At 31.3% G+C, this 72,089-nt stretch overlaps 6 protein-coding genes across 6 annotated transcripts; 2 read left to right on the forward strand and 4 right to left on the reverse strand.

The window, feature by feature from the left end:
* Window positions 1-23,545: 23,545 nt before the first annotated feature.
* Window positions 23,546-24,901, reverse strand: LOC114411398 (transcription termination factor MTEF1, chloroplastic-like). The gene has a single exon (XM_028375094.1). It carries the CDS (start codon window positions 24,754-24,756, stop codon window positions 23,908-23,910), a length of 849 nt encoding a protein of 282 aa, XP_028230895.1. The 5' UTR covers window positions 24,757-24,901; the 3' UTR covers window positions 23,546-23,907.
* Window positions 24,902-29,994: 5,093 nt separating this feature from the next.
* On the forward strand, window positions 29,995-33,929 carry LOC114406800 (agamous-like MADS-box protein AGL30). The gene is made up of 5 exons (XM_028369624.1): window positions 29,995-30,095; window positions 32,490-32,586; window positions 33,070-33,117; window positions 33,216-33,340; window positions 33,812-33,929. Exons 1-5 carry the CDS (start codon window positions 29,995-29,997, stop codon window positions 33,927-33,929), a joined length of 489 nt encoding a protein of 162 aa, XP_028225425.1.
* Window positions 33,930-39,589: 5,660 nt separating this feature from the next.
* Window positions 39,590-40,257, forward strand: LOC114406804. The gene is made up of 2 exons (XM_028369638.1): window positions 39,590-39,982; window positions 40,057-40,257. The coding sequence occupies exons 1-2, from the start codon at window positions 39,590-39,592 to the stop codon at window positions 40,255-40,257; spliced, it is 594 nt and encodes a 197-aa protein (XP_028225439.1).
* An 848-nt stretch (window positions 40,258-41,105) lies between these two features.
* LOC114406813 (protein MAIN-LIKE 1-like) lies at window positions 41,106-42,094 on the reverse strand. The gene is made up of 3 exons (XM_028369650.1): window positions 42,023-42,094; window positions 41,405-41,941; window positions 41,106-41,324 (listed from the first exon to the last, which is right to left on the reverse strand). The coding sequence occupies exons 1-3, from the start codon at window positions 42,092-42,094 to the stop codon at window positions 41,106-41,108; spliced, it is 828 nt and encodes a 275-aa protein (XP_028225451.1).
* A 30-nt stretch (window positions 42,095-42,124) lies between these two features.
* On the reverse strand, window positions 42,125-45,064 carry LOC114406824 (protein MAIN-LIKE 1-like). Its single transcript, XM_028369658.1, has 3 exons — window positions 44,846-45,064; window positions 42,778-43,155; window positions 42,125-42,682 (listed from the first exon to the last, which is right to left on the reverse strand). The coding sequence occupies exons 1-3, from the start codon at window positions 45,062-45,064 to the stop codon at window positions 42,125-42,127; spliced, it is 1,155 nt and encodes a 384-aa protein (XP_028225459.1).
* Window positions 45,065-47,982: 2,918 nt separating this feature from the next.
* Window positions 47,983-50,266, reverse strand: LOC114411409 (expansin-A10-like). The gene is made up of 4 exons (XM_028375103.1): window positions 50,129-50,266; window positions 49,874-50,011; window positions 49,447-49,759; window positions 47,983-48,881 (listed from the first exon to the last, which is right to left on the reverse strand). The coding sequence occupies exons 2-4, from the start codon at window positions 50,004-50,006 to the stop codon at window positions 48,575-48,577; spliced, it is 753 nt and encodes a 250-aa protein (XP_028230904.1). The 5' UTR covers window positions 50,007-50,011; window positions 50,129-50,266; the 3' UTR covers window positions 47,983-48,574.
* Between the last annotated feature and the right edge of the window lie 21,823 nt (window positions 50,267-72,089).

Here is a 72,089-nt window from a genome sequence, read left to right on the forward strand (position 1 = left end):
GAGCTGCCAACCTAGCTTTATATCTTTCCAAGGTACAATCTGCTTTGTACTTAACTTTGTAAACCCATCTACAAACCACAATAGGTTTGCCTGAAATAATTTTAACCAAAGACCAAGTGTTATTAGCCTGAAGAGCTTGCAGTTCTGCCATCATAGCTTCTTTCCAACAATCAAGTTTGTTGGCTTCTTTGAAGGAATGAGGCTCAGGATGAGCAGATATAGACATGCAAAAAGAAGTATGATTAACAGAACATTTAGAATAAGAAAGAACAAATTGCAAAGGATAAGGAGTTCTAGAATGAGTAGAAGCAGAATGAGAAGAAATATTTCCACAGTGGTAGTTAGACAAATAACTAGGAGGTTTCTTGAGTCTAGTAAAAAACCTTATAGGATCTACAGTGATTGGAAGTGTATCATTGTGAGAAACAAATTCAGTAGAAGAAATGGACAAAGGATCTATTACATGATTCTGATCAGATAAATGTTGATGAAAATCTTGAGTTTGAGTAGAAATATCAACATCAACAAGGGAATCAAAAGTAAACAACAGTAGAAACACCATTCAAAGTTCCATGATCAGTGTTGTCAACAACAAAAGGAAAAATTTCTCATAGAAAATCACATTTCTTGAAACAAGAAAGGAATGAGAATGAAGATTAAAGAGAAGATAACCTTTTGTACCAGCCTTGTAACCAATGAAAATGCACTTGAAAGCCCTTTTATCAAACTTAGTTCTGTCTGAGTCCAAAGTGTGAGCAAAATCCAAGCAACCAAAAGTTCTGAGATTTGAGAAATCAGGTTTAGAACCAAAAATAAGTTCAAAAGGAGTTTTATGATGAAGTAAAAAAGAGGATGATAACTGGTTGATAATATGCACAACATGTCTAATAGCCTAAGACCAAAAATGAATAGGGAGCTTAGATTGAAATAACAAAGCATGACCAACATTTAAAAGATGTTGGTGTTTTCTCTCGGCAATACCATTCTGCTGAGGTGTCTCAGGGCAAAAGATCTCATGAAAAATGCCATGTGAGTTGAGAAAATCTGTTAAAAAAAATTCCCTACCATTATCTGATCTTAATTTCTTCAATTTAACTGAAAACTGATTTTCAATGAAAAGTATAAAATTTGGAAGAACAGTTTTAACCTTACCTTTAATCTTTAATAAGTAGATCCAAGTGAATCTACTGAAGTCATCAACAACAGTTAAAAAATATCTATGACCTTCAAAAGAAGGAACAAAATAGGGACCCCAAATATCAGCATGAATTAAATAAAAAAAAAACTTTGAACTAACAGTAGTACTAAGTGAAAATGGCAACTTCTTTTGTTTAGCATAATGGCAAGTATCACAAGGCTTAATAGAATCAAATGAAATTTCATTGTATTAAGAACATAGTTGCTGCAAAACTTTATTTGAGGTATGGCCTAGCCTAGAATGCCATAACATGGAACTATGAATAGCATTTACAATAGAATCTGTAGTAGAATTTTTGTCCAAAACAATACAAGAATCTGTAAAAAAAGAAAAAGATTTCAAATCACTGGAATCTTGTAGATGAAAAAGACCATGGTGTTGCTTAGCTACTCCAACTATCTTGAAGTTGGAGGTCTGCACAATGAGACAAAAGGATTTACAAAAAAGAAGTAAGCAATCAATGGTATAAAGCAGTTTAGAAATGGAAACTAAGTGAACAGAAAAATTGGAAATATATAGAACATTCTTCAAAAGCAAATCACTCAAGTGAATATCACCAGCAAAGAAAGCAGTAACATAACTACTGTTAGGAAGTCTAACATGAATAAGTTTGATTTTCTTAAGAAAGGAAAAGGAAGATTTATTAGGACATGTGTGATATGTGGCACCACTGTCAAGAATCTAGAGAGAAGGGTCAATACCTGACTGATTAACCACAAAATGTTGAATGTGATTAACAGAAGTAGAAGAATCCTTGGTCTGTTGAAGAAGAGCTATAATCGCATTGTATTGGTCTTTGGACAAACAAAACTGATCTCGGGTTGAACTATCCTCCAAAGCAACAGTTTGTGAAGTTATATCAGAACCTACTTCAGCCAAGCTAGCAGAAGACTTGAAATTTGAAGAGCCTCCTTTACCACGATTCCTATATCCAACAAGAAATCCATGCTTGAAAAAGCATATTTCAAATTATGGTTGGTTTTTCCATAATAAGTACAAAGCTTATTGCCTTTAGGTCTTTTAGCAGAATTACTAGGAACCTTGTGATTATTGGAAAAACTTTTATTGGAGGAGGTGACATTGGTATTGTCATTGAATGAGTAAAAAGCAATAGTATCCATAGGTGATTGTGAAGTAAAATCACCAACAAACTCTCTTTCATGTTGAAGCACAAGAGAAAAAAGTTTTAACCAAGGAAGGCATAGGTTCCATAAGCATGACTTGAGATATGATAGGTGCATACACATCATTGAGGCCATGCAAAAAACGGATCACATAGTCATCTTCACATTCTTTCTTAAGTTTGGAAATGAGCCCACAGGAACAAGGACTAGAACATGTACACAACAAGAAACATCTATACAATTCTAGTTCTTTCCACAAAATCTTTAGACGAGTATAGTACTCAGAAATGCTTGAGTTACCTTGCTTACAATTCTGGATTTGATCTTGAAGATCAACAATGCGAAACTTATCAGAATGCGAAAATCGATCTTTGAGATCTTTCCAGATTTCAAAAGCTGAATCCATCCACATCACTGATTGTTTGATAACAGGACTCATGGAACGAGTGAGCCATGACATCACCATGCGATTGCAACGCTGCTAAGCTTCATGCAATGGACCTGTCGGTGGAGGACAAGGAAGTGAACCAAAAAGAAAATGCTCTTTGTTCTTGGATTCAAGCGCCACAACCATATTACGTTCCCATTGATGAAAATTGCTTTTTGTCAATGGTGGCGAAACAAGAACAACGACGGGATTTTCTCCAAGATGAAGAAAATATAGATTGGTAGGATTGACAAGTTGATAAGAAGTTAAATGTTGATTGTTAACAACCATGATTGATCAAGAAAAGCAAGAAGAATAAAAAACGAAATTGAATTTCAGATGAACAAACGCGGAAGGATGATGAACGAAGAAGGCTTCATGCGTAGGGATGATACCATGAAAAAACATGAACTGAATTTGGAGGAAAAAATAGTTTTTGGAAAATTCTCCTTATGCATTACTCAACCACCAAAAAAGATTACAAGAGTTGCTATATATACAAGTAAAACTATGGTTAGAAAGATAACTAACTAACTAAGAAGGTAAGTCAATAATTAACTAACAAAATTAATTATTAACTAAAAAAATAAAAACAAAATACAAATGATAGAGAAATCATCTAATCCTAATAGAAATCATTTGAAGGAATAACCTTATTAGAGATTTATGCATTGAATTTATTGTTTCCATATTAGTGAATGACATGCACATTTTTCAAGTTAACATTTTAACAAATGATCATAAAATGTTTGTAAAGAGCAACTATTTTGGTGTTATGGCTAAATATAGTTGGGGATAGAGAGGACTATGTAACACCACAGGTACTTGTCACATGATTTGAAGTTTGAAATGGAGATGAAGTTAATTTTCCAAGCCATGAAGCCTTTTGAAATGACAGTAGTTGGCACTTGGGGAGATTGCCTTTTGTGTGTGCTATTGGAATTTTTTTCCCAATAATTAATGTGGGCTAATATTATAAGAGAATTATATTGGTTATTTATCATTAGTGAGTTTTATTTTATGTGATCAAATTAAGTGAGTCCATTAGACAACTAAATCAGATGGTATATATTTAAATGAGCAGATGTCAGTGTTGGCCCATTAGGGGATAATGAGAACCCTATTAGGTTAGCATGCTATAAGAAGGCTATGGTCCCCAATATACCGAACTATCACACATAATTTCTTTTCTCCCTATCTGAAGAGTTACGAAGGTTCTCTTGAGGAATAAAGAGGTTTTGGTTGAGGAAGAACCATGAAGTCACCAGTTACCTACAGATCCAGATTTCACTGCAATTGTTTGAGCAAACATTATGGATCCATGTATTCCTAAAACTCTTATTGATAATCTAACGTAATGTATTCTTGGTGGTTATTGGTATTTTATAAGAATTTCCTAAAATTTCAACAAGTGATATCAGAATCATCATTACTGTTAGGTTATTGGTATGTAAAGTTATTTAATTCTAATTATATTGGATCGTTTTGATTATATGAATCCTACTTTGGGGATATTGTTATGATTGATAAAATATATATTTATGTCCTATAAAAAAACCGTAATTTTTTTTTGTTATGATTGTAAAGTTTTATTTTTCTTCTTTTCTGATTGTATGAAAGACCTTTGCATTTTGATTTATGGATTTGTACACAATGCTTCGGTTTGTGTTGCGTGTTGTTGCATATTGATATATATTTGAGAATTGAGATAAGGGTCTTGTATATGAGTGTATAAGGTATTAAACGTTGGATTTCTTCTTAAGTTATTTTTTTTATATATACAAGATTTCCACAATTCGTTGAATACCAAAGTCATAGGACTTGTACCTTTACTTTTAGCATAAGGAAATATAAGATTACGTTTCTGGAATTATAACAATATAAGCATTCTCATAGAAACGCTTATGATTCCATGTTAAGCTTTGCTAAAATTCTCTTAGTAATTTTTTTATGACTTGTGATATTATTGGGTATATCTTTTTATGTTGTCTATATGGATCCGACGTTATTTATGGATGTGATATTTACTTGTTGCATTTTAAATATAAATCAATGATAGCTTAAATATAATTTAAAGATATTATATTTATTTTTTGTAATTAATGTTTTATATTTTTTCTTATCATGATTGGATGTAAATTTAATAATAACAGATCATTTCCATTTATTTGTATGTCTAGTATTTTTTTTTAATTAAATTAATCAACGCAATATATTGCCAAGGTAATCCCTATTGTAAAAATTGATTTGATTAAAATTACATAGACATCAATATGAAATTATTTATGTGAATTGTGTTTTGTCTAAAGGAAGACACAATTTGGTCAAATAATATTGTACCTGTAATGATAAATGTGTGACAATTATAAGGTGTTTTCATGTGAATAATAATCGATCCAAAGACAGACTATTATTTGACAAAATTTATTGTCAATATTTGATCATTGCATTGAGAATATCAATTACAAATTAATTTCTTTGTCCAAAGACTAAGAATTAATGTTGTGCTATGTATCTTGTGGTGGGTCTGTTATGCAAAATATCTGCACATTTTATTATATATTTTTTTATACAACTTAATTATATGTGAAAGTTGTGTAATTTTAAGACCTCCCATTTATTATATTAAATTGTCTTGTATTTTTTGGTTAAATTGATTGAAATAACATGTTGTCAAAGTAACATCTGTTGTGTAAGTTGATTTGATTGAATTTACATAGATGTTGCATGGAATTATTCATGCGAATTATGTTCGGCCTAAAGGAAGACACAATTTGGCAGAATAATTACATGTTTGCGATGATAAACAAGTGGTGATTATAAATAGTGTGATCTTCCATGTGAATAATGAAATTCCCAAAGACAATCATTATTTGACCGGAGTAATCATCATATAAGTTTTTCATGTGAGCAATGGAATGTCCAAAGACAACCTTTGTTTGATAGAACTTATCACCAATGTTTGATTAATGTGTTGAGAGTACCACTTGCAATTAGTTTTTTTCAATCCAAAGATTGAGGATTAATGGTGCACTAGGTATCTTGTTTGGGTTTTGAAATTTACCATAAAGATTATTTGTGCATTCTATATTTATTATTCTCTTATTTAATTGTTGTTGTTGTTACTACTACGATTTAAATCACTCATATCATTTGAATCCCAAAGCTGCATGTATAAAATTTAGAGTTTGAAGGGAGCCAGTTAAGAGTTAAGGATATTGCAAATTTTTTTAATTTTTTTTCTAGAGAAGAAACAAGAGAACAAGATAAGGAATTTCTTTGTTGCTTTTGTAGATTAAGGCATATAAAATCCCAATTACACTACATTATTTAGTGTGTGAAGAATGATAAACTTCTCATCTTTGTTTGTTTCAAAGTTAATTTAGTTTTGTACCAAAGGAGGCTAGTGCATAGATTTTGGTTCTACTACTCACATAAGCATGTCTATACAATACTACCTATAGAATCATCCGCCAAGTGATAATGAAAGACCCATCTATGTGGGCGATGACATAAAGTTGAAGTTGAAGCTGTATGAACTTTTATGTTGCTTTAAAAGACACAATTTCATTTGAATTTAGTTGAGACATATATTGAGTTGTTTATTAAATCAAATTTTAATTTCTAATTTGGACAAATTCAATTATTCTTGTTCAATTAGAAATAATAAAGTTAGTCTCTCTTGTGATTCAAATGTTGCAAGTTATGAGTTCTTTTATGGATATTTGAGTGTTTTTATTGCAAATAATTTTGGGTGGTACAAAATTTAAAATTAAATGAGAATTTCGTCACTTTATAACATAAGCACTTAAGTCATATCTCTTAATAGAGAATTTGGATGCTTGCGTTATAGGAAATTCTTGATCCTTTATATTGGTTAGACCTTATAGTCTACATTGAGTATATAAAGGGAAAATAAACAAACAAAATGAAATTCAGGTGCTAAAAGAACTAAAGATGTCTTAGAACTAATACATACATGTATTAATGTTCTATTTCTTATGGATTTATGGAATGAAAAAATGTATTTTATTATGTTCATAGATGATTCATCTTTATTTAAATTATGAGAAATTTGGACCTCTAAACATTTAGTCTTTCAAAGCTGAAGTTGAACTTCAACTAGGAAAGAAAATGAAGGTTGTCAATTCTAACCGTGTGAAATACTATGGTAGATATGACACGAGGTGCAATGTCTGGAGTCCTCCATGTGTTTTCTTCAATAGTTGTGAAATTTTTCTACAACATATAATGTTAGGTAAACCTATCATGAACAAAGTTGTAGAATAATGAAACTAGACTTGTACATATATGGTAAGAAGTTTGATTCTTCTCTACCAAAGTCACTTCGGGGAAAGACATTAAAGAATGTAATTATATTTTTTTAGGGTACCAATTAAAGTAGTCACTAATAACCCTATAGGTGTGAGCTAGGAAAATCCCAACATTAGGCATATGCACATTTGGGGATGTCCAGTTGAAGCAATATCTTATAGGTTGCATGAGGTAAGTTGGACTTAAAGATAATTAGTTATAATTTTTTTGTTACATTTAAAGCTCTTGCATGTATAAGTTTTATAAACTCACTTTAAGATCATTTTTAAGACGTACAAGACTCCTTGAGGAAATGAAGTTTGGAGGGAAAAGAAACATAAGAAGTATTGTCTTTAAAAAATAACCTGTTATTAACAATAGATAAGTCTTTGTACTTACCATTGTTCAAGAAACGGATATGGTAATTAAATAATGATGTTACTCCTAACATTATTAAAAGACAAGACAACACTGAGATTCTCTCTCAAGCACCACCTAAAGTTCAAATTCAATAGCCTCAAGAAGTATCATTAAGAAGATTCACTAGAGAAAGGAAAACTGTAATTTGATATGATTATGTCATATTTCTATAAGAACATGAATATGACATTAGGTTGACTGAGAAGGTCTAATTGACTTTAGTCAAGTCATGTTGTGCTTTAACTCTCAAGTGGATTGATGCCATAAATGATGTAATTAAACTAGTGGTTGAACATGACAGCTGGGATATCACCAAATTGCTTGAAAGTGTGAAACCCATAAGTGGTAGATAAATATCTATAGTCGAAAGGGATTCAATGGGTAATATTGAGATATATAAAGTTTGTCTTGTCGCCAATATTTTTACAAGAAGGAAGACATTGATCGCAAAGAGACTTTCTCTCTGATTTCTTAGAAAAATTCTCTTACGACTATAATGACATTGTAGATAATTTTGATGATAGTTTTGCATAGATGAATGTAAATTTTACGTTTCTAAATGAAAACATTGATGAAATAATTTATACGATGCAACCAGAAAACCTTGTTTGAGATGTTTCAAAGTCTATGGTATGCAAACTAAAGAAATTCATTTATGCTTTTAAACAAGTCTCTCATCTATAGTATTACAAAATTCATCAAGATTATCTCTTATAATGTTGAGGTAAATTTGGTTGATGATTGCGTATGCTAAAAGTTCAGTGAGAGTAAATTTATTATTTTGGTATTATATGTTGATGACATCCTACTATCATCATACAGTTTATTCTTGCAAAACAATTATATTGCAATATATCATGTATGCTTAAGTTTATTTTTTTTATTGTTTTTATTATTGTCCTAAAATAATTCTTAGTGAGAGTCCTAAGGTGATATATGAATAATCTTTGTATGCAACACTAGAAAGAAGTAAAACACATAACGTGCTAATTGAAAAGAACAAGAACTACATGTTTTCATATCGAAAGTTTAGAAGTTTAGAAATTATTGGGTATTTTGACTTCAATTTTTCACGGAATATCTTAATAGCAGTCACTCCATATAAGGATCCACATTTAACCATATTGGTGGAATTAATATTTTTTGCTATAAGACATCATATTAGAATTTATGACTGCAAAATTATCATAACTAATTTGCTTGTTGTTGCCAACATTAAGAAGCCATTGGGTGTTTATTAGAACAATATCTTAACAGTCTTATTAAGGTTTCAGCCAAGTAAAATTTTGTTGACATAAAGTATTTGGTTGTTAAATAAAGAATTCAAAAAATACAGATATGTATAGAACATACAGGGACTCATTCCATGCTAGCTAATCCACTTACTAAAGGTCTGATACTTAAAGTTTTTTCATGAGCATACTACTCATATGGGTCATGGGTGTAATTCATGATAGTGCCTTAGTTTAATGGGAGTCTTGCATATGTTCTATATCTTAAGGTTTACAAACATTTTGTTGTTTGGATTTTCTACAGAAATAAAGTTGAAGTTTATCATTTCATTATAAGCTTGTTTTGTTTGCAAGATTTATGTTGAGTTTGGATTGATCTCTATAAAGTATAATATTTGGACCAATTGGAAATAGACATGACTGAGATCACATAGCATGTAATTTCCATGCTGCTTATCCATAATAACTTATGTCATTGAGTGTATTGATGTGGTGGTCATTGAGGTCTAGTTACATTTGTTGTAGTGATGAAAGTCACAATGATTCCATTATTGATACATGAGATGAACCAAGTTGTTAAGGTGAAAGTCTAAAAGTAAATAGCGTACGAATGCACACTTAAGAATTTTGATATAATTGTTATAATATGTAGCCCAAGTGGAAGATTGTTGGAATTTTCTATTCCAATAATTAATGTGAGCTAATATTATAAGAGAATTATATTAGCTATTTACCATTAGTGAGTTTTATTTTATGTGATCAAATTAAATGAGCCCGTTAGACAACTAAATCAGATGATATGGACTTAAATGAGTAGATGTCTGTTGGCTCATTAGGGGATAATGGAAACCCTATTAGGTTAACACGCTATAAAAAGGTTATGGTCCCCAATATACCGAGCCATCACACAGTTTCTCTTTTTCTCATCTGAAGAATTACGGAGGTTCTCTTGAGGAATAAAAAGGTTCTGGTTGAGGAAGAATCATGAAATCATCGGTTACCTACGGATTCAGATTCCACTGCAATTGGACGCTATAAGAAGGTTACGGTCTCCAATATACCGAGCCGTCACACAGTTTCTCTTTTCCCCATCTGAAGAATTACGAAGGTTCTCTTGAGGAATAAAGAAGTTCTGGTTGAGGAAGAACCATGAAGTCACCGGTTACCTACGGATTCAGATTCCACTGTAATTGTTTGATTAAACATTCTGGATCCAGGTATTCCTAAAACTCTTCTTGATAATTCAATATAATGTGTTTTCGGTGGTTATTAGTATTTTATAAGAATCCCCTAAAATTTTAACATATGCATGCACAAGGGGGTACACTCCAGGATATGAAAGTGAGGTTTCTTGTAGAAAAAAAATGATATTGGTACCCACCCCCAGTTAGTTCATGTGCTTAAGTCTTGTTATTGTGAACACATTTGAAGAACATGGTTTTGGGGATTGACCCAAATCACAATGTTAAATTCTCTCCAAGACTTATGTGCCTAAAAATGTATAAATATAAAAAAGTCAGAAAATAATGACCCCACCATATTAATAGTAGGGCTGATCCATAAGATTCTATTGATGCTCTTCCTTTGGAATCACTTGAAAAATCACAATAGCATATAATCTAATGTCATCGGCCCCTCCCTCTCCCTCCAACATCAGATACTGCAACAAAGGAACAGGACAGATCTAATTGTATCTTGCAAAATTGAAATCACATACTGAGCCAGAGACAGAGGGAGCATAAGTAGTTACAAAAATGTTTTGCCTTTATACTTCATATTGATTTGTTGGATTTCAATCATGCATCCAGTTAGGCTTGTACTCTGGAAGCACAAACTATGTTCCGTATGGTTCTTGTAAAATTCTCCTTTTCTTGTTTGGTAATGTGTGCGTAACTTTTTATTACCACAGTCCACAACACTTCATGACTTGTTTCAACTTTCAAGGGACAAGGAAAATACTAATAAGATTTTTGCTACATAATTTTTAATTGCAAGCTCAGATTAACCTCCAGAATTCAAACATGAATTGCCAGTTCCCCACCCTCCTTGAGTGTGTCCACTCTCTTTGCTTGTAATTAGAGGTGGAAATGAATTAAATTAGACTAAACTTTATAATACCTAAATTTGACTTGATTTGAAAATTAAAGGTTAGAATCTTACCCATTTTCTTGAAATAGACTCCTTTTTATTAAGGCCATATTTGCCATTTTCAATATGATTCAAAAACCTATTTAAAAACTTATTTCATGTTAAAACTTTTTAAACTAACAAGTAGTACATAGTTTTGGTTATATGAAAATGACCAAATTTATGTCTATAAATAAACAAACAAGTATACTATTTCAAAAGGGAGGATAAATTATACTAGCTATTAAATCATCAATAGTTTTTTTTTTTAAATGTGAATTTTATCAATGTTACCGTTAAATTATAAATATACATTATTAAGGTAATTTTATATTATGGTATTAAATAAATTTAAATCAATATAAAATTTTATAAATATGATATGTGAAAAGAAATTTTAATTTATGGGGTGAATTTCGAGATAAAATTGTCTAATTAAAAATTATTGAATGGTATAATACAATATTAGTTAAAATGTTATAGCTAGGCTTACATAATAATATTATTAATAAATTATTATATTTATTTAGATAGAATGGCCTATTAAGCCTAAATGATTTTCCAAATATCTTAATTAAAACACAACTTTTTTTTAATTAAATAGGTTTTCATAAATATTTACCGTAACTTAAATAAGCCTATCTTAGGTTGCAGTAATGAATGTGAGTTAAATCATAAACTCTTTGTAGTTAATTTAATTTTTTTTTATCCCTACTTACAATTCTGAGTTGTTTTTTCCATTTTAAAACAAAACATGGTAATCTGCATGACTATAACTATATAATTACGTTTTAAAAAAATTAGTTGAAAGTCGATAGCAGGTAACAGGTATGAGGAAGCTTCTCAATTAATAATAAGTATTTGGTCAAATTAATGGTTAAGGTAATTAAAAAATATAAAATAATATATTTAAAATGGATAATAAAAAATTAAATAAATATAAGGATAAAAAAGGAAATAAAATATAAAAAGTTAGAATATAATGTTACAAAAATTTTTGTTTCAAGTAATATTTTAAAAAATATTAAAAGTTATTTAATTTTTTTTATTAAACAGTCAAATAAATTTTTTAATCAATAAAAAATTTTAAAAATTAATTAAAATGACTGGCCGAACTTAGCGTATATCTTCCTAAGGGAACTTTCATAAATAGTTGTAGAGTTTTGGCTTCAATTCTAATTCCTGTTCCATTGTGATTAAACATTGCTGATCAAATTTTGAATAAGCCAATGATTAATTTATATATACTTATATAGTAACCAAAACAAGTGATCTACCAAATAATTTTAAAGTTCCAACTTTAAGTGGTTTAATCTAATCTAGTTTCAAGGGGAATGTATGCTAAATGAGCATCTAAATAGCCTTGATAAAAAAAGCATTTGTGCTTTGGTGATTGTTTGTACTGACTTAATAGTTAATTCGGGTTGAGTATTACCAACGAGCTTTTGAAATAATCTTAACGAGAAGAGAATTAACGATTAACTTTATAAAATAGATAAAATATGTGAATAGTAATGATTTCACATCCTATAATTTGCTTAATCGATTTTGAAAAATTATTATTAATTAAGTGAGCTTCAAAGTAAACTAAAAAAAGAAATACTAGTAATTAATTTCTCATAAAAAAAACGAGCCGAGTATTTTTTTTTTATCAGCAAATAATAATATATTATAAAGATAAGAAATGGGTACAAGAGATATCCATAAAAAAAATTACATATCCAGTTTTCTCCTCCAAGAGCCGAGTGTTAACGTCTATTTCAAATAATATTCTTTAATTGTTTTTAGACAAGTTTTTAATATGGATTTACATGTATTTCTATGTCTAATTAGTTGAATTCGTTTTATTGAAATATGATTAATCTTATGATATTGTTTATGGGAAAATTCTAACCAAAGTCTATTGTTGTGTTTGTCCGGGAGGAAAGAAAATAATTAAGAAAGAAGAGAAAATTTGAAATGAAGAAAATGAAAGGAATAAAGTTTGGAATATTTATCTTTAACAGTTAATTTTATTTCTCACTTTTTTCTTCACAAATTGACTTCAACTAAATAAAAAGAAAATATATTTTTATTTTTTTTACTCTATGATTTCTTTCCTCGCATCTCCCAATATATAATAAAATTTGATTTTAGGACAATAAATTAAGCAATTATTTGATCAGCAAGTTATTTTAGGACAAGAAAGCAAGTTATTTATTTACATTGATGTCATTGTATGGTTATTAAATTTTGACCAAATCAACTTTATTCAATTGACGAACTTGTCATGTAAAACGTTTCAAATTGCATTTGGATTGATTATTTTCCACCTTATATAGATATGAAAAGAGAAGTGAGTCAGGGAGAGAAAAAGTATATTCTTTTTTTTTTTAAAGAAAGAAAATGTATATTCTTTATTTAACGAGGAACAGGGAAAGGAGAAATGAATGGGGGAGGCCACAAGAAAAAACCTTCGCTTCCAATATATTACAGTAAAAAGTTTAATATTTTTTGGTTAAATTAATTATTTTTTATTATTGTTATAAGAGTTGTTTTATGTAATTTATTTATTTCTTTATAAGTAGAGAGAATTTTCTCTACTTTCCCTCTTATTTTTATTTATCCAAATAACATATATATCCTTTTTCACTTTATGCCTTCCTTAATTTTTAACCTTCATATTTATTTTCCTCTTATTTCTTTCCGCCGATTTCATCTCTCGCGACGGAGCTAAAAATTCGATTTAAGGTGAGTCAAGGCTAAAAAACCATAACTCAATAGAGAAAATTTAAATTGCTACATATGTGTATATATATATAACTATTATTTTCTTTTGAATAAAAAATATAACTACTATTCCAAAAAAAAAAAACTAAATTGAAAATATAAGAGATACTGAACTACTTACTGATCAACAAATGCAACCAATATATGCCTAGCAAATTATTGAAAGAAACTAGAAAAAAAAATAACAACACCCTCTCAAATCCTTATCTTTAACTGCAAAAAGGTTTTGGACCACCTCTTGTGTGTCATACTTCAGTTGCATAAAGTTAACCAATATTTCCAGAACATTCAAGGCTTTGAACATGGTCAGGTGTAATGAACAGAGAAAAACTAAATTCTTTAGATTTGCTTTCATTTTCATAGAATATAACCCGAACATTGTTTTGAACGAAATTTGATAAAGACTACTAAAGAATAATATACGCTCATCGCAAAATATAATGAACCACTATATATATCACTAATAGAGTTCTCAATGCTAGTAATTTGATAACATAAAATGTCAATATTTTTACAATTATTTTTCATCTTTTATGGTATAAGTACACTTCAAAAATCATGAGATCGACCGTTCTTAAAAATTGATGTAACTGAATTTGACTTGATGATTTTGAACAAGGACTGCCAGTAATTGGTTGGGTTACTCGGCCAAAAAAACAAAAGTGCATTTTAAAAGAATCATAAAACAACAATACGGTAGGTAAGAAAGAGAACGAAGCCTAAGACAACTACTCCATAATTAAATAACAAGGAAAATGACGAGTAACTCTAGATATAATATTAACCCTTGATGTCACTTATTTCATGATTTATGGTCGGCTAAATATCGGAGTGCAAGTAATTATTACTAATCGAGCTTGTATATTATTTAATTTAAGAAGAGAAGAACAAATAGTAATATAACATTTTAATTAAAATGAAAATTACATGCATATTTAATGATCATAACCTTATCTCATAAATATATGGTTATAAATTATCCAGCCGAGAGATTAACCTTTAGTTTTCAATATCATGGAATACTTGATTCACACACCAAATTTTTTTTATCCATATTCCTTACTAAGTCTAAGTATGACCATATCATGGATGATCCTAGTTTCTCGGGGAGCATTGAAGACGTAACTATACCAAATTTATTTTCACCGATACATGCAGTAAATGTAATATCCAAATTTTTGTGCATGTATAGATCGATGCAGAAAGATCTCTGCAAGATTTTATGAAACAGGAAGAATCAAAATCAATCTCTTAATGAAAAGGAAAGGGCTGAGTCTTAGATGACAGAGTCAAAACCAGGCCATCCCATTCTAACTTATAGAAGTAGAGGTAGAGATATTCAGATATACTTTTCTATCTATTAACTTTGGTCTTAATATTTGCACCAAAATAAAAATTGGTCTTAGTATATAAGAATTTTTTTTTATTTTATAAGAATAAAGGAATTTAATTAATAGTATTACATTTGCTAACAATTATATAATTTTTCTAAAATTACATTTAAAACTATTGAGAATTTATTCTCTAAATCTCTTATTACCTAATTAATGCTATAGAAACTCTACAAGAAGTCTTTACAAAAAATGAAGACAAGCAAGTTGTACGTCAAAGTAAAAAAAATAATAATAATAAAGATGCTATATTTAAGAAAATTTATAGTTATTCTGATTACAAACAGTAGAAGACCTACGTTTTAGGGCTAGCTGGACCCAGGTAGCTGCAGGGTGTAAATGCATTTCTCCTTTTTGACACATGTAAAATCAATTGCAGTGTTTCTGCCACAAATTAATTTAATTTGGACGCTAGAAATCATTTTCAATATGTGCTATAGTCCTATGGACCAAGTGCATTAACAATACTACAGCATATGCATTTAAAACCATGATATAGTTACATATTATTTTAGGAACCTATCATGAATAATGGTGTTTGTCAAATCCAACTTCTTATAAAGCTGCTAGAAATTCTACGGCAAAAGAACAACAGCCTGGAAGTGGAGTAAAATAAATATAATCCTAATCAGAACTTAAATTTTGATTTATCTATGCTTGCCTGTAGATGCTGTACAGATTAGCAATCAACTATAAAAGTGGAATCTCGGTGCATTATAGTTGCATTTCAATGATAGAGGATATAAACCTATTATTATTATTATTATTATTATTATTATTGTTATACTCCTAAATGTGTGTCACATGAAACAAAATAATCATTGAAAAGACAACATTCAAACATCAAAACTCAATTCAACGTTGAAAATCTAAATCTGATGATCTATGGTCCATACCTAAATCTGATTATCTGTGGTCCATACCTCAAGGCACAAGAAGTTTATGCTCTGCCAGTAATAAGCGAAACGAAGTATTTATTGATCTATCGTTTCCCTTCATTATTTGTTTAAGGATACGTGGGGAGCAAAAATAGAGTTTATTTACAATATTAACTAATTAAAAACCATATCTTATATTTAACTTTCAAAGTAATTATAAAAAACTTTAATAATTTTACCATATATCATAATTATAAAGAATATATCTTTGTAAATGATTTGAAAACCATATGGGGTTCGTGACTATATATGAAGACTTTAGTCGTTTCTATAATGGGTAGCTAACTTTAGTGAATATATATCCAAACAAAGGACGAATGTAAAATGCTATGATGGCAAATATAATGATAATAACTAATAAGATAGAGTATTTAGACTGTAGTAACTAATAAGCTCGAACAGTGAGTAACACATGACTGAGTCAAAAACATATCATAAAGGGCTGAAGAAGTTGATGACTTCATTGCACATTCAATATGTGCAAGTTCGTCTTGGTTTCCCCCCACTTCCGATTTCCCCGATGTTAACAACTCATGACAAATAAGTGGTTTAACTACACAGTAAAAGAGTTTGATAACATGTACACTTTAAAGAAAATGATTTATGGATACATAAAGAGATAAAGAGATAAAAGTATTGAAAATTTCACATTAACTCACCAGTAATGATTAAGATATTGTATAAGCGAACGATAATTCACATCTTAAAAGTAGATTTTATATGATTAAGTTAAATTTAAAATTAAATTTTAGGATGATATTAGACTTTGTTCTAATGATTATTGTTATCTATTAGATGACCTATTGTCAAACTATTATAAGATGACATGAGAGGAAAAAAAATAGAAAAAACAAAAAAAAAGTCAATTAAATTTATATAGTATACAATATATGAGTGTTCATACGTTACTAATGATAGTATTAAGTTTGGACTAACTTCTCTCCGAGGAGGCTTGAATGAACAATATTTTATAACATGGTTATCAAATTTTTGAGTTAATTCGTTAACTCTTACGAGTTTACGAGTTCACTTGTCTTTTACGAGTTGACTCTTGAATAAATTCTTTTTTAGTAGATTGTAAATTCTAAGTAAACTTGGTAGACTCTCAAGTTTACTATCGAGTCAACAAGTTAGCAAGTTAAAAAAATTAGACCAAAATGTAAGTCATTTTTTATTATTTTGTGTCTGTTTAGCATTCAACATACTTTCATTTAGTATGTTATTCTCAAATATAAAATTCTCACCTTTAATAATACCAAACATTTGTTTTCTAATAACATCAAACACTCAATGAAAATGATCTGCCACTATTATAACCTCTACAAGTTATTGTCTAGTGGTGATGTATTACTAGACTTGGTTATTTAAATATTTTGAACTTTATGATTTATTATTTTGCTTTATTATATTGTTGAACTGTTTAATTAGTATGTTATTTATAGATATTTTGTTATTATTTTTATATGAAGTATACTTTTACGAGTCTACGAGTTAAATCTATGAATCGAGTTTATGAAATTCTCACAAGTATACTTAAACTCTCAAGTTTGATAACCTTATTTTATAGTAAACCATGCGAAGTATCACTGTATAAGGGACACACTGCTGCTAGTCAAAAACTTGTGGGTATAGTTGTGATTATGAGCACTTTTTTCTACAGTATTCAATCGGGTTATTTTTAGCAAGAACTGATTATTAAGTAATTGCATTGGAAGATAGAAAGGATAGTAGAAAGGAGAGAAAGGACAATGTTGAATTTATATATTATTTTCTTATATTCATTGGCTATGAGAAACAATTTTCCTAACACAGAGGAATTGTCTGTCACTTCTTTTTTTTTTTTTTTATTTCAGAGAATCCTTTAATAAAAAAACTAAAGACTAATAATATCTTGAAGTATTGGGATTTTCTTAAAGTGTTTATTTACCTCTTTTATTCGCATAGACTTAGGAATCAAATTCCTTACTGCATCCTTAATTAAGAGCTATAGGCATTGTTATATGCTAAATCATACTATACTATGTTGGCTAATTCATAATGTGTTTGGATTAGATTTATGGTGATTAGATTTATGGTGAGAAATAATCAATTATTTTTTCATGATGAAGGCAAAACAATAAATAACTGCATAAAATTGATTCTTAGGTGTTATCCAAACACACTATAAACTGCATAAAATAAGACGAGAAACTTTGTTGCTTTCAAAGTAAAATTACTTTTGAATTATCCCAACTTTAATCTAAAACATGCACGAAGTCTATGCCCTTGAATACTAACAATTTTCCCTCAGTACTCCTTTTGAGAGGTGATTGTAGCAGACAACGTGCGTAGACCCCGTAATGTGCAGTTCTGAAGAAACATAGCAGGCCCAACGGTTGTTCATGGCCAACGTGCATGCCACAAACATGTTACTTTTTTATTCTTGTAATGCATGAGGATCTGACACTGACTAGTATCTGCATCCCTTTGAGCACCCTATGATTTATGAAAAAGCTTTTTGCCATAAGGGAAATATTGGTGCTTAAGGGTTATATGCATGTTCACCTTTTCTGATGTGTTTCTCATTCTCTTTGTACCCCTTAGAGGAACCCAATTATCAAAAGCTTCCTATATATCCTATAAGATACCATATGATCCACTATGTTATAGTAATTCACAAAAATATTGAAATACTCGAGAGTTCTAGCTAGCAAGACTTAAAAAAGATACTAAGTTAATAAACTTTTGGAACAGAAAAAGAAACAACAAAAATCCTAGTACGTCCAAAGCTAGTTGTTGTTCCAGCTGCATTATTATCATTGAAGCAAAATCACATTTCCACACAGTATTCTGCGTCCGTGATGTGACAGGTCCTTTGTTATAATTGGTAATGCAAAGAGGGGCACCGTGGCAAGTTTCATCAAATGCTTGGAGAATTGGCTTCAGAGATCAGAACAATCATAAAATTGGTCGACCCTACTGCAATTTCTCTCTACGTTCCCTTTCAAACTGGAGGCCAACAGTAAATAATTCCCCTCATGGTCTTAATGAGACACCCTTTCATATTTTTGAGATATTTGGTTCTTAAAGTTTTTTCTTTTTAACAAATCACTGGTATTTTAGACAAGGTAAATTCTTTTTGAATTGAACAAGACTATTATGAGTAGCAAAATTGTTGTGTGTTGGAACATTTAACTTAAGATTTGAACTAGAGACTACTATTTAAATTCAAATGATCACACAGTAGTTTATTCATGTGCAGGATGATCTTTGATTCTTGAAGTTCTCATTTGAAAAGTTAAACTTTAATCTCCATTACTAACATTAGATAGAGTATAGCACTTTTTGACTTAGTAAGACTACTACAAAAATTTTCGAGTGATACATTGTGCACAAAAATGTTTTTTATATAAGGATTAAAATTTAATAAAGGTAGAGAAAAAAGGTTACGTTAAATTTTATGTTGTTATTCAATGATCAGATAAATTTATTGACTTTAGACATAATTATTTTATATCAATAATAATTTGTAATTAAATTTATAATGTAAAATTGTCCATGGATGACAATTAAAATCATAAGATAATTATAAAATTTAAATGTATAATTTTACCTTTTTTATGTGAGAAAAAAGGACATGTATTAATTTGTAGTGACATTTAGTTACAAATTATGATGCTTGATGATTTTGTTGACATTTATAATAATTATCTTAAAAATTATATAAATAATAAATTATAATAATTGAAGATAGTATAAAACTATTTTAGTGAGTGCATGATCATAAGTCTTTTATGTTACATAAAATTAATTGTTATAACCTAATTTTGTAGGTATGTGCAAAAATTCGAAAGGGTAAAACAAACAGGAAACAAACAGGCCCTGAATTTTACTCTACGGATGGACTGCCATGAGAATTATTGCTACTTTGCTTGGAGATAGTACTCCTGCAATCTCATCTAACTGGGTACAAACCATTAATAGTTGTTAAAACTTGGCACCGACCTGTCAGTAACCTCGTCCACTTGGGACCCAGATGCTTCCATGAATTACAACATCTTAAACTACTATTATATGCTCAAATTAATTGTGACACTGCGTCACCCCTCAGATGAAAATATCCACCAAGGGTCAATTAAATTATTAGTACATCCAAAGAGACAAATCAATCCCCCACTTGGTCCTTTTTACCAGTTATACACATGGACCAACCCAATATACAACGTCAGGCAAGATCAAATTAAGAAGGCTAGCTATGTAATAGGCACTACATAGTATATATGCAATAAACCCTCTGGGCAGGAAAAGAAAAAAGAAAGAAACATTCTCTTCCTCATATTAATTATGATGAAAGTCATCCTAAACATGAAACCCTTTTGACAAGGTCATTCTTTGTTGAGTATTCAAGATAGAATCATGGCCGACATATGAAGACTATATAGTAAATGTGTGTTTGGAAACAATTAATATATAATTTACGCGGATTTGATGCTCTCTCTCTCTCTCTAAGCAACACAGTTGAAATACACATAAACAACTCTTTCTTTCTTCAGGCATATGCGCATTACATGATACTTGAGGCAGTACTGAACAAACTCTAAGACGCAAGACCACATGTTTAGATATTGAACTTCATGATGTGATGCATGATCTATATTATTTCTTCCGATCCTAATTATAAGAACCTAATTAGAAGTCTTATTTAGACTTTTTTATATGAAATAATATAAAATGTATCATGTATTATTTTTTTTACAATAATAACCTTAATTACGTGTCATTACTCTGTATTTAATAAATAGTAAATAAAATATATTAATATCTATTATTCTTTTAGAGACTAATTGTTGTCTTGTGTGTAGAGCATTTTGGAAATTCTCTTACATGTATTGCCAATAGAAAATAAAAGCAATAAGTATATCAAGGATGATAGGAATTAAAATATCTAAAGTCAATAAAAATATTTGAATAAAGAACCAGAGCATGTCTAAAATAATTTTGGCAGAAAATAAAAATTTAAGATAAATTTAATTCTACTACATAAGTTAACTAATTTCCTTAATCTACTAAATAAGTCTTATAAAAAAAGACCATGGGAAATATTATACGAAAGGAAATTTTAGCCTATTTATTTTTATATTATAAATTAGAATACATAATTTGAAGATATAATATACTCTTAATTAAATATTTTCTCTTTTATCTCCTTTAGAAGAACATTTCACCCACCATTCTTGAAGTAGGTTAAATAGATTCTTTCAACCATATAAAATAACTCATATTCTATTTATTTATATACTTTGATTTTCTTAATTAATTACTCATCCATTTTAATATATTTGGCTTAAATTATTCAATATTTTTAAAAGAAATTATTCATATAATTTTATATGACAATTTAAATTATTCATTGTAAATTTAAAATATATTTAATATATTTAAAGATATTTATTCATCATAAATTTAGTTAAAATAAAATTTATATAAAATTATTTATTTATTATGAATTTTAATTATATAAAAAATTATCCTCTGCAGAAAAATATTATTATTATTAAACAGTTCAAGACTAGGACAGGTGGCAACAATTGGAGTTTTTTATTCTGTTCAAATGCTAAACGAATCTGTTGTGAAACTTGTGATCCCGTTGCAATTAAATAGCAATTTGGTTGTAGAACATTTTCGGCCGTTACATGTTCTTGTGTTATAACTTCAATGTTTAGTACCTTCTGAGCACACAACCTATTTTAATAGAAATTATAATTATTCAAAAAATTATTCTCATCAGTTGTTTTTTGTAAGAAAAATAAAAACATTTGAGGCAGTTGTACAAAACATTTAATTCTTGCTGATCCATCTGAAATGGACGCCAATGATGTGTCCAAAATGGTCTGTTATGATTTGTTTATGGTGAGAAAATATTTTTTGATTTTATTTTCCATTTTATTTTTAATTACAAACAAAATCACATTATTTTTAAAAGTTTACACAAAAAACAGTAAAAACAAATTCTTTTCTATTTCTATTTTTTTATTTTTCATTTTTTGCTTTCACCATTTCCTGTACATTTTTTTAAGAAAAAAAAACAAAAAAAAAAACATTTTTCCTAACAGACGGTCCCTGAGGCTGAGGTATCCAAGATAGATTGTTGATGTGTTCAAGACACACCAAGTTGAGCTGGACTGGACTCTAAAATATATGATGTTGTTGATAAACTGGGACCCAAAATATTTTGAGGTCGGCTAAGACTCCAGTAAAAAATGAGTATATAAATGCAAAAAGATACTTGGATGCTCAAATCAGTCATAATATTACTAAAATGATAAATTGATAATGTATATTAAATGTTTATTTGCTATAGTAACAGCAGTGCCAGTATATATAGACATCAAAGTTGAGCTGAAATCCTTGACACATAGGCCTATTGTGGACAATTATTCATTGATTGTGGTGTAGAAACAAGATAATGAACCTACGTTCATTATCTTGTTACTGGTGTTAACTTTGGTCTACACTTATAATTTTGGGCTTTCATATTGTTTGGACTTGGGAGAGTTATTATATGGATTGGGCTTAAGTCCGGCCCATATCACTTCATCCCTTATGTAATTAATTTTATATTGTTAGAATAAGCTAAAGTATCAACAAAATAAATTAATCATGATGCGTAGGCGTTTGAGGAGGCCATCTATTTTATATAGCCTATCAAACTCCATGGCATCACCCACGTATATATAGAATATTGACATAGAAAATCGATCCTTGACAAAGCAATTTGGTTATTTTTCTCTTCTTTTTTTGTTGATAAGAACTAAGAAGGGCCAAGAGGCCCAAAGACTACAATATGAAGCAACCTGGTTTTAGGTACTTCACTTTTTCAGCGACATCAGTTCATTACACCATGTCAAAGAAGAAACTTGGTACAACCTTGTATGCACATCAGTGCTATTTTCCCTCAGTTCTGGACCAATTACTGAGATTCGATTCATAGAAATCAAAAACTCTTTGCAGACACTATATTTTTTGCATTTGCATCAAGTGCACTTAGTTCCTTTCACACAACTTTATTGTCTCAATCTAGTGTTCAATAATGAGCTGAAACATGAGCTGCAACATCATTTCACAACTGCGGCAAAAAGACTCATGCTAGGAAAATTTTAAAATAAATAAAATAACTGGGCACAGTAACATTCAGAAAATCTTAAATTATCACGCAAGCACAGATAAATGGCAGGAATATCCACACATATGAAATATAACAGAATCCCAGTGGACAATAGAGCCAAAAAAATTGCCTGAGATTTTGAAGTTTAACAAAACTAAACCAAATTGAGCAGACCTTATTATCAAAAACTTACATCAATGATTCAACAAAGCCCAAGGCTATCAAAGTGCATTTATTTAACAAATTATTTGTGGTCCAGTAATTCACATCACAGATTGTCAGCAACCTTGGGCAAAAGTACTTGAAGTACTTTTTTATTGCCAGCCAAAGGGTAGGGGAATTGGAATAGATCCACTAATTGGATAACATTAAATCTCATGGAGGGACGCTTATTTTTTGGGATTTAACTGCTCTAAATCGAGAAATGCACTTTCAAGGGATAAAGTACCTACTTACACTAGTTGATTAGAAAGTTGACAATTTAGATTCTAACAACACAATAGTTCATATTACATGCACATATATCTCATCAATAAAATCAATTCTACAATTCCAATACTGTACATTACTCTCTAAAGTGCACCTAAATCCAACTCCTCATTTTCCATAACCAAAATCTAGCTTCCTATGAATCCCAAGCAGCCCTTTCTCTACCACAACTTAACAGCCATTAACTAATGCACATATATTCACCAACCATTATACTTTTAGCAAAACCAACAATGAAGGTTTTACATTGCGATGGTAGTCACATCGCAATCCTTAACACGGCAGGAACTTGCAAATAAATGTGGCTGCAATTACAATTGTGATGTGGTCATGGTTACCTAAAAAATCTCGAGGTTGAATCAACCAACCTAGCATTAAACCCGCCATCACTAACCTTCAACATATCTTCCAAATTCATTGACACGCCAACACGTCTTAGCATCCCAAACCGCGGCTTAATTCTCCGTTCCAAGCTAAAAGAGAAGTACTGTGGAAACCTCTTGAGCTCAGCAACATCCCCATTCATCTCCCTCAAGAAAAACTCCACCTTCGGCCCCAAATTCTTCTCCACACTAAAAGTCAACAACCCAGGTGACCTCACGACCATGTTAGCAACCTCTTCGTGGGTGAACCCCAAACCCTTCAAAAACTCAATCTTGGGCAAAAGGGTGTCCTCCACATTGGAAACGAGCAGCAGGGTCGTCTGGCACGTGAGCGAGTGGGGCCCACTAAACCCTAATTCCCTCAGAAAGCACAACGTTGGTCGCAATTGGTTGTTAACGCTGCAAACGAGTAACCTAGGGCTGCGCAGGATGGAGAGGTGGACGTCGGGGTAGAGGATCGGGACCTCGTGGAGGAGGAAGTCGAGGAGGGGGTAGAATTGTAAATAGGGGTCGCACGTGAGGAGCACGGGGAGCATGTCGAGGATGCGACCCATGGCGGCGCGTGGAATGCCCAACGAAGAAAGGGAGCGCGTCACTGATTTTAGGGTTGAGAGAGGGGAAGAGCGGAGGGTGGGGTTTAAGCGAAAGGCCTTGTTGGGGTTCACTTTGAGGGCTTTAAGGTAGAGCACCTTTTCGTGGAATACGAGGCCACGGTCCGAGGTTGTTGTCGGGTGGCGCGAAAATTGCGGTCTGAGGGTTAAGGGTTTTGGGAGGGAGAAGAGTTTCAGTATCGACGGCATGTCGTGTCGACGACGACGACGATGATGATGGTGACCTGGCGCGGTGTATGGATCTATAATAATCACGAAACGTAAACGGTGGGTCGTTTCTTGTGTATGAGACGATGTCGTTTTTTTACTGGGCTTGGTTTTACGAGTTCATTAGGACTTACTATAGGCCTTGCTTGTTCGAGGTTTGAGGTATTTGGGCTGATATTTATATCTAGCTCTCTGGGTCGATGAAAATTGTTCTGGGCACTTAAGTATTTTTGTTGGGACACCTAGTATGTAAAATTCTGGTTTTGTCCTTCCGTAAAATTGATATGGATTGGTAATCTGTAAGTCTCATACGGATTGCTAATCCGTAAGCCTCATACTTTTTTTTTTTTTAAAGATATGTTTTAAGAATTAATTTAAAATTAATAGTTCAAGTAAGAATCAAACATATAACTTTTGCATTATTAGCATGACGCTCTAACAAACTAAGCTAATAGACCAATTATGTTATAAAATAATTAATGTCGCTATATATAATACTAAAATTTTTAATGTATATTTAATGCACATGTAAATTTACATAATAATTTTGTGACAATTAATTTTTATCTTATAATTAATTTGTTTACATATATAAATTGTAAATAAAAATCATAGGTTTAATAAAAATTTACATGTGTAAAAAAATACATTATTAACATAAATCTAATAATGTATTTTTTGACCTTATTATAGTTAATTTTGGTCTAATAATGTGTTTTTTTTACATATATAAACATCTAAATACATCATTCAATTAAATACCAAATTTGTTTAATTTTCAATCATTGTCATAAACATCTAAGTACATCATTCAATTAAATATCAAATTTGTTTAATCATCAATTGATGTAATAAACATCTAAATACATCATTCAATTAAATATCATACTTGTTTAATTTTCAATCACTATAATAAACATCCAAATACATCATTCGATTAAATACCATATTTTTTAACTATTAATTACTGTAATAAATATCTAAATACAACATTCAATTGAATATCAAATTTGTTTAATTATCAAATTTTGTAAATAAATTAAATATATAAAAAAATTTAAATAAATTATCATTTTTAAAAAAATTCAAAACATACAGATTGATTTATACAAATTGGCAATCTATATGGTTCATACGAATTGAAACTTTGTATGGTTTTGAAAAATAAATACGCACCTCTTCTTCTTCGGCGACAAAAAACCACCAAACTTCACCGTATATTCGTAAACAACGCACGTACATCACTGGCGACAATAAACACTCACAAAGGACGCTAATGAAAACAAGTTATACTAAGGGAGTACAACTTTAAAAAAAAAGGTGCTACAGAAATGAAAAAAGCTAATATGTTATTTATAACCAAAAATACTCATAAGGGCATTTTTGGTATTTTGGAAAACTGTTGGGTGTACCAGCAAAAATGTTGGGTGCCCCAAGCAACCCTAGGTTCATTGGGTTAGACTGAATTAAAGGGTTTTACTTGGTTGGTTAAATATGATGTATAAATTGGTATAAATTTTTTTATAGTGTCTTTGATTTTCACGGATAGAAAAATTTCACTAGGTTGAATGATTTTTAACAACACGGAGAATCAAAGGGATGAAAATTTGAGAAATACCAATGTTTTTTTAAAATTATCTATAGGTTACCAAACTATTTGATAATTATTAATTAGGTTTTTAGATTTTTTTTACTAGGTTTTAACTTTTTTTAGGTCATTAAACTTGTTTTTTCTTTTTTAATTTGATTCTTCAGCCTCATTGTTGTTATGAAAAATTGATTGTTAATCAATTGTGAGATTATATATATATATATATATATATATATATATATATATATATATATATATATATATATATATAAAAGTTGAAATCTAAAAAGTCTTCTGAAAGAATATTTGGGTGCTTGGGTTGTTTTGTATGTATGATTTTATAATTTATGTTCTTAGACATAAAAGGGAGTAAGCTGTCAAATTTAGAATTTTTATTTCCACTGGGGATAAGAAATAATAATGTTTCTATAAAAGTTAGTTGTGAAATTGGGATAAATTTCTCCTTTAATAATATATAAGATTGATCTTCGAGTAATTCATGATTCCTAATGATTTAAAAAATTGTTTTACAAATTTACTTTGCATGATAAGTTTTGATTTAATAAAAAAAAAACTAAAGTATAAAGCATCATCTAGAGCACTTAAAGAAACAAAAGTGATAGGTTTCAAATTTAAATATTTATCATTTTAGAGGGACCTAAAACATATTTTATTCTTAAAAATTTAATACATGACTATTAATATAATTATTATTTATATTAAAGGTTAGCTTACTATAGACTTATTTTAAAAAATTTAATGTTCAAGAATTTGACTTTTTAACTAAATAAACTTTTTTAAAAAAAGAATCTTAAACTAGCTAACAAAATAAATGATTTTTACATAAGTTAAACCTTATGAGCTAAGCTATAAACTCAAGCAAATAAACATTTTTTGCTTGTTTTATCTATAGGAATAGAAAATAAGTATCTAGAGTTTACAATAATACATGTACACCATTCTATCCATCGAGCTAAATTTTCTTGATTAAAGATTTTCCTCTTGTTACCTGTGGTACGCATCAATGAAAGATATCAATCACAATTAGATAGTCATATAATAGATAACTTCACAAATTAAGGTTTCGATCTTTAATTCAACTAAAATTCATAATATAGTGTTATTTATCTATTGATGTTTTTAATCCATTTGAGTTATCCTATTGATGATCACATTTTATAATCATAAAAAATATTGTTTACTATCTTTAATCCTTATATTTTGAGATTTCTATTTTTTATCTTAAAAAATTCTTTTTTTTTTGTCCTTAAATATTTTTTTGTACTACTCTTAGTTTTCTAACTTTTCCCCCCTTACTTTTAGTCCTTTGTAAGAAACTAAAAATAAGAATGAAAAAAGCTAAAGGACTAAAACAAAGGACGAAAACTGTAACATTGTGATTTTATTAATGCATGACTAAGTGATTTAATTAAATTATAAGAATAATTAAATCTATTTTATGTTGTTGAAAGATATAAATGAAGTAAGTGATGCTTATGTTGTTGTGAGAAATGGGTCTAGTTGTGGTGGGGTTTTAGTTGGGATATAGGTTTAGTGAGGAAAGCCCGTTTTCACACTCCTTCTATTCCTTTATGAGCCACCCCCTTGTGCTGCCAAGAGAGACACCCTCATTCATTTTCCTTCATTTTCACAAAAGAGCTCTCATTTCCTCTTCTCTCAAGAGCTCTCTCATTCTCTCATTTTCTCCACCACCCACAAGGAGATTCTTCACTCAATCTCAAGCATGAAGATTGTTTTCCTTTGTTACCTTGAGCTTGTAGTCTTTGTTGGAGGGTAAGCTTTCTTTCTTTTCTCTTTCTCTTTTCTATGAGTAGACCCATAATTGGTATTGTGAAAAAACCTCATTAGTTTTTGGGGGTGGTGTTTTCCATGGGTTTAAGTGATGTTGATGTTGTTGTGGGAGAAGAAGTCTTTTCTTGTTGTGCTCAAACCCTCTCCATTCTCTCCTTTTTTTTTTCAAGACCTAAGCTTTGAGACAATATGTAAGGGAAGTTCTAAATTTGAATGGATTAATGCTTTGAATGTGTGTAATATGCATGACATGATGATAAGTAAACTAATGAAATAATTTATGAATTAAATAAAATCCAAACCTTAATTGTGTTAGTTATGTAACGAAGGTAGGTACAAAAAAAAGTTAATGGACATTGACTAGTCTTTTTGAGTTCAGGGACTATAAATAAAATCCTAAAAAGTTTAGGGACTTAAAAATATTAAACCCAAAAAATGCTATCAATGAAGTTTGGGTCTAGCAAAAAGGATTAGTCTCCCAAAATGTAGTGAGCCAATGTTTGAATTTTTGCTGGAAAAAGTGCTCACATTTAGTGTGACCATGCTTCAAACATGATTGTTTCCAAAAAAAAAAAAAGAATAAATGTGAAAAACCAAAAAATATTGAAGACCAAAAGGAAAATGTTATTATAATAATATTATTTGATATGACATTTTTTAGCTTCCTTTCTAAAAAAATGGAACTTCGTCATTAATTTTTGTAAAATTTATATTTATATTTTAGTTTTTGGTTGAAAAAACAATTGTAACTTTAAATTGTATTTGACCTAAGTCACTTGTCATTCAAAGGGAATGTAAAAAAAAAAAGCTAAATTTATTGCTACAATATAATTTAAAGCAAAAACTTTACGCTACAAGTACTAAATATGGATTTTAAGGCAATAATAAATATTATTCATCATATGGTGACTCAGTTCACTAGTATCATTCTTATGAGAGAATGTATTGTATTTTATTAGAAGAAATACAATTAAATGACAAAATGTGCATATCTATGGCACTTTGATGCATCTAAGTGTACATGAAAAGTGATATTCTTTGATGAGAATATATTTTGTAAACAAAAACTAATAAGAAAGAAGAAGCAAATGATTATGGTATATCCATAAATGGTTTTGTATGGTTTTAAAGATAGAAAAGCATACATAACAATTGAAAATAATTGTTTTTAATGGTGATTTGTTGGTGTGTTGGGATATCAAATGAAATCTCTAACTTTCTTCATTCTCCAATTCTCGTGCACGCTTCAACATTCAATTTTTTCGGTCACACCAATGTTACATCATTATCATGTATCATCACACCACATTCTCCCCATTTTCCCTTTTCTCTCTTTCTGATTTGGCATTGGCTTAACAATTTTAGACATTTGGATTGTGATCATTCAAGTTGTGTTACATATACAAACTTCATCGTATGTGTTTATTCTAATTCTATCCTTTTCTTTTTTAAATTTTTTGTCACTTGCTTTTTTTGTTGTTTTTACATTCTTTGTCTATCTCCTTCTCAACACTAAAGCATTGATATGTGTATGAATCTAGGAACCTAATATGTTGATGGCTAGATCAATTCCACACTAGATTGATATAAATATTTGTGTGTGTGTGTGTGTGAGAGAGAGAGAGAGAGAGAGAGAGAGAGAGAGCATTTGTCAAATGAAAAATGAATGCAATGGTATTAATTAGTCTATTATTGAAAAATGTTTTATTTTAAATTGATACAAGCATACAAGCAATGAAAATCAATGTTTTACTCAAGCACTTTTTTTGGGATATTTTGTAATTTGAGTCTTTTATGTTATTGTTGAGATTTACAAAATGGGTAGAGTAAAGCTAAAGATTAAGCGAATGGAAAATACCAATGGTCTTCTAGCAACCTATGCTAAAAGAAAGAATAGAATCATGAAGAAAGCCGCTGAGTTAGCTATACTTTGTGGTGTATATATTATACTTCTCATGTTTTCACCAAGTGGAAAACCTTCATTATGTAGGGGAAAACATAAGTATTTTTGTGTAATTTATTTGTGACACAATCACTATAAATGTAATTTAGACTTCAGCTTGTAGAGTCTAGACATGCTTAATGCACTCAATTAAATCATATTAATTACTAATTACATACATGTGTTATTATTAGAGCATCCATGTACATGAACTTGTTTTTGTTAATTTGACTTATTAAACCAATAAAAATGTCTCTCTTTTTCGCACTTCCAAAAATATATAAGTTTATTTGCACTTCCTAAATCCATGGGTAGCTATGAATTATTGTCTCACTTTTTCTTTGGCTTTCTTAAACCTTGGCTAGAGACTTTGGCCATAGGAGAAAATGCAAGAGAGTTACTTCTTTATTGTAGAAATAGGCATAGGATAAGGCTTAAGCAAAAACTCCTACTCCAAGATCAAAGAAGCATTATGCAAAACAAAATGATTTCCATCTCTAAGAAAAATGGTAGTATCACCTACATGATGATTCCATTTTTATTTCTTTTTTTCTTTTAGGGTCATATATGTGATTTTTTTCCATAGATTTATTTAGCATTTTTTTATCATTTTTTCTTATTTTTTTTCCTTTCAAAATTTGAACCTACTATATTGCTCTTGCTATTGAAGTAGTTAAACCCTAATTTCTTTCTTGAAGCTTTGAAAATAGAGTGAGATTGAAAACATATATAATGGACAAAAACTAAGAGAATAATTATTGTAGTTGCTTTAGAACTTGCTCTTTTAGGCTTCAATTTTCTTAGATTAATAATATATAAACATTCTTATATACTATTTTGTTGGTCCTTATTATAAGGTCCAATTAACTAATTATCAAAATTAAGAAAATTGGTGAATTTAGTTGAGGGCATTAAAGACATTTTTGTGAAAAAAATAATACAAAGGACATTTTAGGTTGAACCTTATAATAAGGATCAAGTGACACTTGTAATGTGGATATTATAATAAGCATTAGATGGAGTACCATATTAACACCCATAATTTTTCTTTCACTCTTTTTCTATCATGTAATATCAATTACCATACTTGTATTTCTTTCTCTTCTCTCTTTATGTGTCAATTAGTGTTCAATGAATGTTTTTTTCATTTCTTAACTCAAATTGAAAATAGAAATATTTATTTTTAACAACTAATTTGATAATTGTATTTTATAATATTATGAAGATATTTTTGTATTAATTTATGTGTTATAAAGGTTATTGTATAAATAGTTTGTGAATTTTTTATACTAAACGTGACGGGTTCCTATTTATTTCTTTCATTCCTGAAGCTATTTTTTTTCCATGAAGGACCTGAAGGTCAAAACCATTCCTAAAACTATCATACTTCTTCTATTGTATAAAATAGATGTATATAGCCAATAATAAATAGGATACTTCTTCCTACAATTCTTCCAAATGCTTGTGAGGCCCCCTAACTTGCCTAGATTATCCAAATTATGTATTTGTTGAATCACCTTGTCTTTAAAAAAATCTACATAGTAATATATGCATGCTTAAAATCTTCTTTATATGTTGTTTTTCTATTTATAAGATTTGATTTCTTGTCTAATTGTTCTCTCCCTTCTTTTGTGAATATAGTAACTTCAAGGGGATTATCACAAAGTTTTCTCAACTAACTCCACAAGAAAGGGAAAAAAGTGCATTTAAAATCCTTTAACACAAAATTTATTACACATTTGTCTTAAAAATATTTGAATTTAATAAAATATTCTCCATTGAATTGCAACAAGAATTTGGAAAGTCTTGAAGTAAGTGATGTCTTACAACTCATGCCCCATACCAAAATGTACACTTGTTTTTTGCTTATTTCAAAAGTAGTGATTGTTTCCTTATCTTAATTCTCATTAATGAATTGATTTTGCTAGAAGTTTAGGTATTGAAGAAAACATTTAAAAAGTTAGATCATGATGTGAATATACAAGATTTTTTTGGGTACGAGGTATGTCATGTTGCCATTGAATTAGCAATTGCACCTATAATACATTTAACCTATTTATTTTACTAAATTGACACTGAAATATTATGTTTTTTGCTATAGCACTCAAACTGTTGAGGTAAACCATTTCAATTACTATATATTATTGGTTCTTTCAATGCTATATCCTTTACAAAAGTAGCTTTATATTCAGGACTTAGGACTTATGAGATCAAGTCTGGCAACACATATTTATGAAATACGCAAAAGATTAAGGTGAATTTTATATATTTTTTCTATTTGTACAATAACTTTTTTTCTTTCCTACCTATATTATGATAAACATCTATTGTTTCAAGTTGTTCTCACAATTTTTTTGTTGGATTCTACAGATATTGGACTGACCTTGGTACGAGCAATAGTGTTGAACAATTGGGTCAAATGGAAAATTCACTCAAGGAATCACTTAATCAAATTAGAAGTCATAAGGTATGCATGCATTAGTCTGTGCTTGAGTTTTATAAAAGATTTTTCAATGATTCAGTTGAGAGACAAGGTTCTCATGTTAATTGACAAATGTGTTTATGATTGATGAACTCTAATATTTTTCATATTTGCCTTTTATCTAGTCTAGATGAATAAATTTAACAAACTTAAATGGATCATCTTAGTTAGATCATGTCTTCTGAAAAGAATTATCAATCAAATACTAGCAACGATGATAGTTCTAATTGAAGCATCCATAGACTATGAACAAGACACAAACCAATGAAGTAAAAGATTAAAAACAAAATAAAGAAGCATCATACAATATTTGTTTTTTTTTATATGGAGTCTTATTTAGAATCTTATTTTTTTGTTCTTGTTCAATAATAGGGAAAGATGTATGGTAGTAAGCAATTCTATCCTTAACAACGCATAATTGAAGTTCTTGATTTTATTTCATATATGACATGTCTTACTTCTTGACAGGAAAATATACAAAAGCAAGAATTTGCATCACTACAATGCAATAACCAGGTGAATAATTGTTTCAATAGCGTTAAATTTTCTCTTTTAAATTAGTTCCTAGGGCTTGGAAATAAGAGACATGTGACTGAAATAACTTTGCCTTCTAGTTCAATGAAATGCATGTTCCATTCAGAATGGATGTTCAACAACATCTTCAACCTCTGTCATGGATTACTAATGGTGATAACCAAAATCTAGTTCTATCCGAGGACTCAAACTTGCTTCTTCATGAGTGAGTTTTTTCTCCTCTAAAGTAGATATATTGAATTATTCATAATATTTTATATGAGAATCTTCTAACTCTTGAGTTTGCTTAACCTATTCACACTATAGGGCATTTTTAAGAATATCTTAAACTATATTTTAACAAAATTGTTGAATGATTCACATAAATCACACAAAATTGTTGATGGTGGTTCCTTAAAAATAGATAAATTCTAGCAACACACTATTTTGCACACTCTATCTGATTAGTTGAAATTTCTTGAAAATAATAAAATATTATGAGTTTCACATCTTATTTAATGACTATCTCTCATAATTTTATAATTTTTAATAAATTTAAACTAATCATAGAGTGTGTGTTAAAAGAGAGTATTACAGAATGTGGTATTAATATTCCTCTTAATAATATTCAATTTGAGTTCTTTTGGATTAATTATTTCCAACTCATTTTATCAAATTGATTTATTTTTTTCCTTGGAGATATAGAGGGCTCGACAAGCTATTCTTTTAGGAGTTATGCCAATGATCATGGCTCAAGTACCAAAACACATATTTCAATTTCTAAGCAAGAAAATGGTATTCTTAGTGACTTGTGACGTACTGATCGAGGCCGTACCCGAATCAAATAAACATGAAAATGCAGTAACTAGGAAGTGATCCTAGGTCGTTTCCCAACGAGCAGTGACAAACCAAATGTTCATAATATACTTGCAGTAACAGTAACGATGGGGGGGGGGGGGGGTTTGGTTGTTTGGTAATTAAAGAGCAGACAAATAAAATGGAATACGAAACTACTAATATTAAAAACAGGTTGTTTCCTCTGATTCAGAAGCCACTCTCTTATCCTGGGTTATGGAGAATTCGTCCCTAACAGTCAACCACTTAATCCAACCCTATTTCAATTTACTAAGCGAAAATCAACTTAGGGTTTTCATTACGTGATTAGGCACCACATACACCAGTTAGCCCTTCGTCCATTAAGCATGAACGCAAGTTAGGCTCAGAGGCAATTAATCGAACACGAAGCGTTCACTGATTAATATTCACGAAATTGGGATAACTGGTGAAGGGAAAACTGCCAGGAAACCACATTACAAACGAAACCTCAAAGAGAGTTGGGCTTCGTCCTCAAAAGGAAACAACACCAGAAAATCTAGCCTTCCATGGATTCAAACAGAGAACGCAATTGAAACATGAAGCAGAAACGTAAATGAACGGAAACATAAATGAACAGAAACGTAAACAAACAGAAATGTAAAATGGAACAGAAACGTAAATGAGAGTAGAAGAAGAAACAAGAACGAAATTGTAATTAGAAGCAGAAAACGTAAAATTGCATTACGAACTCAGAAACGTCAAAACAGAAAAACGAAAACCCTAAAACCAAGCTCTGAATAATGAATAGCATAACAGAATAGAATGCCCTCACGAATCCCAAGGCAGCTATTTAAAAAGAGTCACTCAAAGTCACTGGGCCCTATTACAATACTCTGGCCCAAAACGAAATAAACACTGAACAACATAAAATAAAATTGCGAAATTTCCTAATTAGAAATTAACTAAGGTAAGCGCTGCTTTATTTGCCCTCTTCAAGTCCACAACCAAAATCCGGATTAAGCCCAATGTTTCATTAATTCCTGAAATTAGATTAAAAACATCAAATTAGCTAAATGAGCCCAAATTATAAAACTGCCTAATTAATTGACAATTAAGACCAATCAATAATTAAAATGGTGCAAAAAGGGTTTAGAAAATAGAAGAAAATGATGGCACATCACGTACCTCTCCTATGAGACTACAATTTCCATACCTACCAAACAATTTTAATTTATGGAATGACACGAAGGTCCAACTAACTCCAGAGATGAAACCAAATGAAAATCATGTAGATTATAATGTGAATGGAACTATTGAAGCAGCTAGAACCGAGTATGACTCTAACCACCAAGGATGGACTTCCACATCAGGGCCATGTGTCATTCATGTGTTGTTACTATGTTTGATGAGCATTTGTATACCAAGCAAGTTTTCCTCCAATGCATTTTGGCTTCACATAGTAGCACTTTTTCCTTTTGTTCTTAACATTCTTAATGCATGACTTCCTTTTCAATTATGCTTTTGATAACCTACCACAAATGGTAAGTAATTTACATGTGAGTCAAATTGTAATACCCAATTATCGGTCATAGAAAGACATTTTTGTTGTATATCTTTAGGCCCCCAAACTTATTTCAGAAAAAAGACGAAGAACTTAACATGTTCATATATCTCTCAAAAGGTTTGATATAAAGTAGTAATAATAGATTAACACGTACGTTCCAATATCACCATGGGTACCAATGCAATGATAGCTCATTTTTTTTATATTATTAATATGAAGCTCAAAATTTCAATATATTAGCATGTTCACGCAAACTTGATTTACAAATAATTTTATAATGTAAAATTAAGAGAAAAAGGGAATTAATCTAAAGCATATCATGAGATCGATATTGTGAAAAAGGATAACATCATTATATTTTTTTTAGTATATTTTCCATATTATTTTTTTTACAAAATTGCTAGATTGAATCTCGAAGCAGACACTTAACTTTAATCCAAGTTTGACAAAAGTTTCAGAAACATATGCAATTATGTTGGGAACACAAACATAGGCTAGATGGATGTGGTCATATATGCCTCTTCGATTTTATTTTGTAAATGCAGGTGAAGCCTTATGGTAATTGCCAATCTACATACAATTTTTTCTATCTTTAATCTACATAAAGGTTGAGTTGAAATGCAAAAACGCACATTGAAATATTCCTTTTTATATTATGGAAGAATGAAATAGGCCTTGGATTTATTTTATCCTTTTTCACATTTGCGCCTTTTCTTTCCTAGTAGGTAAGAGTTGGGAAATTACTTCTTGCACTTCCTTTTTGTGTCATGCACCCATAGGTAAAGTTAATGGACAAATATGTCCTTCACCCTAGCATCCAGTTCCCTCTCCTTTGTTATTCAACGCAACCCTTCCCTTTCCTTGTATTGCTACTATGAACCCATAGTGGTGCCAAAAGAGATATTTATGTGATATGTGTGGTAAGCAAACAGGCATTGATGCACATTACCTACAAGGCTGGCACTGCCCAGGGCACATCCCTGTCAAGTCATTCTTTGAGATTGTACACTTCATTAAGCGTCAAGGCCTCCTCGTTAATCAATTTCCTCAACAACCACTACTACTTCTCCAACACAGAAGATGACGTCAACATCAAGGAAGCCATGGAAGATCTAAATTATATTCCAAAACAGCTATTCTGGAAGTGTATAGGAATCCCAAAAATCTATTTAGGAATAACCTATTCTAGAATATGAAAATTATATTTCAGAATAACTATACCAGAAAGTAATATTCTTTCAGAATGGCCATTTTGTAATAGGTGGTGTCCATTTGAGGGGTATTTTTGTCCTTCAGAGTCTTTTGGAGGTGAAGGAAATAAAAAGGGTGTAGAAAGTAAAAGTTAAAGACTTATCCAAAAAGGTCATTGCATCCACCATCCAACCAAGCCTATAACACTAAGGCAATTGCTAGGGGCACCCAACAATTTTTAAAAAACCCAAAAATGTCTTCCGCGAGACACCACGGAAGAAGTTTTCTTCCATTGTTGAAATTACACCTGCGGAAGAATGCTTCTTCCGTGGAGTCTCGTGGAAGACGTCTTCTTGGAGACTCCACGGAAGAAGCATTCTTCCGCTGTTGACATCACAACTGCGGAAGACAGCTTCTTCCGTGGAGACTCACGGAAGAAGCTGTCTTCCGCAGTTGTGATATCAACAGCAGAAGAATGCTTCTTCTGTGGAGTAATTCGTTTTATGATTTTTTAGTTTTAAGATTATTTTGAATGTTATTTTGGTTAATTCTATTTGTAATTTATGTGAAACATAAAAATATATTTGTTGGTTGAATTGTTGATTTTTTTTGCCTAGGTTGAAGTATTTTTTGGTTAAATGAGCTTTGTAGGTTATAATTTTGAAATTATGTAATTAAAAGTTGAATTTGGTTATGTATATGTAGATTAAATATTTGTGTGAGGTTGTCAAATGTTGAATTAGTTTGATATTCATAGTTTGTAAATATTTTTGGGTTACTGTATCGTTCAAATTATTTAGTTGAATGTTGAATCTGGTGATAGTTATACTTTGAATTAAGATGGACGAAGATCAATGGGCATATTATAGTGCGATGTCCGAAGAAGTTGATATGGATTTTCAAGATGAAGAAGATTATGGTGTGAATGAAGCACATGTTGATTGCTCAGATGCTTTTAATACTTCTCAGGTAATCATGTCGATCAGTTTTAATTGTTTGGTCTAATGTATGATTTGTGTAAAAATTAATATGTCATGGTTGTGTCCTAGGTCTTTGCAACCCGAGAAGATGTTTTGAAGTGGGCTCGAACGGTTGCCCATGAAAATGGTTTTGTTGCAGTAATTATGAGGTCTGATACATATACTGGCAGCAAAGGAAGAACTTCATTTGTGTTAATTGGGTGTGAAAGGAGCGGTAAGTACAAGGGTAGGAAGAAAGAATTTGTTAAAAGAGACACAAGTACTAGAAAATGTGGTTGTCCCTTTAAGATTCGTGGAAAACCAGTGCATGGAGGTGAAGGTTGGGCAGTGAAGCTGATATGTGGGATTCACAACCATGAATTGGCGAAGATCTTAGTTGGACATCCATATGCTGGGAGATTGACAGATGATGAGAAAAATATGATTGCTGATATGACGAAGTCGAATGTGAAACCAAGAAACATCCTGCTAACGTTGAAGGAGCACAACAACAGCAGTTGCACCACAATCAAACAAAACTACAATGCAAGAAGTGCATATCGTTCTTCAATCAAAGGAGATGACACTGAAATGCAACACCTAATGAGGCTCCTTGAACGTGACCAATACATTCATTGGCATAGATTGAAGGATGAAGATGTGGTGCGTGATTTGTTTTGGTGTCACCCAGATGCAGTTAAGTTATGTAACGCATGTCATCTTGTTTTTTTGATAGACAGTACCTACAAAACAAATAGGTACAGGCTCCCATTGCTTGACATTGTGGGGGTGACACCAACCGAGATGACTTTCTCTGCTGGGTTTGCATATCTGGAGGGTGAGCGCGTGAACAATCTTGTATGGGCATTGAAACGGTTTCAAGGCCTTTTTTTAAGAAACGATCGCCTTCCTGTTGTTATTGTCACAGACAGAGACCTAGCCCTGATGAATGTTGTGAAAGTTGTGTTTCCGGAGTGTAAGAATTTGTTGTGCAGGTTTCACATAGACAAGAATGTGAAGGCAAAGTGTAAATCGCTAATTGGTCAGAAGAATGCTTGGGACTACGTAATGGATAGCTGGGGTAACCTGGTAGATTGTCCTTTGGAACAGGACTTCCCTGAGCACCTTCAAAGGTTTCAAGTAGCATGTTCCCCATGGCCAATGTTCATTGACTACATATGTGAGACATGGATTGTCCCACACAAGGAGAAATTTATCTTGGCCTGGACGAATAAGGTGATGCACCTAGGCAACACAACAACAAATAGGTATTTAAATGTTTTATTATTTTAGTCAAGTTTCTTTTAATGATTGTTTGGAGGATTATTGTTATTAATTTGTCTTCTCTGTTGTGTGTTTTAAATGTAGGGTTGAATTTGCCCATTGGTCTTTGAAAAGGATATTACAGAATAGCGTTGGAGACCTCTGTAGTGTTTGGCATGCAATGAACAACATGATGACGTTGCAACACACTGAAATTAGAGCATCATTCGAAACAAGTACGCATGTCGTTGGTCATGTTTTTAAGAAAACCTTATACAAGAGGCTTCTGGGAATGGTGTCAAGGTACGCTTTAAATGAAATTTCGGTTGAGTTTGAGCGTGTACGTCATTTGAAAGACAAGTTGTCTTCTTGTGGGTGTGTCTTGAGAACCACGCTAGGTCTTCCTTGTGCATGCGAGCTACAAAGGTATGAGGGTGGCAGCATCCCACTGGATGTAGTCCATATGTACTGGAGGAGACTTAATTTTTCAGACCAGGGGCTATGTGAGGCCGAAGTGAGCATCAAGGAAGAGATTGATAGAATACATAAAAGATTCGAGGAACTTGATGTTTGCGGGAAAGTTAATTTCAAGAGTAAACTCTGAGAATTCGCGTTTCCCGATGAGACCTCTATGTGCCCTCCTCCAACAAAGGTTAAGACAAAAGGTGCCCCGAAAAAGGTAATGAAAAGAAGCGAAAGATCGACAAAGCGTGATCCATCTTATTGGGAGTATGTTGATGCTTATCATTCGGTTAAAAACAGCAACACCTCAGTCAGACCCAGTGCATCATCTTTTGAACCACCGAAGCCAGCAAGGATGATCCCCATGTTGGATCAATTTCTGCCATTTATGCATGGTTTCATTGAGGATGTTGTTGATGTGAAAGCGGATGGTAATTGTGGATATCGGTCAGTTTCCATTTTGTTAGGTATGAGAGAAGAGTGTTGGGCCATGATGCGTAATGAATTGATTAAAGAACTTGGCAAATGGTCGCAAGAATACATAAAGATCTTTGGTGGCACGGAGAGATATGAACAACTGAGGTTGTCCCTACACGTAGATGGGTTATCCAAGGTATGTGTTTTATGCTTTTTATTTACATAAGTAATGTTTACATGACTGACACGTGTATTTGTTATGTGATTTAGGTTAGTATGGACAAATGGATGGATATAACAGATATGGGATATGTAATTCCGTCAAGATATAATGTAATCCTTGTATCGTTGTCACAACAACAGAGCTTCACATTTTTTCCTCTCAGAAGTCAACCACCGGCCGATTCTGCTGCGCACCGCATAATATGCGTCGATCATGTGTTTGACAGTCATTTTGTTCAGGTCCATTGAAAATTCGTTTACTCAAATAATTTCAATTATTGAATGAGTTGGTTTGTTTGTTTAACTTATTATTGTAATTTCACTTACAACAGGTTTATCTGAAAGATCGTTGTCCCTTACCGCCTATGGCGTTGTTGTGGTCAAGCAATGTGTATCCGGAGGCAAAACAATGGCCAACTGCATATGTAGGTAGAATGCAGCAATACTTAAGCCTAATGACAATTAATACAACACATGTAGACCTAAGCGGACACTGAACTTGTAATATTTATGTATCTATATGTACATTGGATTTATGTTCATGTAATTAATGAATTGTTCCATGAACAAGTGTTAGTGTGTCAAATTGTTATATTTGTGTTGAACTGAATGCTAGTTATATGTTTCTAATAGGCCGAAAACCAACTTTTTTTATTTTTGGTGCCTCCGTTTGAGGCGCGATTTGATGGAATGGGGCACTGCTTTTATTTTTTTTGGGTTCCTTGACGTGTAAACATGCCAAATAGCGGCCCTGGAAAGTCTCAAGCGGCTCCCACATAATTTAAAAAAAAAACCCGAATAGGGGTACTTAGGCATGTTTCTAAAAGGCACAAAACCAATTTTTTTTATTATTTACTGTACGTATACATATGGTTAAAATATATAATTTCAGAATAGTTATAAATTTTAACATTTAAATTACAAATTATTTTATCTTCTTTATTTTATATATTCAAATACCATTATAAATGTGACTTATGTGTGTGGTTTATATTTAAATTTCAAACCATATATTTATAGAGAGACAAACATAAATCACAAATGATGTAAGTAAATGTGTTTTATGACATACATAAGCAAATACAAAAATTAATAATTTAAGTACAATAAAAATATAAGTCATAATCTATGCGGCGTCTCTGGCGCGGCCTAAGACTTCCATCTGCGGCGTCACCTCTAGCTCTCCTCAGACAACGAGTCATGATGTCATGTAAGTCAGTGCCCTCAGTGACCATCCTGAGGTTGATGACCCGCTCCAAATCCTCAGCAATCGCTCCTAAATCCTGAGCCATCCCCTGACATCCTTCGCAGTGAACCTGCCACAGTCAAAATAACAAAGTCAGTATCACATTTTAAAAAAAAATAAATTATGAAAAAATACAGAAGTTATGCTTACCACTGAATGCGTAGGGAGATCGGTCGCGACTGAAACAAATGGGTGTCTCGGTGCAATAGTCTCCTCGATCCACGTGACAAATGGGTGCGATATCTGAAAAAACCACTCCATGTAGTGTCCAGGAACTACACAAAGCTCCCCTGAAGGCACCAAATGGTCTGAAAAATGCAGCCATCGGTCATCTATATCATCACCCATCAAAGAATCACAAACCGGCGGCGGAGGGACCGTCTGAAGGTAGCCAAACTGTCGAAGAACCCGCTCAAGTCGAACGTACACCACAATCTGACCCCATCTGAGCTGGCGGGTGAACGATGATATCAAGTCAAAGGCCCTGACTCCCCGGTGCTCACCATAGGGCATCCAACACACGTCAATCACAGTCAGGGCATCCAAACGTCTTCGATACGGGGCTCCCTTGATCCCCGTCATATGAGCCTTACCCATAAGCCACCTGCAGGCCCGTGGGCTCCCCTCATCATAAGCATCATGAACGACGGATGTATGCACTGTAGGAAAGTGCTCGTATATCCAACACTACAAACACATAGTCAACATCAATACAAAAAAAAGAGATTCAATGCTACTTCAATTTAAATTATCAGTGATAATACGTACCTGGAGAAGTGTAATATAACCGCCCAGCTGCCGTGTAGAGGCCTGCGACGCGTCGTTCAGATGGTCGTACATGCGGACTAATGCAGCCGCTCCCCAGGCGAATCACCCTGCCTGGTCCAGGTCCCTGAAAGCCTCCAGGTGCACGACATGTACATGGGTTGAACTCTTGTTGGCGAAAAGAGTACAACCCACCAAGTGGAGCAGATACGTGCGGGCTGCTACAACCCATCGTCTAGCCCTGCACTGGCTTTGATACAAGTCCCGAAGCCACCCCAACCGTACATGAGGCCCACCAGCCTGTCGGGTCTCAAATGTAGCCTCCTCATGACTAACCTCAAGAAGCTCCGTCAGTAGACCAATCGCGTCTGAAGTAACAAGCGACTTGAACGTATGCAGCGCGCCAGTGATGGGAAGGTGTAGAAGTGACACCACGTCATCCAACGTGATTGCCAACTCGCCTATTGGCAGGTGGAACGTGCTAGTCTCGCGATGCCACCTCTCGACGAAGGCGGATATGAGTCCAGGATTAGTGGTGATAACAAAACACCTGATCAGTGGACTCAATCTGGTGCCAGCAATCAACCCTTCGATCTCAGGCGCTGGTCTCCCAATTTTATCTACTTTTCTATCATGGGAGACCAACTTCAGATCGGGTCGTTCCTAAATTGAATAACAATTTATAATAACGTGTATATAAAAAACAATCCAACTACAAATAATTTTTATGTAATTAGTCAACATTAAAAACTACGTACCTGTCCACTCCAGATGCTGTGTGCGACATGCTCAGCAAAATCGGTCAAAATCGATGGGTCACGTGGTCCACCGGGGAATCCCTCATCTGCAGCAGGTGACCCCAAGCTCCCATCAGTAGCCACTCCCTCTGTCTGAACAGCATCGGTGGTGCCTGTAATCTCTGGGGTGGCATCAGACACATGAGGAACATCCTCATGCAACTGAGGCACATCCTCAGGTCTCTCTGTGATGTCCTCACGCAGACGAACCCGTTGCCTACGTGCTGAAGCAGTAGGTCTGCGGCGCAGAGGAACATCAGCCTCATGCGTATCCTCACTAATGCCTCTACCTCTACCTGCTCCTAACGCACGACCTAAACCTCGTGTTCTAACCATGATCTGAAATCATGAAGAACATTTATGTTTTTCGGTCAAATTAAATATTCAAATAATTGGTAACAAAGCTTTGTCATTACAAATTTGTTCAAACACATGTTTTGTATGTTTCTTACTAATTTGGTCAAATTAAGTTTTCAATGTTTCTTGGACATGATGTTCTCATGATATGTGTGACATTCTCATTTATGATATCTATGACATTATGCTTCATTATGAGGGACATGTAGAATCAAGGCATGCTTTTTGTTTTTTGGTTTAGTATTTTGAAAATAGGACAAAGAATTTAGGAGACACAATTCTCCTAAAAGTTGAAATTGAATAATGAAATTGTTTGCTTCCAAGGGAATAATCAAATCAAACATTATAAGATTTACTTCCAAGGGAAATATAATAGGCAGAATTTTTGGTTTCTGTTTGGATCATGTTTAAATTCTTCTTATAGCTCCAACAGGATTAACACTTACCCTTCTCTCATTAGTAACACAAAGCCTAAGATGAATGATGAGTGGTTCAAATCATGAGCATATCCGAAGGGGGGGGGGGGGGGGGGAAACGACCTAGAGGATCACTTAAAAAGATTCCCACTGTTTTATCTCTATCTGACACTTTTATTGTTTTCAATGAAGAAGTTTGAGTTCCATATTGCAGTTGGTCTAACAATCAGAGATTGGATTTAAGTTGTCTTAATTTATATGATATTGTGGAGCGCGTGCATGTTCAGAAGGAATTCCAAAGAAAAGAAAAAAGCTCATGGCACTTTCTAGGTTTCTTTAGATCAGGGAAATGTGTATTTTATATGTTTCTATTCTTTGGTTTTGTATTTTCAAGATTGCTATCTTGTTAGCATTCAGTGTGCATGCGTGCTTGATTGTAGCACTCTCATTAACATCAAATATGCTTGTGTAAATGCCGTTATACATTTTTAGTGAATGATCAATTGATCTTTTGACAAAAAAAGAAAAAAAAAGAGAGGAAGCATTTACATAAAAGAGATGGAGAGCAACAGATTGATGGCAGAGGAGTTTAAGTTCATTCAATTTTCGGTCATATGGTATCAGCTTTGAATTCCCAAGCTTATAACATTGCTTAGATTGTATAGGTATCAGATTAGACAAATTTGTTTTCAATATCAAAAGAATTCCCATTGTAATTGACAGGTTGCAGACTATTAGATTAGATTAGACAAATTTCTTTTCAATATCAAAATAAATTTAGAAATAGAGTAACACAAGAACTTTGTTTTCTTGTCTCATATTTTAATTACAAGTCTAACAGTAGTCTAATAGTTGCATATTAGTATCCTAAATTACCTTGTTTTTTTTTCTTAACCCTCTCATTCATCAGGGAAAAAGAATCCTAACTAATCCACATAATTTATGTAGTGTATACAGTCATTTAGACATCCTAACCAAATGACAACAAATAACAATTCAATTTAGACATCCTAACCAAATGAAAGCAAAATACAATAGGTGATGCATCAAAATTAGGGAGTTTGTGTAAGTTAAATACCATATACACTTTGTAATAACAAATAAATTAAAAATAATAATTACTAATATCAATAAATTGGTGGTTCAGACAAAATTTTCAAGAAAAATAACCAAAAAACAGCAAAACATGGTCCGCGGAAGAAGTTTCGCATGTTCTTCCGCGAGAAGGATAGGTAGCATGCGGAAGAAGGTTTCACAGGTTCTTCCACAACCAGGAAATGTTGTCTGGGGAAGATGGTTCCGCAGGTTCTTCCACGGGATCCGTGGAAGACATAGTTCTTCTGCTGGATCCCACGGAAGAACCTGCGGAACCTTCTTCCACCGGAACCCGCGGAAGAACCTTCTCCCCTTTCTTCCGCAGGATTCCACGGAAGAACTCCTTCTTCCGCTTCAATATCTAACTTCCCCTTCCACATGCGCGGAAGAAGGTTCTTCTCGCGGAAGAACCTTCGTCTTCAACCTCAGCCACCACACATCACTCATGTCGTCTATCCTACGACCATTAACGCTTCCAAATGAAGGCACGAGGTTAGAACACTAACCTGGATGGCGGAAGAAACGAAAAAAGCTAGTCAATGGAGGATGCCAACACCTGTGGAGGAGAAGAAGGGAACCAAATTTCAAAGCTGGAAGAAGAAGCTTGTTATCTAATACACAGAAGACGAAGGAAGAAGACGAACCTTTTTGGAAGGAGAAGAACGAAACCAAGGAAGAAGAAGCTTGTGGGGAGGTTGCTGGGTGCACGGGAGAAGAAGGAAAGCGCGGAAGAAAACGTTTTTTAAAACAGAAGAAGAAGAAAATGTTTTTTTTTTAAAAAATATATTAACTTTTATTTTTTAAATGAAGGGTATTTTAGAAAGTTCATTCAATTGCTGGGTGCACCAGCAATTTGGCTGGGTGCACCTAGCAAAAGCCTAACACTAAGCACTTGGACTGTTTCTAATTTCTTTTCCCCTTTGAATAATAAAATCACTATGTAAGATTTTATCAAAATTTCAACACACAAAAAAAAAAAACCAAAATTCTTTGCAAGATAAGCTTATGATAACCAAGCCTCGTTACTAACAAATTTTTTTTTAATTATCTATTTCAAAGTTACTAACTAGAGTTACATTATTTAAGTTTAATGCTTCATGGTCTTGCAGTAATTTACGCTACATATTATATCATCATATTTCATTTTACTGCAATGCGTTATGGTAATTTTACACAACGACGACTGCTGTGTAAATTTAGGTAATTAAATATGTTTTTAGTCTTCTAAATTTAAGTAATTATTTTTTTAGTTTTTTAAAAATAAATTTATTTTTATTAGTCTTTTAAATTTTCAAAAAATTATTTTAATTTCCTCTTTGTTTATTGTGTTTATGGTGATTTCAAAAAGTTAAATATGATAATTTTAACCAAAAAAAATAATTTTTTAATTTCATTTTTTAAAAATGCTTTTCTGAAAATAAAAACACTAAAAAAATAATTATCCAAATTTAAAAGACTAAAATTATATTTAAGTCAATTTTTATTTTATATATTTAGGGAGGAGCAGTTGTGGATCCAAAAAAAAATATTGGGAGCAAGAAATAGTTTAAGATTAATTATCTTTTTTATTTTAAATTTGTTATGAATTTCACTTTTAGTCCCTATTTTTTTTCCCATAGTTTTGGTCCCTCGATATTTTCTTTGTTATTAGTTTTAGTCTTTACTATTTAGTAACAATATAATTGATAGTATAATATTCACGTTATTATTATAATGACTTATCACATTATTAAATAGCTTGTGAGGAAAAATATGTGTAATTTTTTTAATAGATTGTGTTTTTAATTTTACGTGATTTATTACATTATTAATTAACATTATTACTTCAACTAGAAATATTAATAAAAGAAAATTATAAGAACCAAATACATTTAAAAAATTTGTTTAAGTACTACAAGTGAAATTTACAAAAAAATTTAGAAAGCAAAAACATAATTAACCTAATAGTTTACAGAATGTTTTGCAAAAGAAAAATATCATCAACTTTTACAAAAATATATAATATTATGAGAAAAGAAATCTAGTATTTAAGTTTCTACAAATTATAATTGTCAATTATACATTTTTATACTTTAAAAATGTTTTATAATTTTTTTAGTGTTAATATTATAAAAAAATAAAAATATATATATAAAACCGTGAAATTAGTATCAATTTATTCCTTTTTTATTTCTTATTTTTTTAAAAAAAAAAATTATCTTACGGAACCAATACCTAATCTTTTATGGGGACATTTTTTTTTTCTATTACACACACAAGTAAAAAAAATCTTGTGGGACCATTACCCCCACAACAATATTTGTGGGTCTGCTGCTGGGGGAGGAGGATTATAAGTTGGTTGTCATATTAACTATTCGACACACCTTTTTTATATATGAAAATCGAAAACAATATCACTAATTTGTAATAATTTACTTACTCTTGTTCAACCATTCCAACTAGTCTAGATTTCCTTAAACCATTGGACGAGTTTAAAAACACATAGAAACATTTGCATAATTTAATGACCTTAATTATCAGGAGATTTTGTGGCTACTATTATTAAAATAAATAAAAATACAATTAGTCTTTACAAACATTAAAAATGAGCTAAATTGGTTGGTAGTCTAACCGTTCACGGTGTTTAAAAGTTCATACGAAACATTTTAATCTTTTATTGACCCTAGAATTTTGTGGTTTTAAAAGTTAGATATATAATATTGAAACGATGTAAACCAAACAAAAATTTTGAAACTCCAAAAACATATTGAAACTATTATTAACATTAATTATCTGTAATTAGCAATAGCATTCAAACGTGTAGCGGTGTAAGGTTGTTTTAATTTTGTGTGCATTTTATTAGAGGAAAAAACGAGAACTTAAGATTTATCTTAAATCGGTTAGATTTATTTTTTAAACTAAAATAAAATATGACTTATTTAATAAACATGTATTTTATTAAGGCTTGGTACGACTTTTTAGAATTTATAAACTCATTTGTTTTAAGTAAGATGTAAATAGATTAGAGCTAAGCCTTTAAATAGATAGAAATTAACATTATCATTCTTCTCAAGTTAATTTTACTTGTTTTCGTATAAAACCACCATTGATATAATTTCCATCATCTGATATTTACAAAAGTTAAAGTTTTAAATGCTTATACTTTTATATTATAAAGTGTAAACTATATATTTTTGTTGATACAAAAATAATTGGCCATCAATTTAGGAAACCTTACCCTTCTTAATTTAGATTTTTTTTGTTCATTTTCATGTACAGAACAGAATAATTACCAGAATAAATCGAAGACAAGAGAATATAGTACTAGTAAATTACTGCAACTTTCTATTAAATGCAGAAATAGGAAAATTTACACTTCCAGTGGTACAACCAAAGACATACTTAGCCATGGCTGCTTACAAAGGATGAGTAAGCAAGCAATGCTTCTAAATAATCCCAATAGGGACCAAAAATAACCAAAAAAACTGCTCCAATACTAATGGCGGGTGGTACAACAGTCCACCTCCTCCAATTTAGTAGGCCACAAATATAAAATATAAAATCTCCCTCTCTGCTAGCTTTCAGCAGCAAAAAGGTTGAAAAAGCTTTCAGAAATGAAAAATTAAAATTCCCCAATAATCAATAAGAACCCTAGAATTAGGAACCCCTTTTGACCCAATAAAAAATGATCAAGAGCCAGTTTAAAATAAGCCCTTAAACATTTTGTGATCCAATTGACCCCACCCCCTCCTCCACCAAGTAGCATACTATTTTAATACCTTAGTATACTATTTTTTTTTTTTTTTTTAGTCATACACTAACACTTAAATTGAGGAATTATAGCATATACCATATGTAGTGTAACTAAATATATTTGGAACTTCAACTTGTGAACAATTATTAAGGCCTCTCTAGCGGAATTGAGCACCAGTGTAGGTTTGGCCGAAGGACCAACCAGCAGGGGCAACATTGTAGGACACCACTGTACGGCCATCACTAGTGGTGACCTTGAATGAGAGGCTTTGGCCATTGAGATAGTTGTTGCTTTGCCAATTTTGACCCCAGTTTCTGGACATTGGCATCCACCCAGTTCTTGACCCTTTGATGGCCACACCATGAACATCTCCAGCACCTCCTACGTTTGTTATGAGGACCAAGTTAAAGTAGGAGTGGCCATTGATTGTGAACCTTATGCCTCCCCTTCTCCTGCAGGGTACCCTACACAAATATACACCAAGGAAAAATCAACACGGTGCTCTTGTTGCTTCTTTGGATCAGCATAAATGGAGATTTTGCATAAAAGAATTTCTTGATTTGTTTACTTTTGTGTTTTACTTCTTTTTTTCATAAAAAAACAATTAAAAATACTCACTCTTTAGTTTTCCATAAATTTATTTTAGTTTTATAAAATAATTAGAAATGAAGAAATGGCAACTTTTTATTTGTATCAGTTAAAAATTAAAAATTTGGTACTACACATAAAAAAACTAAAAAAAAAATAGTTATAAAGCTAAACATTAATCGACCCCATTAAGCCAAGAACAGTGATTCCGCTGTAAATTTACCAACTTTTAGAGGAAAGTGGTTGCATCATTTACCACTTGGACAGAAAGCAGGGAAACTTCCAAAAACTTTGAGTTTAAAAAAAAAAACAACAAAATTCCTTTTAAAAAGTTGAAAGTGACAAGAGGGAGCAAGCAAGGTAGCCCATTTTGCTAAAACTCTTAAGAGTGCAAAAAAAAAAAAAATACTGAAAAGACAATTAACTTAATTACTTAATTACCTTCTGTAGGACACAGGCACAATTCCTGCTCTGTATTGTGCAATGCGAAGGAAGACAGGCTGAGAGAGGTCAAAATGGTGCATAGGAGGGTTGCACCATCCTCCTGCATTGTTTGGTAAGGCATTGTTTGGAGGGCAGAAATTGGTGGCAGTGACCATAATGGAGCCAGGGAGGCACCACCTATGGTCATTCACACACCTTATTTCATAGCATGAGCCACAACTAAGACCATTGTTGAACAAAGCAGTGCTCAAAGCAGCAGTGTTTGTTCCATACCCTTGGCTGTAGAGGTTGCCATATCCACATGCCCCACCTAAACAAATTTCATCACCAAACAAATTAGTAAAAAGGGTCATAAGATTATCCACCAAAACCCCACATTTTATAATAAAAATGGGAACTTCTTATTTTTATTTTTGTTGCTTACCCATTGTTCCTGAGGCATCACTTCCTCCATAGAAGGTGGCATGTGCATTAACCCAGCCACCACCATATCCATAGCCATAGGCAGAGGAGAACATTGTGAGAAGCCCCACCAAGAGCAAACAAACTTGAGCCATTTTTCCTGAAAAAAAATTAACAATAATAATAATCATTTAATTTCCTTCTAATTGCAACATTTAGCTAAAAATGTGCACATATGTGTACTTCTTCACATGATGAAATGGAATTTTGCAATTACTTTTGATAAAGAAGCCTTTTCAATTGGAGAGTGGTGAGAGGACAATGTGGAGTAGATGAGTGTGAAGAAAAACTGAAGGAGGGTGCCACTCAATTTATAGACCTTGGAAGCCTTCAATAGGGGCAGTCACAATTTTAACTAACGCTTTTAAAATTGTTGTGTTGGGACCAAAAACCGCAAAAGGGTATAATAAGCGGTTTAAGAAAAACACTTTGAAATTGAAAACAGTGCAAATTGAGGAGAAGGGGTCCACGTTTAAACCTGTTTTGTAGAGGAATACGTGTGGTTTTGTAGCTTTCATGGCTGGAAAATCTACAAAATCCATGTGGGCCATAGCGGTTTTTAACTTGGATCTTTAACTAGCTGCCACTGCCACATGCAAGCATCTTCTGTTTGCGGCAAATACCCTTTTGCACTCTCTCTCTCTTTACGCTTTTTCAACTCTTTTTTCAAATGGAAAATGTAACCAGAGAGTTAATCAATTAAATTCAAAAGTAAAATTTAAGAGTTTAAATTTTATACACACTTTAAATTAATTAAAAATTAGCATTCTTACATTTTTTTTAAGAAATTTATTATAATAATAATAATTTATAATTAAATGATAGTATATTTTCTTATATTGTCAATACGTAAAATATTTACTCAAAAATTAATAAAAAAAAAATGCTACTATATTTTAATAGTGTTAATGTTTTGTAGTCGTATTTTTAATATTTTTTATTAATACTATAATTTTTTGAATACTTTTTAACTAGATTTCTGTTAATTTTGGTTTTTTTATATTAATTAATTATCAAAATTCTTATTAATGCTTTTGCATGCAGAAAAATTCATATTAATAACAGTAGTTTAGGTTCCATTCGGGTCGTTTTTTGTTTTTAGTTTTGAAATTTTTTAAAATCAAAATGAGTTTTAGTTGAGTTTTGAGTATTGGTTTTGTTTTTAGTTTTTAAAATATGTTATGTAAAAAATAGGTCTGATTATGTCTATTCCTAATCTGAAATAGAATGGAACAACAAAGGGATCTATATGTAAATTAAAAATAAATAAAATAAGTCAATCATTTTATTTTATCTTACTCTACTATGAAATAATGATGATGACAGAGGTAGTAGGTGAGAGTGGCGACAGTGACGATGGTGACAATAGAATTGGTGCCGGGTGAAATGATGGTGGCAATGACAACAATGGTTGGGGTGAACTAGTGGCAGGGACAATGGTAGTGGAATGGTGATGGTGACATTGTAGCGGTGGAATGTGATGACAGTGTTTTAAAACCTGGATCGACTCGGTCAGTCGGACAAATTTGATCTAACCCAGAGGTTTGGGCGAGTCGAGTTGCCTATTAGATTAACCATGCATTGAACCTAGTATGACTCAGTCGAGATTGTTGTTAAACCGTTGATTGACTAACGCGGGTCGAGTCACGTCTAAGGGATGAAACATTGGGTCATGTGGGTCAATTAAGGTTAGGTATAAAATTTAATTTTTTCTAATAAAAATCAGGTTATGTGGGTCAATTAGTGACTCGTTGGTTCAACCATTGACTAGTGACTCAATGCCTTGATTGGGTTAATCACCAATTTGATTTTAAAAATTATGGGTAATGGTGGGGTGTAATAGTGGCAACGACGACGATAACGACAATAGAGACAATAGAATGGTGGCAATGATGGTGGTAGTAACAATGGAATGGAAGTGGTGGTAGCAACACTAGCGGTGGTAATAGCGATAACCGTGGTGATGGTGGCAACAATGGTGATGGAGTGAAAGGGTGGTAGTGGTAACAACAACGATGACGGAGGTGATGACAATGGTGGTAGTGGAGGCAAAAAAGGTAAGGTGTAATGGTAATAGCGATGACAATGGAGGTAATAGTGGTGGTGGTGACGGTTGTGGTGATGGAGACAATAATGATGAGGTGTGGTGGCGGCCGCAACAGAGTTGGTGAGGACAATGATAGTGATAGTGATAGTGATAATATGGTAATAAGGGTTAGAATGTGTTTCTTAAAACTAAAAATTAAATTAATTTTTTTTATTTTAATAATGAATGTAAAACTATTTTAAAATTAAATTAAAAATAATTCAGTTTCATTTTTTGTCAAACATATTTTATTTTAAAAACTGAAAAACAGAGAATCTGATAAACCTTTAGAGTGTGTTTGGATGAGGTAATTTAAAATTCTAAAGAATTTTAATTTATGAGAATTTCAAATGCTCCAATTTAAATTCTTTTATTTTTTAAATTGTGTTTGAATTCCTTTATTAAAAGTCGAAGCTATTTGTTTCCAACACGTCCGCACGTGAGAACAAAAATGACGAAGCTAATGGACAGAGCCATTGGTGGCGCCATCGCGATTCTTGGAAGTCGTCATCATCGTCTTGAACTCCTCAAAGTTGACGCAACCGTCAGTGTCGGTGTGTGGAATCCATAGTTGAGGTTGAAGTGTGAAGAAGACGAAGGATTATTGGCGATGAGGAAGAATGGGTCAATATATACAACAAAGCCTCTATGATTTCGCCAAAATGGTTCTCATCAACATCTTCGCTCACCCCTACGCCACGGTTCGTCGTAACTTTTTCCCATTTAATTCGCTTATTCCTTTCCCCATTCTTATTCTCACTCCCATTCATTCAAGGTGTGCGACTTGTACTGTGGAGATGCCGACGCTGATAAATGGGTCGACACTCAAATTGGCCACTACATTGGAATTGGTACTCCCTTCTTCTTCTTCTTCTTCTTCTTCTCCTCCCATTCATTCAAGGTGTGCGACTTGTACTGTGGAGATGCCGACGCTGATAAATGGGTCGACACTCAAATTGGCCACTACATTGGAATTGTTCTTCTTCTTCTTCTTCTTCTTCTTCAATTCTCTCTTCCATTGGAGCACGCTATTGAGCTCGTTGGCGGAGATCTTGCCGTTGCCGTTGGCTTCGAAGCGGTTGAAAACTGTCTCGAGTTCGTTCATGTCTTCAAAGTAGAGAAAGAATTTAGCTTTTGAGAATTTGAAATTCACTTTCCTGAAGTTAGAATTTGAAATTCTATTATTTCAACTAACTAAAATCCCATTTAAAATTCTAAAATTTTGAATTTCTTTTATTAAAATATTCAAACAGTTACTTTTAATAAAAAAAATTTAATTTCCTATAAAAAAATACATTATCTAATTAAATTATCTTATTCAAATCCACTCTTAAATTTTGGTGAAACGAGTTTCTCTTCATGATTCATGAACGTACGCTTGCTGCTTCTCTGTCTGTTCCTAAACAGACACGAAAGGGAAGCACAATTTAGCAGTCGCCTAGGTGAAAAGGTTTGGTGAATTTAATAATTACTAAACAAATTATTTCTGGTAAACCGAGGTAACTTTCAGTTTTGACTGCCATAAAATCCATTACCATGGTTTAGGCAAATGGCAAGTTTTTGATAGTATTAATTAATTACAATTGAATACTGTAACCTACTTACATTTATCACAAAAGTTTAATAAAATAATTTAAATACTATCGTATTCTTTTACAATTTTTTTCTGTAAGTTTCTTGCACACTTCATGAAGAAAGTGTTAAATAAAATATTAAAATAATTTAATGTTTTAGAAACTTAAAGATATAATATAAATAATCAATTTTATGTAGTATTTTCTTTACCTAGTAAAGTAGAGGATTAATAATTTCCTAGAAAAGGATTAATAAAAAATTTGTAGGAAAATCTAAATTATTCAACTAATTTTGATCAACTCATTTTGAATCATTATTGCAATTAAAATATTATTTCAATTCTTGTAAGTGATAATTAGGTTTGAGTTAGATAAAATTATTAAAAATAGTAATGCTACGTATAAAAGGATTCTTTATAGTAAAAAAAAACACCAATAAATAAAGTTGCTTGTACATTTACGTTATTTTGGAGATTGATATAACAACCAATAGATTATAACGAAAATTTTAAACTACTACGAATAAATTAATATTTCGTTCGTTTCAAGATATATTTCTTTATGTTTTATAGTTTTGTCTCCTAACTTGAATAAGAAATGCTATTTAACTAGATATATTGCATGTTTGGATGCTTATTGAGAACACCATATGTGCAAGCAATTTATATTAGTTTTATGTCTTTTTCTCCTTTTGACATATTTTTGGAGTAAAATCATAATTGTTGAATGTTAATACTCTTGGAACGTGGGTTTAGACCTAAATTAAGGATGATGGTTGTTATTTACTTATATACTTTATCTTAACACTATCTGTAATAGATGTGAGGCTTGAGTTTTCTTAATACACCCCTTCCTGCCTAATACATTTGGGTTTAGTGCATGCATAACATGGTAGGTAACTCTTTGAATGAATATAGGATAAACTTTGATACTATATAAGAATGTAGATTTGACCTAATTTAACCCAAAAAGCTAGTTCATAGGGTAAAGGTTGCTCTCCAGTTATATACTCTATCCCGACACTATCTCTAGTCAATGTGTGATTTAGATTTTTTCCAATACATCCCCTCATGCCCAACACTTTTGGACTTGACATGTGGAGGATTCTTAAGATGAACATGTGAGTATTAAATTACACCTTAACACAATAAAGTTATTTTGTCACTACACCAAGATGGGGTTGTATTTCTCTTAGAGGCCCTGAGCCTCAAGTAGAGGAATTCATCCCATCTCTAAATATAACTAATGTCATAGTAGTAGGTAAACATGTTTACATCATATTGCCACTTTGACTTAAACATCGAGTGCCTTTTGCAAAGTACCTACCCTCTTACTTATGATGTCTCTACATTGCTAGGTTACTTTGTTCCCAATAAGGAAACTTTGACTTTGGCCTATGTGAATGCTCATCTCAATCATCATCCAAAGTTCATTTGAAGTCAACAATCATATCTTGAACGAACATTGTTGCCACATGTGGAAATCTAGTATAGCTAATTCCCAACCACTATGGTTAACACCAAACATCAGATGCTTGAGGTCATTCATGATAGTTGGGTACAGATCAATTTGTCCCAAATTTAATTCATGTTATTTTAGGTAGATTTGCTAAGTGCAATAAATCAATAGAAGTAAGAAAATGTCCATTGAGAATTGTAATGAGAGTTGAAATTTGGACAAACCCTCGTCATACACAAAGAAAGGAAGTTATCCTAGTAATGTTTTCCTCATATGTTGATTATAGAAACATCATTTTGGAGTATGATGATCCAATGGTAATTAGAGCAATCATAGAACATTGATGTTGGAAAAGTATTTGTAAATTGAGGGAACTAAGTTGATATTTTATATGTCACATTGTGATTTTTCATAATGTATGAATAAGTGTTTGATTTACGATACAAGAGGAATTAAATTTAAATTTATGTGCTTAAATAATTTAAGTAATTAGGTATTTGAATGATTTATTAGGTGTTTTGGGTTTGTTTTAGTACCCTTTTGTAGTCGAGTCTTGGAAAGAGTAGAATGAAAAAAAAGATATTCACCTCAACCACATTTTTGCTTAAGCGAGGATGTCTAGTAGCTTAAGTGAGGTGGTTCGCTTAAGCAAGAATGTGCAGGAAGATGATAGATCTCTAGGGTCTTCTCGCTTAAGCAAGAATAAGTGTTGCTTAAGCGAGAATAGTTGCGGGCAAATGAGGTATATAAAGAGGAAACTTGTTTCTTTCCGTCATTTCTTTTTTTATCTTTTGATGCTTAAGCGAAAATAGTTGCGAACGAATGTGTAAACTCCTTGAGAGGTCAGGGCCAACTAAGGTAAACTGAATACCACAATTCTTCTATAGGGTCAACCCAAGGGACTCCCCAATTGCCCAGAGAGTGGACTATGTTAAGGGACAAGACCTATGGGGGATCACTTATATGGTATAGAAACTCCATGGAGTAGAGCCAATATTGATGATGGGGGTTGTCTAGTGGTTTATGATGTACATCAGTTATGATGATGAATGTTGGTGATTTTATTATGTTGAGGATTGTGATAATTGATGTTAAATATGATTTATGATGTTGATGGCTCATGATGATGAGTGGTTATGAAATTATGTTGTTGATGTTAATTAGTTGAGGATTTATAATTATGATTATGATTATGTTGCATATATCATTTGAGATGGTTGAGCTTTGATGATTGTTGTTTGTTGGTTTTTATTGATGATGTTGGACAAGTTGCCTTAGATATCTTAAGAAGGGGGGTTGAATTAAGATACAAAAATTATTTCCAATTACAATTTAACTCTCTTTTTGAATTAACAATGCACTCTTAATATGAATTACTCAAAAGACAATTCAAAATAAACTTCTTTAAATCAAAAGATAAATAGCAATAAATAAAAGAAGTTTAAGGGAAGAGAGAATGCAAACTCGGATTTTATACTGGTTCGGCCACCCCCTATGCCTACATCCAGTACCCAAGCAACCCGCTTGAGATTTCCACTATCTTGTAAAAAGATTTTTACAAACTCTAAACCACATAGGGACACCCTTCCCTTGTGTTCATATATCCTTACAACTTAAGAGACCCTCGGTTTCTTAAACAGATCTCTTTGAATAAGAAGAAGAATTTTATCTCTTTAAGAGAATGATATTACAATTGAAGATCGATCAAGATTCCTTATTGAATTTGCTAGTGTTTTGGCCAAGGAATATTTTAAGAGTGATAAGAAAATTTGGTTTTGAGAGGATAAGACAATGTTGTTCAGAAAAAATCTAAGGAATTTCGTACCCCAAGTCACCTATTTATAGGCCTTTGATGGCCATTCAAAAACTTTTTGAACAATTGTGACTCTTCAGAGTTATTTTGAAAAATTCCTTACTGGTAATCGATTACACAGTTAGTTTCTGAAGAGTTATGACTCTTCAGACTTGAAATTTGAATTTTTTGTGTCTGGTAATCGATTACACAAATGATGTAATCGATTACAAGCTTTTAAAATTTAAATTCAAATTTCTAAAAGCTGTTACAAACAGTTTAAACTTCTGGTAATCAATTGCATACCTTGTGTAATTGATTACATGCTTTTAAATTCAAATTCAAAATTTTCAAATTGTTTCAGAAATCAATTTAGCCACTGGTAATTGATTACATCCTCTGGTAATCGATTACCAGAGATGAAATATCATATTTTTGAAAAGATAATTGTTCTTAAAAAACTTTTGTAAAATATTTCCTTTAGCCAAACCTGTGCAGCATCAATTAAGGAATTCTTTCTAAGATCCTAACTAAGTACATCGTTCTTCTTGCATTTCTGAATTCTTGACTTGAATCGCACTCATCTTTGGTATCATCAAAACTTCATATCATATATGCTTCTATAGATGAGAAATAGGATGATTTTTAGATGAATTGAGTTTTGTTATGAGTTTTATGAACTAAGTTCTGCATTAAATTTCTAGTTATTATGTATAGCATTTTTGAAGTACCCACAAAGTTTAGTTTTATCTTCTTTTATTTTCTTAATATTTTGGAATTCATTTATGTAACACCTTTCTACCTCGAGGCACATACACTTGTAATATTTTTTAAATACGTTTGCAGTGAAATGTAATTAAAAGGATGTATCGACTTTTAAAAAAACTTCTATTGCGGTAAAAGAGTAGTACATGTCAAATATTTGTAAGCATAAAGAAAATAGCTTAATAAATAATGTAATTCAAAGTTAAACAAATCCTGACACTCCAAAAGTCATACAAACCAAATTAAATAAAATATAGAGAAAAACTACTCATTAATTGGATACTTAGATAAATGAATAAAATCCATGTCCCAATGTTACATTATTTAAAAGCATCTATGACCCTAAAATTAAAAGTAATATAAAGTGGAGACCTAAGTCTCTCATGTAACACCATTATCATAATCTTATAGAGACTCACCTGCAAGGGTGACATTCAACCCAAACACAAATAAAACAAACAATATATTTAAAACATTAAGGAAGCCATAAATAGATAAGATATATTTATAAACAATTATGTTTCATAAACACAACTCATCTAAATCAAACATTCCTTACACAAAGACACACACAAAATATGATGCATATTAGACTCATAGACTGATGCATATGGTACCATTTTGACTGTGAATGTAGCCCGAGAGTCCATGTAATCGACGAATTCCCGCACAATGGGCAATCCAACACTATCACTCTCATCGAGATGACACTGTTGGTGGCATGTTAGGGTGTTCCGGCCTTGCAAAAATACTTCAACCCATGTTGTTAGCATGAGCTTAAAGGAAATTTCAAACCGTTGCACCCTTAAGGTCAGAGTCATATGCCAACTCATTCATGACCTCCCTTGTTAGGTTTATAAACATCATTCACTTTAAAACACATACGCACAACATGATGCATGGTAACAAATAATATGCAAAGTTCCTTGGAGATTCCTATCCTGCAAGGATTAGGTTTTCTTAACATTTTTCGCAACACATACGCATATCATGACATATTGCTTTCACATATACTCATAGACATCATGTATTCAGTCACAATATCAATCATTGAGACATTCACTCATTCACACAAAAGTATCATCAAATCACTTTATTTGCCAAAACATAGGTATAAACTCTATTCATCGTACTACCATTTGTTACAATATCAATATTACACACTCATTTTTTCTCCTACATTGGTATAACCTTTATAGAGTATAATAATCATATATGGAGTTGAAATAATCCTATTAAGTTGGTTCTTATCTCGTTAGAAATCTAAGACAGTTATCTACAACTTCTATGTTGACATCAAAAGCTCATTCAATCATTTAATAAACCTAAAATTATGAAATATACAAATTGACCGTATAATACTGACAGTATGATCTATACTCACAAAAATGACAATATCGGGAGTTATATAAATCATTTTTTTGTGTGAAATCAAAGCCTATAGTTATACTACTTTAGTGAAGACAACATTTCTTAATTACATCTTTTTACTACTCATTTTGGTGTTCAAACTTGATGAACATTGTGAGAAAAATCAATGTGATATTCACATGAAAGCATCAATTAACACATCCAACAATAAATCCCAATTCATTTTTTTAAGGGTATCAAAGAGAGCAAAACATCAAACCTGAATCATCAATTCATGAAAACAATTAAATTATTTTTGGGTATTCACTTCTCGTTTAAGAACTTATAAACATAAACCTAAGATCATACAATCTACCCATGGCATATTTTCATTCATGCAAAAGAAGAGAAAAAGAGAACTCATTCCCCTTAACTTCAAAAGAAGAAATTCCTTAACAAGGAAAAGGAAGACAATCTCGCAACCATCCCCAAGAATGCACCAATCCAATGGCATCGTCCACCACGATCTCCATAACAACACTTACGATGACAAAAACTTGGGTGTGATTTAAAACAATCCCAAGTTGCCTAAATGCCCCAAGTTTGGAAACTCAAAGGGAAATATAAGATATTAACTATGAGGGGCTCTATTCCTAATGCTAAGCTCACTTAATTCTTTGGTGCTTCTAAGGCTTGGTGGTCTCATCTATATATATTGGAAGAAAGTGAAACTTAAAAGTGTTTTCCTTGATCATGTGACTTACTATGGGGTCAATTTTCACTAAGATAGAGGTCGATTTTGGTTTCTAAGGAATGATAATGAATTGCATCTTTTATAGTAAGCTTTCTAATGACACAAACGACACCTTAAAACAGACGAGTACAACTCAAGATATGATATAGTCTTTCTAGGTTTTCATCATAAAACTCAACACGACTTGAACATTTTTTAAGTGTACCTAACACTCTTTTAGCATCAAATGCAATATAATACATCTATAATGACAATGACACTATGTTGACTCATTGGCAAGCATACCAAGTCATCAAGTAGTATTTGATAAGTAAGATATATTGTTCCCACGAGAACTTGTGTAATACTTGCCAAATTCACAAATTTTTACAATCTAAACTAACAAATATAACAATGAAAACATGAAATTTGACATTCAAAGATAAAAAAAATATGTTAAACAACAATACAATTTAGAAATATTTTTGGGGTTTTAAATAAGAACACGTTAAAAGCAAACGAAATACAAATGACAAAGCTTGTCAGGGTTAGATTTTGCACAAAACCAAACTCTCTTTACACTAAAGTATAATACCTAACTTGAGATTCAATGTTAATATCAATCATTGTTCAAAAATGGTATTCTAATCCTTAATTCCTTAGGTGAAAAGATCTAAGTTTCTCCATTAAATGTTAATTCCTTGCACATTTGACAAAGAAACTTGCTTTAGGCTTAATGACCCAAAGATAACTAATAACTCTCATCCTATTCCTAGCTTTGAGAGTTAATGGGTGTTTTACCACAAACCAAGAAAAAGAGATTTGTTAGACAAGTGGCCTCAGATATCTTAAGAAGGGGGGGGGGTTGTATTAAGATATTACAAACTATTTCCCCAATTAAAAATTCTACTTTGATTTTAATGCAAGTTCCAAGTTCCCTTAAAGATAGATTTCTAAAAGATGATTCAAACTAACCAATCTGAATGTAAATGTAAAGCAACAATAAATAAAAGAGTTTAAGGGAAGAGAAAGTGCAAACTCAGTTTTATACTGGTTCGGCCACACCCTTGTGCCTACGTCCAGTCCCCAAGCAACCCGCTTGAGAGTTCCACCATCTTGTAAAAACCCTTTACAAGTTCTGAACCACACAAGGACAATCCTTCCTTTATGTTCATATTACTTTACAACAAGAGACCCTCGGTCTCTTAATCCCTTTTCAGAAGTAAGAAGAAGAGAAGAAGACATCTCTCTTGAAAGAGATAGATTGAACAATGAAGCACTCAAATAATTCCTTATTGAATTGCAAGTGTTTTGGCCAAGGAATGTTTTAGAGGATAAGACAATTTTGCTTTTGAGAGGATAAGACTTTTTGTTCAGAAAAACTCTAAGCAAATTTGTGTTCCAAGTCACATATAAATAGACCTTTGATGACAATTCAAATACCAATTGAACAGATGTGACTCTTGAAAAATATTTTCTGAAAATCTCCTATAATAATCGATTACAAGACTTGTGTAATCGATTACAGACTTTAAAATTTGAATTAAAAACGTTCAGTAACTGCTGGTAATCGATTACCATCCAAGTGTAATCGATTACACATTGTAAAATTTGAATTCAAATTTCTAATAGCTATTATAAATAGTTTCAACTGCTGGTAATCGATTATAATACTCATGTAATCGATTACATGCTTTCAAAAGTATTCAAAATCATTTTAAAAGCATTTCAGGAAGTATTTTGGCCACTGGTAATCGATTACATCCTCTGGTAATCGATTACCAGAGAGTAAATCTTTTGTAAAAACATTTTAGCTTAAATTCTTTGGCCAAACCTCTTGTTGTTTCAACTTGGAATTCCCTTCCTAAGTCTCTAGAGATTATCTTGATCATATATCTTGAATTTCTTGGATTCTTATCTTGAATTAAACTTGAGAAGTGCATGATCCTTTGGCATCATCAAAACATCAAAATGTCTTTGCTTCTACAAGATTATTTTTCAATCACAATTTTATCCTAAAATAAGCTATGAAAGTATTTCCCAATAACAAACCATAACAAGAATTAAGAATAAAGGCAAAACACTAGCATTGAAGAATAAGATGCACATGTAAACATATTTCAAATGAAATACATGAGAGTACAATGTTTAGTTATAATCTAATCCCAATCAATGACAAAATCTAGAATACAAGATGGAAGGAAGAAGATGGAAGAAAGGAGCAAGGAGAACCCTTTTCTCCCAAATGAGTGATTTTTACATGCTAAAAATGTGTTACCCCCAAATGGACACGAAATCTATTTATATGGTCCCTAAAAATATGAACTTTAGTGAAGATTTGCTTAATAAAAAATTTCAGGCTTAAGCAAATTCTGCAACTATGCAGTTTTGCACTTTTGACTTAATTTAGCTTAAGCCATAAGTTGTTTGGCTTAAGTTGATATCTCCTCTGTTGCTTAATTGCATCTATCCAAAAAGAAGCACTTCAACTTAGGCCCTAATTTCCTAGCTTGAGTAAACTTGAGCTATGATTTCCACTTCAAACTTTCATAAAACTTTGCTTCAAATTGCAATTCAATCCATTTCAAATTCCTACAAAATAATCCATCAATAAACACATGCAACCTATCAAAATGACAAGTTAAAGAGAAAAACTACAAATTCACAAATTAACATAAAAAGGCATAAACAAAGTCCTAAAAAAGAGAAAAGATGAGATAATTGACTAAATTTAAATCTCTCAAGTATATATTTTTGGCAATTATCACACTATCAACAATAATTACAATACAATAACTAATAATATTATCAGTAAATACAATGCACAAGAAGGACACATGTACAAGGATATATACACAAGTACAAGGCATAACCGATAATATAGCATAATGAAAATAACAATGATAACAATTAAATTACAAACAATATAATAAGGTCCTAATAAGGATTCTTTTTAAGGTATATACCTAGTACTCAATTTGGGGTGTTATAGTTTATTTCTATATATGTATAGTTTTATTTTTGGCAAACTTACCATTGCGTGTGACAAATGTCGAACTAGAGTACAGAGGAACAAATGTCTTTTTAGGTGAATCTTTCTCTTGAAGGCGTTGTAGATGGAGCAAGCCTAGGTGAAGTCGCGGTAGACTATCAAGGTTAGTATAATGCTATACTGGGTCAACCCTCACTTAATTTGATAGGGACAATAGTATTCATTAAACATTTAGACATGAAGTTTCTCAGAGTAGGATCATAGGCACCTATAGTAAGAGGGTGTTAACAAGTAGCTAAACACTATTACAATATTAACTTGAAGATTGCTAAGGAAGATGGAGGATAACAATGATATATAAGCTCAACCTATGGTCTTTTGGGAAAACTTGACCCCATAATCGATGCAAGTGATGAAGTCAATCATAAAAGACCTCAACTGATGGATGATTCTTAACATTTTCAAAAATGAACCTACATCATGTAGAACCCTTCTTCATGAACCTATTTGAGCACTCTACTCAAAGATTAACACCAAAATAGAAAAAAAATGATATCACTCGAGAGTGATTGATATGAAAAATTCTGCACTTATTCTATTTTTTCAATGGAGACCCTCATAACACCCGTTTGAATGATATATTGTTTCAAGTTAAGAAATCTTGACTCTAGGATATGAATCTTCATAACAACACTATATTAGCTCAAAATTATTTCTGAACGAACTTCTCAGAAAACACAACGAGAGTCTTATGAAAAAATGAGCTCGCAAAGTTTGCTTTTTTATAGAGCCAAAATAAAGTTAATCAATTATGTTATGATTAAATTGATTATTTTGTTCACTAGGCTACTTTGACAAGATCACACATAGGATAATCGATTATCTGTGTGAGAAGGAATTTTCTCAAGAGTCAAATAATCAATTATCTTAAGTAGGTAATCGATTATTTGCACACATTTACTAATCCTGTCACATGAAACAAAATAATCAATTATTTTGTTCATTGAATCGATTATTTTTTTTCTTCATCTTATAACTTTTCATTTTTAAACTAATTTTTGCTCAAATTCTATCATAGATTATTTTAACTAATTTTACTTGTTAGGGTGTTTAAGTGAGCCTATCATCAAAGAATATCTACCCATAATGCATGTACACACACAATCATGCAACCAAAAATAAAATAAAGGCAACCATAATTTCTAAATTATTACAACTTCATCTTCACACTTGCCTGGCATCTTCAAAATTTCATAAATCAAATCTTCAATGAGCTTCAAGCTTTCATGGTCATCATATACAAGATTAATCTATGTTACTTATATTTTATCTATTAATTTTTTTTTATCAAAGTTAGTTTTTCACAACAATTTCAAAATATTTTTTATTTAAAAAATATGAAAAAAACTTTAATTATTTGTAAGAATATCCTCATAATTTAGTATCTTACTTAAATACATAAATGAATTTATAACTATATTTTTCCTCTTTCAATAAAAATATATTTTCTTGAATGTTAATTTTCATCATCATAATAATAATTTATAGGATTAATTAAGTTTTTACTCATTCGACTTTTTCATATTATAATTTTTTGTCCCTTAAAATATTTTTAACAGCTTTTATCCTTCATTAAGTTTTCGTCATCACTTTTAGTCCCTTTAAAATTTTTGTCAATTTTTAGTCTCATTTATTTTTATTAATAAAAAATAATCTCAAATATAAAATAAACAAAAGCTAAAAATTGACAAAACAAAAATTAATTTTGAGCAATAAAAATAAATAAGAAATTAAAAATAGATAATTTTTTTTAAAAGGACTAAAATTAGTGGACGAGAAGTAACTAAATATTTGGACAGTTATTGTTGAAAGGAAGTAATAACATTCCTCAAATTCATTAACCGTACTACTGATCCAATAAATAATACAGATAGGTTCACAGCTGCAAGCCCTATATTATATATGTATCTCTGTGTTGTGGGTCTCATTTGCACTCACGGACGGTCGCTATGCAACTGAACACGTCTTGTTAATGTTGATGACTCTATTACGAAGTATACAGCAGAGAAAGTTAAAAGCAACCCTGCACATAGGTGATGGCATTTTCATAGTCGGTTCAACAAGACTCCTTTTGTAATTTTTGACAAATTTTATTTCAACAAATTAATTTAATATATTTTATACTTAACTTTAAAGAAACTTATAAATTTTATCTTCTTCATCGTTTATCCAGTAAATACAAATCTATAATGATCTTTAAGTTAAAAGTATAATTAAGCCCCTTTTTTTAGAGATAGTGATTTAAGTATCTTGATTATCACTTGTGTTAAAATATTTGAAGAATTTTTTTTATAATTTTACTTTGAACAAAATTATCTCTCTTAAAAAATATATATTGTTTATAAAAAATATAAGAATTTCATTTCTCTTTCTTTCAGAAATATTTACATGAAAATCTTGCACCCTTTTATTTTAAAGATTGTATGTCAAACATTTCCTGTTAAAGAGAAGTGTATTATTTGAGTATTAATTATTATTATTTTAGTTGAAGGGAGTTGAAGTGCTTAATTAATACAGCTACCTATCTGCATTTATAAATCCCTCTCACCAACAACCCCGTGTGAATAAAAAATATTCTTGACGTATAATTTTATTTCCTTTGTTTCATTCACGTGTCTTTTCAAATATTTTAATTTATCTCAAAATATTTATTATTTAAAAAAAAATGTTCTTAAGGATATCTTCATTTATTGGTATAGCATAAATACCTAAATGATACGATCATTATTATATTCTAACTCTTAATCATTGTGACTCTCAATCAGGATAATCTTGTAAAAAAATATTTTATCACAATCATTTGTATAATTAATATTCTTTTAAAGATAAATCGTATATGACTAATTCTTTTTTAGTATAGGGGAAGGAAAACAATGAGGGTGAAAATTTTAATGTTTAAATCAAATAAAAAAATGGAAAAAATGATTTTTTTAATCAAGTAAAAAATACAATAATAAAAAATAAGTCATAAAATTTTAAGTAGTTGTCTTTCCACACAGCTGGATTTCGATTATCTGTCAAGCAAATAATCTATGGTGATTACCGAGTGATTAATAATGAATCTTCGTTGATAAGATCTGCATGGAAAACGATAAAAATTGATTTGAGATTTTACGTGAAAATGATCTTAAACCGCGATTCTCGCCATTTGTGCTTCTTAATCACTTTAATGAACCATGTCTTATTAAATACGTGTACAGAAATTCAAGTGAAACAGGTGTGCAATAAAAAAATAACGAAATCTACTTCTTTTTGCCATGTTTGTTTTCCATCATCATCACTCAATAACTTTTCAGAATTTTGTTAGAAATTTTATAATTTATAATTAATTAATTAATGTATTATAATATTTATATTAGTTATTTATATTTTTATGAGTTTCATATAAGTGATATAATTTAGTGAGTCTATTAGATTATCAACAGAAAATTGATAAAAGCTTAATGAACAGAAATTAGTTTGGGATATTGAGAACTTTAATAGGTTTAAAATCTGATGCACGATTATAGTTTTCAATACTCTCAATAAAGAAATAATTTCTCATCTCCACATCTAAAGAGTAAACGACAATTCCATAAGGAATAAAGTGATTTGATTGAGGAAAGTCATTAAATCAATTGTTTGTGACTATTGTCCAGATTCTGCAGCGTTTGTTTGATTAATCACTATGGATCAATGTCTTCTTCATAATCTCTCTTGATAATCTAACATAATGTATTTTTGGTGGTTATTGATATTTTATAAGGATTCCCTAAGATAGAATTCAGGTGCGGAAAGAACTAAGGATGTCTTAGAATTAACACACACACACATTTGTGTTCTATCCCTTACAAATTCATGGAATGAACAAATATATTTTATTATGTTCATAGATGATTCCTTTTTATTTAATTATGAGAAGTTTTGGTCTCTAGACATTTAGTCTTTCAAAGCTGAAGTTGAACTTCAACTAGGAAAGAACAATTTCTACAACATACAATGTTAGACAAACTTAGTATGAACAAAGTTGCAAAATGATGAAACTAGATTTGTACAGATATGGTAAGAAGTTTGATTCTTCTCTATCAAAGTTGCTTTGGGGAAAGACATTAAAGAATGCAATTGGTATTCTTTTACGATACCAATTAAAATAGTTACTAATAACCCCTATAGGTGTAAGCCGAGGAAATCCCAACATTAGGCATATGCACATTTAGGATGTCCAGCTAAAGCAATGCCTTATAGGCTGTATGAAGGTAAGTTGAACTTAAAGATAATTAGTTATTATTTTTTGTTACATTTAAAGCTCTCGCATGTATAAGTTTTACAATCCCACTTTAAGATCATGTTTGAGATGGGAATGCAAGACTCCCTGAGGAAATTGAGTTTGGAGGGGAAGGAAACATAAGGAGTGTTATCTTAAAAGAATAACCTGTTATTGATAATAGATAAGTCTTTGTACTTATCATTGTTCAAAAAATGGATATGGTAATTAAATGATGATGTTACTTCTAACATTATTAAAAGACAAGACAACATTGAGATTTCTTCTCAAGCACCACCTAAAGTTCAAACTCAATAGCATCAAGAAGTGTCATCAAGAAGATCCATTAGGGAAAGGAAAAATATAATTTGATATGATTATGTTATATTCCTTTAAGATCATAAATATGACATTAGGTTGACTTAGAAGGTTTAATCGACTTTAGTCAAGTCATATTGTGCTCTAACTCTCAAGTAGATTGATGTCATAAATGTGTAATAAAACTAGTGGTTGAACATGACATTTGAGATATCACCAAATTGCTTGAAAGTGTGAAACCCATAAGTCGTAGATAAATATCTATAGTCAAAAGGGATTCAATGGGTAATATTGAGATATATAAAGTTTGTTTTGTCGCCAAAAGTTTTACAAGAAGGAAGACATTGATCACAAAGAGACTTTCTCTTTGATTTCTTAGAAAGACTCTCTTAGGACTATAATGACACTATAGATCATTTTGATGATTGTTTTGCATAGATGGATGTAAAGATTATGTTTCTAAATGAAAACATTGATGAAACAATTTATACGATGCAACCAGAAAACCTTGTTTAAGATGATCCAAAGTTTATGGGATGCAAACTAAAGAAATCTATATATGCTTTTAAACCAGTCTCTTGTCTATGGTATTACAAAATTCATCAAGATTACATCTTATGATGTTGAGGTAAATTTGGTTGATGATTGCGTATACTAAAATTTTAGTGGAGTAAATTTATTATTTTGGTATTATATGTTGATAATATCTTACTAAAATCATACAATTTATTGTTGCAAGAGTTATATTGAAATTTATCATGTATGTATAAGTTTATTTTTTATTTTCCTAAAATAATTTTTAGTGGGAGTCCTAAGGTTATATATGAGTAATCTTGGTATGCAACACTAGAAAGTAGTAAAGCACATAATGCGCTAATTGAAGACAACAAGAAACTACATGTTTTTTATATTGAAAGTCTAGAAGTTTAAAGATCATTAGGTATTCTGACTTTGATTTTACGGAATGTCTTAATAGCAATCACTCCACATAAGGATCCACGTTTAACCATGCTGGTGGAGTTAGTATTTTGCTATGAGACATCATACTAGAATTTATGACTGGTAAATTATTGTAACTGGCTTACCTGTTGTTGTTAACATTAAGAAACCATTGAGTGTTTATTGAGACAATATCTTAGCGGTCTTATTAAGGATTCAACCAAGTAAAAGTTTGTTGACATAAAGTATTTGAGTGTTAAATAAAGAATTCAGGAAATACAAATTTGTATAGAACACATAGGAACTCAATCATGCTAGTTGATCTACTTACTAAAGGTCTAACACTTAAAGTTTTTTTATGAGCACACTGCTCATATGGGTGTAATTCCTAGTAGTACCTTAGTTTAGTGGGAGTCTTGCTTATGTTCTATATCGTATGGTTTATAAACATTTTGTTGTTTGTATTTTTTGCAGAAATAAAGTTGATGTTTATCATCTTATTATGAACTTGCGTTATGTTTTATATGCGATATTTGTTGCATTTGGATTGATCTCTATAAAGAATAAGGTTTGGACTAGTTGAAAATTAACATGGATAAGATCACATTACATGTTGTGTATCCATATCTGATCTATGTCATCAAGTATATGTGACATTGGTGATCATTGTAGCTTAATCATGTTGGATAGTGATGAAAATTACAACGGTTTCGTGTTACTATGTAAGATGAACCAGATTGTTTAAGGAAAGTCTAAAAGTAAATAGTATACGGTTGCATGCCTAAATACTTTTGTAGTATAGATGACTAATGTTAATATGAAGCCCAAGTGGAAGATTGTTAAAATTTTTATAATTCATAATTAATTAATTAATGTGTGCTACATATTATATTAGTTATTTACATTTTTTATGGGCTCAATATAAGTGTCCTAATTTTGTGAGCCTATTAGATTATCAACAGAAAATTGATATAGACTTAATGAGTGAAAACTAGTTTGACCCATTTGGGGATAATGAGAACCCTAATATGTTTAAAACCTAAGACACAGTTATGGTCTCCAATATACCAAATCAAGAAACAATTTCTCATCTCTCCATCTGAAGAGAAAATAACAGTCCCATAAGGAATAAAATGATTTGGTTGATGAATATCATTAAACCAATTGTTCGTAACTATTGTCCAAATTCTACTATGTTTGTTTGATCAATCCCTATGGATCTAGGTATTCTTCATAACCCGTCTTGATAATCTAATATAATATACTCCTAGTGGTTATTGGTATTTTATAAGAATCCCCTAAAATTCAAACAAATTTAACTTTTCATAAAATATTTGTGATGCTTTGCTAACTAACCTATTCGTTTAATCTCAATCTTAAGTATGAATGTATTTATAAAAAAAGATAAGAAGGAAAAAACACATCATGATGTCAAATTAATTAGTAGTGAATAGTGATTGTCTATATCAGGTTTGCCGGTTAAGTGGAGACTCTTTTAGTCTTTTTGTTTGTGGAAAATTGTCAGGTCAAAACTCAAAATAGGCTATGGTGTTTTATTTTTTGATCTTGCAAATTAAACTAGCATGGCTAAACACAAGTTCTAGATAGGGATGGGCTTGTGTGACCTAATTAGGAATTCGGCTAGTGATAACCCAACCCATTCAATGCCACTCCTCTCTTGGCAACTTGCTCACAACATAACAAAAAGGCAACATTAGGCAGCAGAAAAAGAAAACAAAATTATATAAAAAAGGTTATTTTTGTGAAATCCTAAATTTGTCCTCAAGAAATTTAACTAAAATATATTAGTTTTTTTATAATAAACTCTCGCATTAGTTTCTAAAATTTACAAATATTATTTATAAAGTCCTTAAATACTTTATGCACTGGTCTTAAAAAGACTTAAAATATGTGATTTTTAGGAATTAATTTTATGTTCTTAAAAGACTATTTGTTAGCATCGAGAATGTGAATCAATTCAGAAGCATGAAGTTGTTAAATCTTATCATAACCCTGGATATACAGTAGCCATAAATACATTGAAGAAAACTTTATTGTTATCAGTAATCTTAATTACCTGCTTTGAATAAGATTATTTTCTGTTAATGATACATGTATATATTCTATAAATATATATATATAAAAAAAAACGCATGTCATCAAAATTTTATAGAATAAACTGAACGATTATTGAATTTTCTTTTAATTTTCCAGGTATTATCTCCTGAGCTCCAAAAATGAATGAAAAATAGAATGGTAGGTTAAAACAGAGGAAAAATCTGTGTTTCAGACAAAGGAATTCAAAGCCATGCTAGTCTTTTCCTGGTAAAATGTAGATGCACATGTGTGAGGTTTGTTTTACCAATGCTTAAACTTGAACCAAGGTATGTGCCATTTGCCCTTTGAAAGTGATTTCTGAGTACTTTAACGACTTGCCAAGGTAACAGCTGCACATGCAGCCTTTTCGGCCTTTTGTTAATGGCTTGTGTTAATCAACTTGGATTCTGACATGATTTTTCTTTTGAAAATTTTCTTTCTTGTGTGGGACAGATTCCCCAAGGAGTCACAGTAACACTCAGAAGGAAAGAAACATAGCAAACAAACAAGAGAATTCAAAAATCAAATCAGACATGTTGTCAGGATAAAAGAGAAATTACAGGGAATAAATATTATATCCGAGTGATGGGTAATTCTCTCGATGTTGTCCATTTCTTGAAGTTGAACCCTCATATAAATGCAAAGGGCACTTTCCTCATCTAACTGTTTTCGTTTGTTAAAATGTCACGGCATTGGAATAGTGGGAAACTGGATATGGAAAATTTCTTACGTGTAATAATACATTTTATGTTATTATTCATCATTAAATATGTGTACCCTTCTTTTATATCATTCTAAAGGTATTAAAACATTTTCTTCTTTCAAAATATTTATTAATTTTAAATAATAATATTTTTTCATTTCATTTGTTTCTTTAACAATTTGAAGGAGCTATATTTTTTTTAATTTAATTATTGCTCTGCTCATTAAGATAAGAGTCATGTTAATCATCTGTCAATACCTTTTTTTTATATTATCATCCTAATTAGAATTTTTAACTTTCTGATAGAATCCTAGATATTTTTAGAGTTTTGATCATTTATCTGCCTATGAAATTAAATCTCGGTCGAAACTTAATCATACTTAAAATTAATTATTTTTTTAAGAGTATACTTTGTGGAAATCAAACTCAGGTTTCCTTCTTACAAACTTTATATGTGTTATACATTGAGCTACACTTATTAGATATCTCATAATATTTTTAAGTTATTTTAATAAAAAAAATTAGTCAAATTAAATTATATATTTTCTCTATTTTTAAAATAATTTAATTTATTTGAATCATTCTTTAAACAGTGATATATTTATTAAAAGAGATGATAAAAAAAGGGATGAATCTAGTAATTCAAAATAATATTAAATGATTACTTTGAATTAATATTAAGTCAAATGAACTATCTGCGGAACTAATAATTCAAAATAATATTAAAACATATAAGTGATGTGAGTTTTTTATCACCCATTATTTTTTTAAAATGATTATTAATTTTAAATCTTAACCCTCTATGATTAATGTATGACCTATATTTATCTTTCACTTTCTCATAAAGAAATATATCCCCATTAAATATGTCTCCTGATAAGAAAGGATGATAATTCACGTAATATAATGTGTTTATCGATCAATACACTTAAAGATCGAAGTCAATTATGCATTAAAAATATTATTGATTATGTGTCATGCATTTAATTAATATAAACATTTTAGTTGTTGTCACTTGCATTTCAAATCCTTACACTTTTATTTAAGAAATCTTTTTGTTAATTATCT

This window comes from Glycine soja, chromosome 1 (assembly GCF_004193775.1).
Source record: "Glycine soja cultivar W05 chromosome 1, ASM419377v2, whole genome shotgun sequence".
NCBI lineage: Eukaryota > Viridiplantae > Streptophyta > Magnoliopsida > Fabales > Fabaceae > Glycine > Glycine soja.

Excerpts from the sequence above, each read along its gene's own strand:
- LOC114411398 (XM_028375094.1), bottom strand. The coding sequence starts at position 24,756 with ATGCCGTCGATACTGAAACTCTTCTCCCTCCCAAAACCCTTAACCCTC.
- LOC114406800 (XM_028369624.1), top strand. The coding sequence starts at position 29,995 with ATGGGTAGAGTAAAGCTAAAGATTAAGCGAATGGAAAATACCAATGGT. Across the intron at positions 32,587-33,069 it reads ATCAAATTAGAAGTCATAAG|GAAAATATACAAAAGCAAGA; the intron begins GTATGCATGCAT and ends ACTTCTTGACAG. Across the intron at positions 33,341-33,811 it reads TCAAACTTGCTTCTTCATGA|AGATATAGAGGGCTCGACAA; the intron begins GTGAGTTTTTTC and ends TTTTTTCCTTGG.
- LOC114406804 (XM_028369638.1), top strand. The coding sequence starts at position 39,590 with ATGAAAAGAAGCGAAAGATCGACAAAGCGTGATCCATCTTATTGGGAG. Across the intron at positions 39,983-40,056 it reads ACGTAGATGGGTTATCCAAG|GTTAGTATGGACAAATGGAT; the intron begins GTATGTGTTTTA and ends TATGTGATTTAG.
- LOC114406813 (XM_028369650.1), bottom strand. The coding sequence starts at position 42,094 with ATGTACGACCATCTGAACGACGCGTCGCAGGCCTCTACACGGCAGCTG. Across the intron at positions 41,942-42,022 it reads GTTATATTACACTTCTCCAG|TGTTGGATATACGAGCACTT; the intron begins GTACGTATTATC and ends ATGTGTTTGTAG. Across the intron at positions 41,325-41,404 it reads ATCTCCCTACGCATTCAGTG|GTTCACTGCGAAGGATGTCA; the intron begins GTAAGCATAACT and ends TGACTGTGGCAG.
- LOC114406824 (XM_028369658.1), bottom strand. The coding sequence starts at position 45,064 with ATGTGGAAGGGGAAGTTAGATATTGAAGCGGAAGAAGGAGTTCTTCCG. Across the intron at positions 43,156-44,845 it reads TCCTGGTTGTGGAAGAACCT|ATCATGGTTAGAACACGAGG; the intron begins GTGAAACCTTCT and ends TCATGATTTCAG. Across the intron at positions 42,683-42,777 it reads ACAGCATCTGGAGTGGACAG|GAACGACCCGATCTGAAGTT; the intron begins GTACGTAGTTTT and ends TATTCAATTTAG.
- LOC114411409 (XM_028375103.1), bottom strand. The coding sequence starts at position 50,006 with ATGGCTCAAGTTTGTTTGCTCTTGGTGGGGCTTCTCACAATGTTCTCC. Across the intron at positions 49,760-49,873 it reads TGATGCCTCAGGAACAATGG|GTGGGGCATGTGGATATGGC; the intron begins GTAAGCAACAAA and ends AAATTTGTTTAG. Across the intron at positions 48,882-49,446 it reads GTGCCTGTGTCCTACAGAAG|GGTACCCTGCAGGAGAAGGG; the intron begins GTAATTAAGTAA and ends ATATTTGTGTAG.